Source organism: Gorilla gorilla, chromosome X (genome assembly GCF_029281585.2).
Source record: "Gorilla gorilla gorilla isolate KB3781 chromosome X, NHGRI_mGorGor1-v2.1_pri, whole genome shotgun sequence".
NCBI lineage: Eukaryota > Metazoa > Chordata > Mammalia > Primates > Hominidae > Gorilla > Gorilla gorilla.
The window spans coordinates 51,693,356-51,764,463 of NC_073247.2; the positions used below are offsets into that span (position 1 = coordinate 51,693,356).

At 45.7% G+C, this 71,108-nt stretch overlaps 1 protein-coding gene and 1 long non-coding RNA gene across 3 annotated transcripts; both read left to right on the forward strand.

The window, feature by feature from the left end:
• Positions 1-5,657: 5,657 nt before the first annotated feature.
• DDX3X (DEAD-box helicase 3 X-linked) lies at positions 5,658-22,628 on the forward strand. 2 transcript variants are annotated; one of them, XM_019019329.3, is made up of 17 exons: positions 5,658-6,696; positions 9,813-9,870; positions 11,455-11,502; positions 13,922-14,054; positions 14,942-15,100; positions 15,184-15,283; positions 15,662-15,797; positions 16,175-16,260; positions 16,468-16,566; positions 16,677-16,837; positions 17,617-17,761; positions 17,841-17,985; positions 18,666-18,847; positions 18,942-19,059; positions 19,296-19,449; positions 19,749-19,888; positions 20,052-22,628. In XM_019019329.3, the coding sequence occupies exons 1-17, from the start codon at positions 6,652-6,654 to the stop codon at positions 20,129-20,131; spliced, it is 1,989 nt and encodes a 662-aa protein (XP_018874874.1). In that variant the 5' UTR covers positions 5,658-6,651; the 3' UTR covers positions 20,132-22,628. The 2 variants fall into 2 exon arrangements, with proteins under 2 accessions (XP_018874874.1, XP_018874875.1); XM_019019330.3 differs by having other exon boundaries at positions 5,727-6,696; positions 19,752-19,888.
• A 7,633-nt stretch (positions 22,629-30,261) lies between these two features.
• Positions 30,262-38,142, forward strand: LOC129530081 (uncharacterized). The gene is made up of 3 exons (XR_008675612.2): positions 30,262-30,444; positions 33,155-33,201; positions 37,942-38,142. It is a non-coding gene; the product is annotated as an uncharacterized lncRNA (long non-coding RNA).
• The last annotated feature ends 32,966 nt before the right edge of the window (positions 38,143-71,108 follow it).

Below are 71,108 nucleotides of genomic sequence, written 5' to 3' on the forward strand. Positions count from 1 at the left end.
CTGCAATGACCTTGAATGCCATGGGAGGTGTCAGAGGTTTTCAAGCAGGGAAATGGCACAACAGGACTGTGTTCAAGAAGAAAACTCTGGTAGACACACAAAGGGTGAGGTAGAGGGGGAGAGATTGGAAAGTTCTATGGGACAAATGATCCATTTTGTTTGTTTGTTTGTTTTTTGAGATAGAGTTTTGCTCTTGTTGCCCAGGCTGGAGTGAAGTGGGGTGATCTTGGCTCACTGCAACCTCCGCCCCCCAGGTTCAAGCGATTCTCCTGGCTCAGCCTCCAGAGTAGCTGGGATAACAGGCGCCCGCCAACATGCCCGGCTAATTTTTTTTAATATTTTTAGTAGAGACGGGGTTTTGCCATGTTGGCCAGGCTGGTCTTGAACTCCTGACCTCAGGTGATCTGCCAGCCTCAGCCTCCCAAAGTGGTAGGATTGCAGGCGTGAGCCACCACGCCTGGCATTTTTTTTTTTTTTTTTTTGAGACAGGGTCTCGCCCTGTGCCTTAGCCTCCTGAGTAGCTGGGACTACAGGTGCATGCCACTACACCTGGCTAATTTTTTATTTTTTGTAGAGATGGGAGCTTGCTATGTTGCCCAAGCTGGTCTCAAACTTCTAGATTCAATGGATCCTCCCACCTTGGCCTCCCAAAGCTGAGATTATAGGCGTGAGCCACCAAGCCTGGCCCAGTTTTTCTTTTTCTTTCTTTTTTTTTTTTTACTTTTTATTTATTTAAGAGATGGGGTCTCGATCTGCTGTCCAGGCTGGACTGTAGTGCATTCATAGCTCTCTGCAGCCTCAAACTCCTGAGCTAAAGAGATCCTCCAGCCTCAGCCTCCCAAGTAGCTAGGACTACAGGCATGAACCACTGTGCTCAGTTTGTATTTCTTGAGAGGACACTGGGTTGGACAGTTATAGCAAGATATCTTTAAAGGGCTGAGTGTGGTGGCCCATGCCTGTAATCCCAGCACGTTAGGAGGCTCAGGCTGGAGGACCACTTTAGCTCATGAGTTTGAGGCTGCAGAGAGCTATAAGTGCACTACAGTCCAGCCTGGACAGCAGATTGAGACCCTGTCTCTTTAAAAAAAAAAAAAAAAAGTCTTTAAATAATTCAAAGTTAAAACCTTGAAAAAGGTCCGGGTGCGGTGGCTCACGCCTGTAATCCCAGCACTTTGGGAGGCCGAGGTGGGCGGATCACAAGATCAGGAGATCAAGACCATCCTGGCTAACACGGTGAAACCCCGTCTCTACTAAAAATACAAAAAATTAGCCGGGCGTGGTGGTGGGCGCCTGTAGTCCCAGCTACTTGGGAGGCTGAGGCAGGAGAATGGTGTGAACCTGGGAGGCGGAACTTGGAGTGAGCCGAGATCGCGCCACTGCACTCCAGCCTGGGTGACAGAGCGAGACTGTCTCAAAAAAACAAACAAACAAACAAAACCTTGAAAAAGTTTTAAAAGCTTTAAAAATGATTAAATCTAATAGACATCAAAGAAGGTCTGTAGGACAATAACAGCAATAATCTGTAAGTAGGAAGGTGTAGGGGAGAGTAAATTGGTTTGAAGTACAGAGTATATAATTCCAACACAGGACTGCTATGCAGCCCGCAGCCCTATCTGTGAGGTAAGGCTAGGCTTTAAGTTCTGCATCACCTGAGAGAGTGATTGCTTAAAATGCCCCTATTACCTAAGAGGCAGCTTGGCCTCCTGAGGGCATATGACCCAACCCCCTTCACTATACTTCCAAGACTTCAGTCTTCGGTCACTTTGCATGAACAAAGGCAGAAATGCACTGAGCTTTGCTGTTTGAAAATATTTTTAGCAATTTTAGTGGTAGAAAAGATGCCCTTTGATACAATTTTGTTTTTGATCTTGTCTTCTTTGAGGAAGGAAAGCAGATTCCAGGCCAGATCTGCTGTTTGAGAGTATAATAATTGCCTAAGGCCAGGCGTGGTAGCTCACGCCTGTAATCCCAGCACTTTGGGAGGCCGAGGCGGGCAGATTACTTGAGATCGGGAGTTCGAGACCAGCCTGACCAACACGGAGAAACCCCCGTCTCTACCAGAAATACAAAATTAGCTGGGCGTGGTGGCGCATGCCTGTAATCCCAGCTACTCGGGAGGCTGGGGCAGGAGAATCGCTTGAACCCAGGAGGCGGAGATTGCGGTGAGCCGAGATCGTGCCATGGCACTCCAGCCCCTGGGTGATAGAGCGAGACTCCGACTCAAAAACAAACAAACAAACAAACAAAAAAAAAACAACAAAAAACAGAGAGAGTAAGTACGGAACTGCATTTACCTCCACACCTATAATTATCCTTCTTATTATAGGGAAGTTCTATGTCTTTGAACTGTATTCCAAATCCACCCTAAAGAAAAGTATGGATCAGCTGGACCCAGGAGGCCCTTCCCCTGGACCTTGCAGAAAAATGACTGCCAATCATGAAATTCACTAAAGGCTTTAAGGTACCTATCTCTTGGAATCCCTTTTACAACTCCTTTTCTTCTAGCTTCGGAATAGTCTAATTATCTTTGTCCCAGGTTTTAGGTTACTTGGGCACATTATTTATGTGCATCGCAATAATGTGACTTCAGTCTATCTCTGTCTCCATTCTGCATAGAGAGGTGTGACAAATTTCCTGTCCTCTGTGGGCTCACACACAGCTGCAGTACCACACGGAATTACAGTGGAGGTTTGAACAGTGGAGACTGTGGGAGCCCAGTGCCCAGAGCAACCTACTCTACTAAGGGAGTTGAGAGGATGGGGAGCTAGACACGTGTATGTGGATCCAGAGCCACTTGGTACTAAGCTCTTACTCCCTGCAAAACACTTAAAAAAAAAAAAAAGATCTTAAACACTACCTCTCCTCCCCGCCCCTTTTTTTTTGAGACGAGTTTCACTCTGTCGCCCAGGCTGGAGTGCAGTGGCGCAATCTCAGCTCACTGCAAACTCCACCTCCTGGACTCAAGCGATTCTCCCACCTCAGCCTCTGGAGTAGCTGGGATTACAGGCGCGCGCCACCAAGCCGTAACTCCTGGACTCAAGTGATCCCGCGTGCCTAGGCCTCCCAAAGTGCTGGGATTACAGGCATTATCCACCACGCCCTGCCTCGCAGAGCACTTTCAATTCATGCACAAGCCCTTGAATCCCAAACACTCTTGCAGGCAGAGACTACTTTTATTCCAACTTTATGGATAAGGAAGCCAGGGCACTGTCAAGGGAGTTGCCTGGTGCCTGTAAGCAGGGAGCTGAACTGGTAGTTAGAGGAATTGCAATTCCCAGGCTCTGGTTCACTGCGCTACCTCCAGGAATGGGGGTGGAAGTGGAGGGAGGGGGCGGTGTTGCAGGAAGTACATTTGCTTCAATATGAACAGTTAAAATGCCTGGAAACATTAAGAAAGGGAGCGTGCAAAAAAAAATTTCCCTGGTTTCAGCCATTTCTTTCTTTCTTTTTTTTTTTGGGGGGGGGGGGCGGAGTCTTGCTCTGTCGCCCAGGCTAATTTTTGTATTTTTTTTTAGAGACGGGGTGTCACGGTGTTAGCCAGGATGGTCTCAGTCTCCTGACCTCGTGATCCGCACGCCTCGGCCTCCCAAAGTGCTGGGATTACAGGCGTGAACCACCGCGGCCGGCCTGGTTTCAGCCATTTCTAACCCTTTTTAGGTCACTTCAAATAAAATTTGCAAATAACTGCCGTGTGGAGAAAATATGCAAATGTTGCTAAACGGAAAAGTCATTCGGAGTGCTGTGAAAGTTGGCTCATTTATTTAGCTGCCTCAAGTGTGCACATCATTCTTTTTCAAAGTGAATGTGTTTAAAGACAAAGCTTTGTATGTTTTCCCGCTTCCTCTCCAATTGGATATTCCAATTATAACGTATTGATTAACAAAATACCCTGGTGTTTTGAACCAAGTATGCCTATGAGCAGGGGTTAATTGAAAATAGGGAACTGCTGTATATTTTAATTCTTTTAGGTACTCCCATGGCGGTACCCTGTACTCGGCTCTACTCAAAAGTAAAACAAAGCCCAGAACCAGGGTAGTCAGTGCATCCCATTGTTGCTATATGCAGTTTGAAGAGCTGTCGGAACTCACAGTTTTCGAACCTGACTCATGTTTACCCTGGTTCATAGGAAAACGAAACTGAAACAAAACCGAGGTCCTTCACCAAAACTCCATGAGAATCCACGAATCTCAGGGCAGGAAGGGACCCTAATATCATTAAACCTAGTGGCTCTCCAAGGGGCATTGTAGAAATCTGTGTATTTCTGGTTGTCACAATGACTGGCGAGAGCTACTGGCATTTAGTGGGCAGGAGCCAGGCACGCCAGGATGTTCTATGATGCTGGTCAGTCCCACAGAGCGAATAATTGAATCACTGGACACATGTCGGTGAAAAACTAGTTCATTATCATCTAAGCCTAGAACTAACACTGTTTTACATATGAACACAAAGTACCTTTGCCCAGTTTCCATATATCCTGAATTTTCCACAAATGCAACTACTGTTTCAATTGAAGGAAGATTGTACTGTTTTATTTAAACATTATTAATAGTTCATCATTTTGGAAAATGAGGTTCCTAGTAGCAATGCTGCTCATGGAACTTGAGTTGTGAAATCAACACACCTTTCCAGTTTGCATTTGTGGCTCTACTGGGCAAGTGTCTTCCCACCAGTTAGTGTAGCTGTGCGGCGGCATTTACATATTATAATACATTGTTTTATTATAATCATTTTGCTTTCGTTTGTTGACAGATCATGTTTTTTGAAATTGTGTTTGTAGTTTTACATAAACAATTTAGGTTTTGTTATTTCAATATAGGTAAAGTGGGCGTTAGAAAATACTAGTTATGAAAAAGAGTTGGGTCTTTCACAGGGTTATGGAATGTAGCAGACTCCTTTTATAGATGAGCAAATTGAGACCCAAAGCCGTTAAACAACTTGCCCCCGACAGTGTGATATTCTCTCCCTATCTCGTTCGAATTTCCGTCTCGATTTTAAAAATTGAGAAGGGAGAGAAGTTATGTGTATAGTAAATTATGTGATGAGCACGAACTATTTGAATTCTGGCAGCAGAAGACCTTTTGTGGGGGTGGTGGAAACCACTGCGTTTTATTTAATTCCGCAGGGCTGAGGGTCAGAAAAGAGGGGAAAGCGGTCATAAGAAACTACGGATGTGCGGGCGCCGGCTCAAAGCCGGGAATCCACTAGTAAACACCTTCTTCTATTTAAGGGCCTGCGGCACCGAAGCCGGGACTTGGGGTGGCCTGCCTAGGAGGGAACCACAGGAAGAGGTTCCACCGACGGCAGAAACCCGGTTCCTCCTATTCCTCATCCACCGCAGCGGCCTGAGAGTCACCCCGAGCCCAGGCCGGTAACCCCGCTGCAGCCCCTCCGGCAGGCCCAGGTTGCACCGGCTACAAACATTCCCGACACCCTTGGGCCCTAGAAGAGCCGTTCGCCACCCGCGGGGGTCCCCGCAATGCCGGGGGTCACCGGCCCTAAGCCGCTGGGCGCCCCGCGGGAGCAAACTAGGGGCAAATGTAGCCCGCATTCCTGCGGAGAGCCGGGGTCCCGGGAGGGCGCGCCAGCGGCGGTTCCGGATCAGCGCGTGACTGTCTCATTGTTCCCTCACCGCGGGGGGCGGGGGCGGCGGCGCGCGCGCACACGTCGGGGGGTTGGCCAGGAGGGGCCATTGTGTGTTTCTAGGCGGCGCCCCCGCTGCCTAGGCAACCGTGCAGCAAGGTGTCCGGCCACCTGCGCGCGCCGCCGGCTCCCCTCCATTTCCCCCCGACTCCCGCCCCGGTCACCATCCTACCCTCCTCCCTCCTCCTTTCCCCTTACTCCGCTCCCCTCTTTTCCCTCCCCCTCCTCCCCTTCCCTCTATTCTCTCCTCCTCTTCCTCTCCCCTCCCCCGTCCCGAGCACTCTATATTCAAGCCACCGTTTCCTGCTTCACAAAATGGCCACCGCACGCGACACCTACGGTCACGTGGCCTGCCGCCCTCTCGGTTTCGGGAATCTGCCTAGCTCCCACTAAGGGGAGGCTACCCGCGGAAGAGCGAGGGCAGATTAGACCGGAGAAATCCCACCACATCTCCAAGCCCGGGAACTGAGAGAGGAAAAAGAGTGAAGGCCAGTGTTAGGAAAAAAAAAAAAAAAACAAAACGAAAAACGAAAGCTGAGTGCATAGAGTTGGAAAGGGGAGCGAAGAGGCCTAGGTTAACATTTTCAGGCGTCTTAGCCGGTGGAAAGCGGGAGACGCAAGTTCTCGCGAGATCTCGAGAACTCCGAGGCTGAGACTGGGGTTTTAGCGGAGAGCACGGGAAGTGTAGCTCGAGAGAACTGGGACAGCATTTGGCACCCTAAGCTCCAAGGCAGGACTGCTAGGGGCGACAGGACTAAGTAGGAAATCCCTTGAGGTGAGACCTGAGGGAGCGCGCAGTAGCCGGGCAGAAGTCGCCGCGACAGGGAATTGCGGTGTGAGAGGGAGGGCACACGTTGTACGTGCTGACGTAGCCGGCTTTCCAGCGGGTATATTAGATCCGTGGCCGCGCGGTGCGCTCCAGAGCCGCAGTTCTCCCGTGAGAGGGCCTTCGCGGTGGAACAAACACTCGCTTAGCAGCGGAAGACTCCGAGTTCTCGGTACTCTTCAGGGATGAGTCATGTGGCAGTGGAAAATGCGCTCGGGCTGGACCAGCAGGTGAGCCGCAAGAACCCCACCGGGCTGGCTGCTGCGTGAATTCCTCCCCTGACCTAACCTGGCTAATGGCGCAGCGCTAACCGGCACCCTTACTTTTCATTTTCTGGGTGCCGCGGGCTGGCGGGTGTGAGTGCCCCGGGGCTATGGAGGGACAGGAATGTTGGTTGGGGCTGTCGCCCGGGCCGGGTCTGGGCCCGCTGTATTGTCCCCGGGACGAGCACAATGGCGGCTTTTGTGTGTGCGTGCGCAGGCGGGCGGAGGGGGAGGGAGTGCGCGCGCTCTCGCGGGGATGCGCATGCGCGAATCCCGACTGGTTAGTGACTCGGGGGGGTTTGCGGGAGTGCGCAGCGCGGCGGGACGCGACTGGAGGCCCTTTTGGCTTGGAGGGCTTCGGCCTTCACGGCTGGCGCAGCCTGGATTCCCGTCCGGAGGACCTGGCGGCACCCGGTGTTTGCGTGCCTGCGAGCAAGGGGTAGAACGCGGCCCAGGAATGTGGGAGGGGGCGGCCTTCGCTCGGGGTAATGGCGGCGGCCTCTTTTGTGTGGTGCTGGGCGGCGCTGTGGCTCACCTCCGGGAGACGGCGGGTCTCGGGCGGGCGAAGGCCTGGAAAGGAGGATGGAATGGGTTTCTTGTTTTTCCCGGGTTCCTTCCGCTGGCTCTTTCGCTTCAGCCCAGGTTCCGCAGGGTCCGGGGGCCCTGCGCCGCAGCCGGGGAGGCTGCGTTTCCGGAGTGGAAAGTTTTGTGACGCAGAAGATTGGGGAGGAGTGGGGGAGGGGTGGGAGCGGGGAGGGGAGGCAGGAATGGGCCGCTGCGCGCTGGGCTCTGGAGATAGAGGTTGGACGTGGCGGGGAGGTTAGGGAGCCAGCGAGGCCCTTTCTCCTCCTTGCTTGCCCCAGATTGTCCGTGTGTGGTATGTTAGCCGGGAGTCCCGCGTTGTTTTTCTGGAGTGGAGGGGTCATCGCGGGTTGTGGGAGTGTCTTCATGTTAGTGACTGTGATCCAGGAATCCGCCATTGGAAAAACAACCGGCTTAGGGGGGAAGTAAACAGTTTCGTTGTTGACTTGTTGCTGTCTGTGGAGTAGAATCTTGCAATGGGTCCCAGGCCCCCGGGTCTTTTCTCTTAGCCAGAATCCCCTCTTCTAAGGGTTTAGGGGCAGAGGAGAGAAAGATGTGTGATCTGAGAGGAGAAGGTTATGGGCTTTGGTGGCAGGAAGTCTGCATCCCACCGCAACAGTGGCACCAGGCTTCAGATAAGCTCTTGTGTGGGTTATACGGAGCTTTTAAATAAACTACTGTCTACTGTGATTAGGGGAGCGTTGATTTCACAAAGTCTGGAATAATCCTGAGACGAAGTTTAGTGGCACAAATTAATTGAATACATATTTTAATGTAGTCATATGTAATATTTTTTAGGAATTGATCTGTTCCTTTGGAAGCATTTTCTACCCGTTAATGAACCAATTATATTAAATCCTCTAATTGCTGACACTTATATGTTGAATTGAACACAGACACTTTAACAATCTACCAGCAGCACAGAGTATTCCCAGTTTTACCATTTTCCATTTAGCTATAGTGTCCTTTTAAGGATTCTAGGCAACAGTGAACCTTATTTAAAAAGCAAAATTGTGCTATAACAAGTGCAAAAGGAAAGTTTGTGTTCCTGCCGTGCTTTAAAGTATTGACGGTAGCAAGAGAAAGCGCGGTGGTGGTTTTGCTCATAGAAATTCTGGAAATTAGGTGCCTGAAGTCTTACACTCATTTTTTAAAAGTGTAGCATCTGCTTCCAGTTTTCAGTGACTCCATTGATGATGCATGCGGTTTGGCCGTATCATACTGAGCTTTAAACACAAGATTTATAAACATGGTATGTAGTGCATCTTTTGCTAACAGGTTGGCAACGGTACAGTGTGACTTGGTCTTTTGTGGCTTTTTTGAGAAAAATGAAACACTTTGCATGTACAGTTTTTTTCCCCAACTACTTGTGAGTAGTTCCTGGTTATAAAACGTTATGAAGGTAGCACATAACCCTTTTCTAGAATGAAGAGGCTTTTGAGCTACCAGTGTAAGGGGATAGGTAGAAATAGAGATGAAAGGCACTAAGATGTCCTACTCTTTAAGAGCATTGAACGCCAGTTGTGCCATTTATTCAAAGTCATCTTTGAACTTATGTTAAAATGGGGTAAAAACAGGTAACTACTTCAGGCCGGGCTCATGCTTGTAATCCCAGCACTTTGGGAGGCCAAGGCAGGTGGTTCACCTGACCTGAGGTCAGGAGACCAGCCTGGGCAACATGGCGAAACCCCATCTCTACTAAAAGTACAAAAAGTAGCCTAGCGTGGTGGCGCACCCCTGTAATCCCAGCTACTCGGGGAGGCGGAGGTTGCAGTGAGCCGAGATCACATGACTGAATTCCAGCCTGGATGACAGAGGGAGACTCTGTCTCAAAAAAAATAAAAATAAAAACAAACGAAACAGTCAAACTACTTAAGAGTTGTGCTTAACATAGTGTTCTGTAAGTGGTAGGTATATTGCTGTTTTTTTTGTTGTTCTTAAGAGTACTACCCGACTAAAAATACTTGGGCAATATTTAGGGATGAAGTATCTAACTAAAAGAACGGCCACTTGGAAATTTGTCCTGACATTTTTCAGGTGTGCATTTTAGGTTTAAAATATCAAGTATTACAGAAAGTTGGCATTGGAAACTTTCATAACCGGCACTAAAACGAATCCTTTATCTATTTGACATTGAGGAATAATTTTGAGATTCAGTGTAAGCTTTAGTTAGGTGATTAGGGAGCCTGTGCTATGGAACATGTTAGTGAAAATTTATTTTGAATGCATGAATTAAATTTGGACAGTTTCTACTGAATAGCACAAGCATCTTGGTGTGCCGCCTTCTGTGGTATATACAATAGTAATATTGCATTTGCTTAGAGCATTGCAGACTTGAAAACATCCTTAGTCACATTCTCATTAAGGGTTGGTATCAGCCCTGTGAGGTGGACTGGGCAACTACTTGAATGCAGTACTAGCAAATGCTAGAGGGCAGGACTAGTTTTCTCTTAATGTAGTATTTGAGCACATGGGGTGCTAACCATCTCACTCTCTTCTAGTTTGCTGGCCTAGACCTGAACTCTTCAGATAATCAGAGTGGAGGAAGTACAGCCAGCAGTAAGTAAAACATCTTATGGGTTTATTGAACATTAGAGCTTAACATCTTAAGATTTCATTGGGCTTATGTAAAATTTAAGAAATTTGCCTTTCAATTTTTACTGCTTAAAGAATTATGTAGTCTTTGTGTTAATAGAATTATATAGTACTTAGTGATCAATCTAAAGCATCGTTGCCTTTTTTTTTTTTTGGTTGAGATGGAGCTTTGCTCTTGTTGCCCAGGTTGGAGTGCAATGGTGTGATCTCGGCTCACCGCAGTCTCTGCCTCCGGGTTCAAGCGATTCTCCTGCCTCAGCCTCCCGAGTAGCTGTGCCTTTCTGATAATAAAACATCAATGACTAGCTGGCTCTCTTGAGTAAAAGCAGCTAATCATTGGAAAGAACCTTATTATATCAAATTATCTCTAGAAGAGTTTTTGTCCATTATAAATCCTGAGCCCAGTTTAGAGGTGATGGGAATGTGTCCCTGTTAACTGACTATATTTATTAAATTGAATTAAGGGAATATGCATTTCATTGGTTATAGCTACTACTTTCTCCTGAAGAACAGAAGACTATACTGAATTTTGGATTGGTGGTTAGGTTAGGTTTTCAAATGTGTCATTTCTTTTAAAAAGGCATTAGAAAAGTTGCTTTTTTTCTTCTAAGGGGGGTTATTTAGAGACTTGTTAGAGGTTAGTGTTAAGATAGGGGATCTTGGTGGTTTATTATAAGGGCAATAGACCCTTATTTTTAGCTCAGATCTCTTCCTACTTATTAAAACAAAAGTGAGTATGGGCTATGATGTGTCCTCATTTTTAGGCAAGAACAGCTTCACTGGGCACAAAATTACTTGGTGTTTGCTTTAACTTTCACCTTATTTGTCACGCTAAGAATCTTTTAGGAACTGATTGTCCTAGTAGAGATTTTTAAAAATGTTTAATTCAGTGTAGAAGTGAAAAAGAAAAATGACACGTTTACTAGTTATAAAGCAAATTTATTTGGGTTTATGTTATTTGCTTTTTTTGCTTATCCATATTCTAGGCTGTACTCCTGCTCGCATACAGAGCAACTGTCAACTTTCCTTAAACTCAGCAAGCCCCAAATTAAAACCTGCAATTCCTTGAAATTAACTCCCCTTTGCAGCTTTTCCTTGTTTATTTATTGTATGTTTTGCAACTTACTGGCATAGAAACAAAAGATTGTGAGATATGTTACATGAGTAATCTTAAGTTGTTACAGTAATACTTAATGCTTTTGTTGACAGTTTTGATGACAGTTCTCTTAAATCTAGCAGGCCTTTAAAAAAATCACATTAAATGACCACTGGTGGCTAAATGTGCTCAATTTGTGGATTTCAACTATTAGGTTCCAAATCAGCTTTTTTTTAATCAAACTCCTTTCAGAGTTCTCCTTATGAAGCAGTAACCCATTTAAAATTAGATTGTTATTTTTCCCCCCTCTCAGTGTCCAGGTAAGTAATCAGATTGGAAGGCTGGAGATTTTAATTTCCCAGAACCATTTTTTAGTAACAAATTTAAATGGAAGGTTTTTTGGCATTTAATTAATTATATATATATATATATATATTTTTTTTTTTTTTTAGAAGGGCGCTATATTCCTCCTCATTTAAGGAACCGAGAAGCTACTAAAGGTAGGTCCTCACAAGTAACTTCGTAGGTCTATTTTTTGCCTCCTTTAGAAGTTAGTAAAGCCTAAGGAAAACGAGGCATTTGGGGGAAGTCTAAACATTGTGTTGTTCTTCTATGCTTCTGTCAGCCTTGGTTCAAATACTAGAGCTTAATAATTTTGGAAGAACTCATCTAATGTTACGCAGTGGGAAATTCGGCATTCCTATGTCAAACTGTTCTGACGCCAAGGGCATGGTTTTGTACAGTTTCACTAGTCTTGTGCTGAATCTGTTTGTAATCATTCACAGCATGGTTTTAGTTTGGAAGAGGTGTGTGCCCTACTGTGTAAACCAAGCTGTATAATGATAACAACCTGGTTATTTCTGTCTTGGCAAAGTTGCCAGAAATGAAGATGGGCTTATCGTAGAATAGTTAACAAGTTACAGCGTTGGAAGTGATTCTCTGGTTTCATCTCTTTGCCTTGCTGCTTTTGAAAGGTTTTGTCCAAAATGTATTACAATATCTGGTGTCTTTTCCCATTGTAATTGTAACGTAGCGATAGATGACAGCTAGTATATGTTTCATATTATGAGACAGCTGTTCGGGTGCTTTATATTCTGTAAAATAGACCATCCAAAATTTGGAGGAAAAGGGAAAGTCAGGAAAACCAAAGATGAGGAGGGAAGATACTGTATAAAGAAGGCAGATAGGAAGAGTGGAGAGTCCACAGGGGAGCACATGGTTTGCTGCTGTTCCTCCATCTCCATATGTAGTCTGTATTACCTTCACTGTCCTGGCAATGCATGGATATAAAATCTGTATTATTTCTACCAGAAGATCACTTTGGCTTTTTTTTTTTTTTTTTTTTTTTTTTTGAGACGGAGCCTCGCTCTGCTGCCGAGGCTGGAGTGCAGTGGCGCGGGCTCACTGCAACCTCCGCCTCCTGGGTTCAAGTGATTCTCCTGCCTCAGCCTCCCAAGTAGCTGGGATCACAGGCATGTGCCACCATGCCCGGCTAATTTTTGTATATTTAGTAGAGACGGGGTTTTGCCTTGTTGCCCAGGCTGGTCTCGAACTCCTGACCTCAAGTGATCCACCCGCCTCAGCCTCCCAAAGTGCTGGGATTACAGGCGTGAGCCACCATGCCTGGCTGGCATTATATTCTTTTTAGGGGAGGTTACTTTGGAATTTGTCTTTATCATCATGGATGTTCTCAATATTCCTAGTATACTAGCTAGAGTTGACCCTCGTGTATATGGCAGTATCATAGAGGTTTTAGAGCTGGAAGAGATCTGGCAATCTAACTTAACTCTTTCTTGCTAGCAAAGGCTGTTGGTCACCTGACTGGCCTAACGGTAGGAGGTAGAAGGCAGAAGGAAAGTAACTGAATTGAGAAGCTGTTTCTGTTTAATAAGGTGTTGCTGAAGCTAGTTAAACCCTCTACCTGTCTTTGGGCTAATTTACATATTCGTCATCCCCTTACCTGGATATTTATAGCTGTACCCAGGAACCTTGTCTATACTGAGAATATATAGTGATGAGGGTTTTTCTTTTTCCCAGGTATTCCTGATTGTCATCAAGCTTATAGTAGATGAACCACTAAAATAATACTACAATTTGACATTAGTGTTCTTCTTGTACTTTATACTATTGAAACTGAAAAATACTGTATTAAACCAAGTAATCTGACAGTCTAAGAATGTTCTAAATGAATACCACCTCCAAGAAACATGGAAACAATGGTAACTGTTTTTCCTAGTAAACTCATTCACACCTATAAAATGAATGGAAATTAAATTGTTATGGTTACACAACGTCATAATGTGTTACAGGCAAAGCTGTTGACCACTTAGAGGTAGTATTCATTCAGAAACATTCTTAGACTGTCAGATTGCTTGATTTAGTGTAGAGTAATTTTTTTTTTTGAGACAAGGGTGTTTCACTCTTGTTTCCCGTGCTGGAGTGCAGTGGCGCAATCTTGGCTCACTGCAACCTCAGCCTCCCGGGTTCAAGTGATTCTCCTGCCTCAGCCTCCTGAGTAGCTGGGATTACAGACATGGGCCACCACGCCCGGCTAATTTTGTATATGTAGTAGAGACGGGGTTTCTCCATGTTGGTCAGGCTAGTCTCGAACTCCTGACCTCAGGTGACCTGCCCGCCTTGGCCTCCCAAAGTGCTGGGATTACAGGCGTGAGCCACCATGCCTGGCCAGTGGACAGTATTTTCTAGTGGGGAGAATTAAAGAAAAACTTTGTCCTGGTGTAAACCAGCTTTAAATCTTGGTTCTCTTACAGTGCCATGGTAGGAATATCTTGAGATTGAACCTCGAGCCCACAGAGATAAGATAGTGGAGGCTTTCAAATTCAGAAAGACTGATAATACCTTAACATGGTTCCTATTTCTAATTAATAATAAAATGTATTTGTGCTTTTTTAATCAAAGGTTTCTACGATAAAGACAGTTCAGGGTGGAGTTCTAGCAAAGATAAGGATGCGTATAGCAGTTTTGGATCTCGTAGTGATTCAAGAGGGAAGTCTAGCTTCTTCAGTGATCGTGGAAGTGGATCAAGGGGAAGGTAAGTGATTTCTTGTCTTATCACTTTACGTGTATGTATAATAACAGTTTAATAAGTCGTTATCCTGACCACCTGTTTGGATGTTAAATTAAGCATTATGTCTGTTTGGTCATTGTATTTTCTTAGCCGTAAGAGGCTTTTACTAAATTGAACCTGTTACTTAGAAATTAGATGAAAATAGGAATATGCTCATTGGCATAATGAAATGAGTTATTCTATTTCTCGAGTTTTATATGTTCTACTTAAAAGAGTAAGTTCATCTAGTGAATGGCCTAATTTGGTTGGGATTTTTGTGGACTCTATAACAATTTCTAAACACCTTGTATTTTTGATTACACAAGTGTGGTGAACTGACCCCACGTGCCTAATAGCTGTGGTTAGTCCTGTGTCCTGATTTTTCGCAAACAGGCCTAAAACTCTTAAAAACATCTTAGTTCAGGTAAGGATTATTTTCTACTTTGGATAAAAAGTCTGTCACACAGGTGAATTGTCCTTTAAGTGACATCCTAGTATAACTAGGACGATTGATATTTGGTGTGCTATTTTCTTCTTTTCTCTACCATTAAATATATTTGGATGAGCACTTTAAATGAAGGTTGTGAGCTGTGTGCCGATTTCAAATAAAATCCTTATTCTTAATTTTGGCATCTGTGAGGCCTTTTAGGCTATACAACTTTATAGAAATGTAAAGATTACTGATTTTAGAAAACGAGGTTATGTAAATGATGCTGGTTAGAGAGCCTTATTTGTCAAGTAACTCAGAATTGGATTGTTGACATCCTTATGGTTAGCCATAACTTAAGTCTCCAGATACAGTTCTAGAGTAGGGATAAGAATCTGATAATGGTTAAATGATATGATTCTGATTAATTGCTTGTGCTGTTCAGGTTTGATGATCGTGGACGGAGTGATTACGACGGCATTGGCAGCCGTGGTGACAGAAGTGGCTTTGGCAAATTTGAACGTGGTGGAAACAGTCGCTGGTGTGACAAATCAGATGAAGATGATTGGTCAAAACCACTCCCACCAAGTGAACGCTTGGAACAGTAAGTTTTTGAAGTGTATGTTACTTGTGATGAAGCCTTACTAGCTAGTATAACAAATGAACTTATCCATTTTTTGATTTGAGGGAACTCTTTTCTGGAGGCAACACTGGGATTAATTTTGAGAAATACGATGACATTCCAGTTGAGGCAACAGGCAACAACTGTCCTCCACATATTGAAAGTGTGAGTATTTTTGCTTGACTTTTTAAGACACAGAGAGGTTAAATGTTTTCATGGTACATTAGAATGTGAGATGGGCTTCATAAAGTCATGTAGACCAGAGGCTTCATAGATTTGTGGAAAAGGAGAAGTTGAGTTCAGTGTCACCATTATGAATAATTTATTACCTAAAATAGAAAATGGGTCAAACATAGGAACAACCCAAAGTCTTCTCCAATGTGCAGTAAGCCTGGGGTTGGTTTTTCTCAAAGTATAATGTGATAATTTTACTTAAACTATGAACTGAGTTACCAATCAGCTGTTGGTTGGTTGTTTCCATTATTAGTATAAGACAGAAATAGCTTTAGATAGCATTTCTAACCCCATTGAATTTCTTAACAGTTCAGTGATGTTGAGATGGGAGAAATTATCATGGGAAACATTGAGCTTACTCGTTATACTCGCCCAACTCCAGTGCAAAAGCATGCTATTCCTATTATCAAAGAGAAAAGAGACTTGATGGCTTGTGCCCAAACAGGTAAGCTCAACTCATAAGAGTAAAACATCATATTTCTTCTGTAAAGGACTAGACAATAAAATATTTTATTTTTTTATGGGTCATGCAGTTTTGCAGCTGCTCAGCGCTGCTATTGGACTGTGAAAGAAGCCATAGATGACACATAAATTATTGGTTACGGCTGTATTCCGTAAGAGCTTTATAAAAATAGCAGGCTTTATTTACAAAAATAGTCTCAGTTTGCTGACTCCTCTTAGAGGTGGAGCAGAGAAGCCACTTTTTGGAAAACTTAAGCATAAACTAAAAGTACTAATTATTAGGATAGTTAAAAAACACTGTCATCTACCAATGTCTGTTTAAAAGTAATGAGCAGGATTTGTTTGTTTGTTTTTGAACAGGGTCTGGAAAAACTGCAGCATTTCTGTTGCCCATCTTGAGTCAGATTTATTCAGATGGTCCAGGCGAGGCTTTGAGGGCCATGAAGGTAGATGTTTCTTTATAAAATGGGAAATTGTAGAACTTTGTAGGTGGCCATTGAGAGGGCTTTCTAAATGATGCTAAGACTTAAGTAGAATGAAAACCAGTTTTCAAGTGTAATCTGTAATCTATAAATTACAAAAGGGAATTATGTTGTGATGAACTTTTCAAACAGGGTAGGTAGAGTTAACTTAAAAATTAACTTATTTCTTAGGAAAATGGAAGGTATGGGCGCCGCAAACAATACCCAATCTCCTTGGTATTAGCACCAACGAGAGAGTTGGCAGTACAGATCTACGAGGAAGCCAGAAAAGTAAGTATGAGTTCCAGTGATTATTAGCTTTTTCATTGATTCTAATTAAATGTTTTATGAACATGTAAAAATTTTGACCTTGAAGTTCATAACATTTTTTTTGCTTATAGTTTTCATACCGATCTAGAGTTCGTCCTTGCGTGGTTTATGGTGGTGCCGATATTGGTCAGCAGATTCGAGACTTGGAACGTGGATGCCATTTGTTAGTAGCCACTCCAGGACGTCTAGTGGATATGATGGAAAGAGGAAAGATTGGATTAGACTTTTGCAAGTATGTTTTGTTTTGTTTTTGTTTTTTTGTTTTGTTTTGTTTTGTTCTTTTGTTTTTGGCAGAGTTTTCGCTCTTGTTGCCCAGGCTGGAGTGCCATGGCATGATCTCGGCTCACCACAACCTCTGCCTCCCGGGTTCAAGCAATTCTCCTGCCTCAGCCTCCCAAGTAGCTGGGATTACAGGCATGTGCCACCACGCCGGGCTAATTTTTGTATTTTTAGTAGAGATGGGGTTTCTCCATGTTGGTCAGGCTGGTCTCGAACTCCCGACCTCAGGTGATCCGCCTGCTTTGGCCTCCCAAAGTGCTGGGATTACAGGCATGAGCCATCGCACCCGGCCAAGTATGTTAATTTTTAAATGTATGGGATGCAGTATTAAAGTTACTGCCCATTAGTTTTGTGGTGGTGTTAACATTGTCTAAATGTTAAGGCTGAGAAGTGATGTATTTCAGACATCTAACTTTTACAAAAAGCTTGTTCATTGTAATTTTAATGTTGAAAAATCAGTAACATCTTGGTTGAGACTTACAACAATGATCAGCTCGTGGGACAGTCAACTAGGATGGGCTAATTTGACTGTAATCTTGAATGACTTATGTAGTGGCAAGAATCCTGTGCTGTGTCTGTAAAATTATGCAGTGTGAGGCACCATCTTAATGAATATATAATTGTAATAACCTATACAATTGTAATTATAATTATACTAACAGCCATACTAAAACCATCTTGATTTCTCCTCAAATTCTAAACTCAGGCTTGTTTTTTTTCATGACATGACAGATACTTGGTGTTAGATGAAGCTGATCGGATGTTGGATATGGGGTTTGAGCCTCAGATTCGTAGAATAGTTGAACAAGATACTATGCCTCCAAAGGGTGTCCGCCACACTATGATGTTTAGTGCTACTTTTCCTAAGGAAATACAGGTACTGTTTGATGTTGCAAATTTTATTTATTTAGAAATTTGTTTATCTCAGGTAATAATAAAAATTTTTTTTCTTTCAGATGCTGGCTCGTGATTTCTTAGATGAATATATCTTCTTGGCTGTAGGAAGAGTTGGCTCTACCTCTGAAAACATCACACAGAAAGTAGTTTGGGTGGAAGAATCAGACAAACGGTCATTTCTGCTTGACCTCCTAAATGCAACAGGTAACGTTATGAATTTTTTATTTTATTAGACATGGGGGTTTCTCTTTGTTGCCCAGGCTGGAGTGCAGGGGTTATTCACAGGCGCGATCCCATTACTGATCAGCATGGGAGTATTTGACCTGCTCTGTTTCTGACCTGGGCCTGTTCACCCCTCCTTAGGCAACCTGGTGCTCCCTTGCTTCCGGGAGGTTACCATGTTGATGCCAAACTTAGTGTGGACACCTGATAGGCATAGTACACTACAGCCCAGAACTCCTAGACTTAGACAATCCTCTTGCCTCAGCCTCCAGAGTAGCTGGGACTACAGGCACGCACCACTGCTCCCAGCTAAAATTATGAATAATTTAATTGCTCTGGTAATAACCCATTTGGGCTGGGTGCAGTGGTACAGTGCATGTAGTCCCAGCTACTTGGCAGGCTGAGGCTGTAGTATGCCATGATTGCACCTGTGAATGGCCAGTGCACTCTCAGCCTGGGCAATTTAGTGAGACCCCCATCTCTTAAATGTATTTGGATTACCTTTATTACTTTTCCTTCTCAATTCAAAACATGCTGTGTTGAAAGCCCGTTTTTAAGAAGATATATATGTATTTTAATTGACACATTAAAATTGTGCATACATAAGTGCAAAGAGAACTAAGCCATGTTAGTGACAAAAACCTATAATTTTTCAACGACAGGCAAGGATTCACTGACCTTAGTGTTTGTGGAGACCAAAAAGGGTGCAGATTCTCTGGAGGATTTCTTATACCATGAAGGATACGCATGTACCAGCATCCATGGAGACCGTTCTCAGAGGGATAGAGAAGAGGCCCTTCACCAGTTCCGCTCAGGAAAAAGCCCAATTCTAGTGGCTACAGCAGTATGTATAAACATCTTTCTTTTATTCAAATTGAGCATGTTCAAGTATTTGTTTTCTTTTAAGTGGGCCATATCTCATAAAAGTTATTTTCCAGGTAGCAGCAAGAGGACTGGACATTTCAAATGTGAAACATGTTATCAATTTTGACTTGCCAAGTGATATTGAAGAATACGTACATCGTATTGGTCGTACGGGACGTGTAGGAAACCTTGGTAAGTATTTGATTACTTGATGGTTTCATTGTTTTTTGCTGTGATGTGTGCAGGAAAGAACTTGGTAGGATCTAAAATACATTTTTAACAATGAAAGTGACAAAGATTTTGCTCAAAGCACTTGTTTAAATATTACGTGGTAATATTTTAAATATTTCTACGTAGGAAAGTAAGAAGAGTAGCAAGTTACTTTATGGAAGACCTTTGTTTATATACTTTTTTGGGAACTCTTTTAGGCCTGGCAACCTCATTCTTTAACGAGAGGAACATAAATATTACTAAGGATTTGTTGGATCTTCTTGTTGAAGCTAAACAAGAAGTGCCGTCTTGGTTAGAAAACATGGCTTATGAACACCACTACAAGGGTAGCAGTCGTGGACGTTCTAAGAGGTGAGGTATAAATGGTATATAATGAGGGGAATGGGTGTTCACTTACAGTTCGTAGTGTTTCCTCTGCATGCATAACGTCCAAGGTTAACTGTACAATATTTAAAAAGCTTAATCATCTTAGGCTTCCTAGATTCTTTGGTAAGGGGTTGTATTAGAATGGGTGACACTCTATTGGGGAAAATATGGCTGGATGGGGAATTGTTTGAATGGAAAAATTAGAAATTGGTCATTAGGAAAGAGTTAGGTTACTTTAGTGGAATTTCATCTTCATGTGAACCAACATAATTTTTTTCTTATAGTAGCAGATTTAGTGGAGGGTTTGGTGCCAGAGACTACCGACAAAGTAGCGGTGCCAGCAGTTCCAGCTTCAGCAGCAGCCGCGCAAGCAGCAGCCGTAGTGGCGGAGGTGGCCACGGTAGCAGCAGAGGATTCGGTGGAGGTAGTGTTAATCTGTAACTTCATAGCTTTGGGAAGGGTTTTTTCCTTTTAGTCAATTTAAGTTCAGCACTATAGAAACTTGATGGCAAATTACTTAAGGGAAGGATTGTATTTAATGATGGATAACTTCATTAATTTCTCTCTCTTTTTAAATCTCTCATTAGGTGGCTATGGAGGCTTTTACAACAGTGATGGATATGGAGGAAATTATAACTCCCAGGGGGTTGACTGGTGGGGTAACTGAGCCTGCTTTGCAGTAGGTCACCCTGCCAAACAAGCTAATATGGAAACCACATGTAACTTAGCCAGACTATACCTTGTGTAGCTTCAAGAACTCGCAGTACATTACCAGCTGTGATTCTCCACTGAAATTTTTTTTTTAAGGGAGCTCAAGGTCACAAGAAGAAATGAAAGGAACAATCAGCAGCCCTGTTCAGAAGGTGGTTTGAAGACTTCATTGCTGTAGTTTGGATTAACTCCCCTCCCGCCTACCCCCATCCCAAACTGCATTTATAATTTTGTGACTGAGGATCATTTGTTTGTTAATGTACTGTGCCTTTAACTTTAGACAACTTTTTATTTTGATGTCCTGTTGGCTCAGTAATGCTCAAGATACCAATTGTTTTGACAAAATAAATTTACTGAACTTGGGCTAAAATCAAACCTTGGCACACAGGTGTGATACAACTTAACAGGAATCATCGATTCATCCATAAATAATATAAGGAAAAACTTATGCGGTAGCCTGCATTAGGGCTTTTTTGATACTTGCAGATTGGGGGAAAACAACAAATGTCTTGAAGCATATTAATGGAATTAGTTTCTAATGTGGCAAACTGTATTAAGTTAAAGTTCTGATTTGCTCACTCTATCCTGGATAGGTATTTAGAACCTGATAGTCTTTAAGCCATTCCAGTCATGATGAGGTGATGTATGAATACATGCATACATTCAAAGCACTGTTTTCAAAGTTAATGCAAGTAAATACAGCAATTCCTCTTTCAACGTTTAGGCAGATCATTAATTATGAGCTAGCCAAATGTGGGCATACTATTACAGGGAAAGTTTAAAGGTCTGATAACTTGAAATAGGGTTTTAGGAGAATTCATCTACTTAGACTTTTTAAATGCCTGCCATAAATGAAATTGAAATGGTAGAATGGCTGACCACAGCAATGACCAGCCCTCATTAGGGCCCTGGATGATTTTTTGATTTTTGGTCTAATAACGCATGCTAGTGTTGATGTTTTTTGGTCAAGAGGGTATGAACAGGAAGAATTAAATGCAGCAGGCTTTATTTTAAATGCCGATTCACATTACTCTGTTCAAGCTGCGTTGAGATGTTAAACTGGCTTACTATAGACTTTGTAAAAATGGCTCCAGAAGAGTAACAAACTGAAATCTTTGAGATCACACAGGTTGGAAATATGTACATAACTGCACAAGGTGTCAATTCTGCTCTACAGTGCAGTTTTAGTCAGTTTTAGTTGCATAGGTTTCCATTGTATTTATAGTCTGTTTATGCTAAATCTGGCCAAAGATGAGCATTGTCCACCACTAAAATGCCTCTGCCACTTTGAATTCTGTGCTAATTTTGTGGCCAGAATGCGGTGATCAAAACGCTCCATCTTTTTACAGTGGCATAGGAAGACGGCAAAAATTTCCTAAAGTGCAATAGATTTTCAAGTGTATTGTGCCTTGTTCTAAAACTTTTATTAAGTAGGTGCACTTGACAGTATTGAGGTCATTTGTTATGGTGCTATTTCAATTAGTCTAGGTTTAGGCCCTTGTACATTTTGCCCATAACTTTTTACAAAGTACTTCTTTTATTGCACATTCAGAGAATTTTATATATATGTCTTGTGTGCGTGTCCTTAAACTTCCAATCTTACTTTGTCTCTTGGAGATTGTTGAACGCAGCTTGTCTAGGAAGGGGATGGGACTAGATTCTAAAATTTATTTGGGACCATGGGAATGATAGTTGGGAAGAAAACTATTTGCACACGACAGATTTCTAGATACTTTTTGCTGCTAGTTTTATGTAATATTTATTGAACATTTTGACAAATATTTATTTTTGTAAGCCTAAAAGTGATTCTTTGAAAGTTTAAAGAAACTTGACCAAAAGACAGTACAAAAACACTGGCACTTGAATGTTGAATGTCACCGTATGCGTGAAATTATATATTTCGGGGTAGTGTGAGCTTTTAATGTTAAGTCATATTAAACTCTTAAGTCAAATTAAGCAGACCCGGCGTTGGCAGTGTAGCCATAACTTTCTGATGTTAGTAAAAACAAAATTGGCGACTTGAAATTAAATCATGCCAAGGTTTTGATACACTTGTCTTAAGATATTAATGAAACACTTCAAAACACTGATGTGAAGTGTCCAGATTCTCAGATGTTTGTTGTGTGAATTTTGTTTAGTTGTGTGTTTTTTTTTTTTTTCAGTGAATGTCTGGCACATTGCAATCCTCAAACATGTGGTTATCTTTGTTGTATTGGCATAATCAGTGACTTGTACATTCAGCAATAGCATTTGAGCAAGTTTTATCAGCAAGCAATATTTTCAGTTAATAAGGTTTCAAAAATCATGTAAGGATTTAAACTTGCTGAATGTAAAGATTGAACCTCAAGTCACTGTAGCTTTAGTAATTGCTTATTGTATTAGTTTAGATGCTAGCACTGCATGTGCTGTGCATATTCTGATTTTATTAAAATAAAAAGTTGAACTGCACAGTCTCCTTTGTTGTTGTCAATTGTGGTTTATTTTCAGAGGTGAAAATAAAGTTGTGCTCTTGCCTGAAAAATTGTAAAATGTTATTTTTTGCTTGTCATCCAGTGCTATTTTTTGAGATGCCTCTTGGATACAGAATGACTCATACCATAAGTATTTGCAATGAAAGATGAAGATAGTATTAGTTTGAAATACAGTGAAACAGGATTTTTGTAATAGATGGAAATCTAAAAGGCCCTTACTGATAATACAGCATGTATTAGAAATTGGCTTATACTTTGAACAATTTGACATGGGTGGGAGTCTCTTTGTTCTTTGAAGTATCTATTATGAAGGATAGTTGAACAGTGGAAGAATGAGCAGGATAAAAGTCAAGTGTGTCAGTAGTCCAACAAGTGATGGTAAGTATATACTTAGGGAAGGAATCAAGAATGTATTTGGGCCAGGTGTGATGATTACATAGTCCTATAGTGCTAGTTTATTTGGAAGCTGAGGGGCAGGAAGATTGCTTGAGCCCAGGAGTTCAAGTCCAGCCTGGGCAACGTATAGCAAGACCTTATCTCTGAAAACAGGTAATAAGACGTCTATGCTTACCGTACACACTGCTGCAATAGGCTGCTACCACAAGTGCATAGGTGTTTGGTTAGATTGAGCCATACTAGCAGTTTGATGTTTCAATCCAACGAATATATATTCAGTTTTTGTTTCAGTAAGTTGAAGGTTTGCAGTATGATTAAGAATTTTTTGCATTGTAAGGAAGTATGGTTCTGGATAATCTTTCCAGTCATGAACTCAAGCCTAAGTTTTTAGGGCAGAATTTTGACACATGGCCATATGTGTTTTGAAGATAGAAAAGATATTGGTACTTGAGTCTCGATTTAGTCAAAATAAGCATGGAAAGGTTTGGGATTGCTAGATTGGATAGTCAATGGCTGAAAGTGACTCATGAAGTGAAACGATGCTAAGGAGAGTTCAGTTTCCACTTCATGTGAATGATGAGCGAACATGACAATCTGCTCTGGGGGAACTGCCAAAATTTGAGGTTATTTCTAGTCTAGCATGGTTAGGATTATGGTGACAAAAATTTAGTATGTTTACATACTACATTAATGTGGTTTAATTTTAATTACACTTAAATGCGGTTGTCACTCTTGTGCACTGTTGATGTGTTTCGTGGATTCTTGGCTGAATTTCAAGATGTTTAAAATGGCTTTATAGGAGCTGTGTCTAACCTTCATGCTTAAAATGTTTCCTTTGCTCCTATGCTCTACGTGACCTGCTTGAGTGGCCACGGGCTTGCTCTTTAGAGCACAGTGACTGATACATTGTTGATAGGGCCTCACTACTCCCACAATGCAGAGATTGTACTTATTGTAGGTACAGGGCATTGAAAGTTATAAGACTATCTTTGGGTTTTGCTTTCTTCTATTCCATTGTATTTTTAATACAATTCTGGGTATATTTAAACCTGCTTTGCTTCATGTCCTCATTTCAGTTTATGATCTATTTTTCAGCATGTTTAGTGTCATTGTTTCTAATGTGGCTGTCCTCTATAATGACTACTCTTCAATTTCTTCATTTTTTTTTTCCTCTGAGTTTTCTCTACATACACTTGACTGAGTTTTTAGGATAATTCTGAGGACTTTTTTTTGGCAAAGCACTGTTTAATTATATTATGAAAGGATATTTTGTGACTTGGAAAGATGTTTATTATGGGAGAAAACAAAACGGACCAATACGATTTAAGAGCAGGAAACAGGTGTCTCAAAACAAGATAAAGTCAGCAATTCCACTCCTAGGAGGATTCTACCCAGGAGAAATGAAAATGCTAAGTATGTGAATGTTTTGTAGCATTATTCATCGTAACCAAAAAGTGGAAACAAAAATGTCCCTCAACTGGCAAATGGATAAACTAAATATATACACAAAATGAGATACTATCTCCTCTAGGGGACCAGCCACATCCCCAATTTCCTCTCCCCTCTTCAAAGGGTCATTAGGTAGGTCTATCAGTACTGTGACATACCTATATTCTAAGGCTTTCTGTGGATGTATATCCAGTTTTAGTCCTTATTTTACTGTGTGAAGCAGATACAATCATGGTTTATTGGATATTTACTGTCTTCCTTGTTACATTGAAGATGTTTCATTTTTCGAGAGAAGTGCCTCCTATCTTTCGCTGGAGATCCTCCATTCACTTCCTTTTCCACTCATTCTATTCCCAACAGCCCATCTCATTTACCTAAGTCAACATTAGTGGTATGCAGAATGGTCCCTGAACCTCTCCTCCAGACCTCAATCACCTGATGGGATCTTTCAGTGCAAGGCGAGGGTTGACTTAGGGTGCAATCAAAACCTGATTTGGTGTCTGCTTGAGTATTGGCACTGGGAGATGTAGTGATTAATTTAGATTAGTCTTTCCTCTCTTGGAACCTAGCCATTTTCCTTTTGTGTTTCCCCAACTTGGTGTTGCAACAGAAAGTACCTGGGAAATGATTCTAGGGCAACTCTCCTAACAGGATCCTCCACCTCTGAGGTTCTCTCAGAAATCTGTGGTTTTGGTTTTGGTTTTTGCCTGTGTTTTTATTCCTAAAGCTCCCCAGGCAATTCTGATACAGCAGGCTTAGGTGTGGAGTCCACTGTTCACTCCCCTTCTTTTTGTCATCTGTTTCAGACTTAGCATTGCCATGATCATGTTTCTGGTTCTTCATTGTGGAAGCATCTCTGTATTCCAAATTAAAACAGATATTGCAAACAAATTAATGGCATTCTATTACGTGGCCCCTATGGCGTGGTTCTAATCTACCATTGCAGCTTTAACTCACCTCCCAGACCTTATCCTGTAGCTGAATGTCATGCTACTGTCTATGCAAATCCTGTGCTTTCTTCTGCCTTTGCCTTAGTTTTTGCTCACCATGTTCCTTCTAACTAGAATTGGAGCTAAATTAAAGTTTTAAAATATTGGGCTGGGCGCAGTGGTTCACGCCTGTAATCCCAGCACTTTGGGAGGCCGAGGCGGGCAGATCACGAGGTCAGGAGATCGAGACCATCCTGGCTAACACGGTGAAACCCTGTCTCTACTAAAAATACAAAAAAAAAAAAAAAAAAAAAATTAGCCGGGCATGGTGGCAGGCACCTGTAGTCCCAGCTACTTAGGAGGCTGAGGCAGGAGAATGGTGTCAGCCCAGGAGGCAGAGCTTGCAGTGAGCTGAGATTGTGCCACTGCACTCCAGCCTGGGTGATAGAGCAAGACTCCATCTCAAAAAATATATATATTATATATTGTATTCAGAATATTAAGGTGCTGGCCCGGCACAGTGGCTCACACCTGTGATCCCAGCACTTTGGGAGGTGGGTGGAGTTCAAGACCAGCCTGGCCAACATGGTGAAACTCCATCTCTACTAAAAAAAAAAAAAAAAATTAGCTGGGCGTGGTGGCAAGCGCTTATAGTCTCAGCTACTTGGGAGGCTGAGGCAGGAGAATCACTTGAACCTGGGAGGTGGAGGTTGTAGTGAGCCAAGTTTGTGCCACTGTACTCCACTGTGGGCAACAGAGTGAGGTTCCATCTCAAAAAAAAAAAATCTCTCTCTTTATACACACACATACACACACACACACACACACACATATAAAGTTGCCATTGACAATTACTAGTGACATAGAGAAAATACTTGTTCCAGTGGGTAGAGAAAAAAGTAGGTTACATCTCAGTGTGCAGAATGATCTTAAGTATTGAAAATACATAGAAGACCAGAAGGAAACCTGCTAAAATATTAATAGTTTTTGCTTCTGGTTGAAATTATAAAGATTTTCTGCTGCTTTATCCTTTCCTGAGCAGATTTTATACAGTTAAAATGTATTTTCTAATAAAACTGTATAGATTCACAGGAAGTTGCAAAAACAGCAGAGAGGTTCCACTGTACCCTTCACCCAGTTTCCCCCAATGGTAACATCTGGCATACTGCAGTACAAAACCAGGAAACTGCCATTGGTACAATCCACACACCCTGTTCCAATTTCACCAGTTTTACTCATTTGTATGCACTGGTGTGTGTAGTTCTGTGCAGTTTTATATGTGTAGATTTGTGTAACCCCCTCCACAGAACAGTTCCATCATCACAATGATCTCCCTTGTGCTACCTCTTTTTTTTTTTTTTTTTTTTTTTTGAGACAGGGTTGCGCAGGCTGGTGTGACCATAGCTCGCAGCAGCCTTGACCTCCCAGGCTCAAGCAATCCTCCCACCTCAGCCTCCTGAGTAGCTGGGACTACAGGCGTGTGCCACCACACCTAGCTAATTTTTAAATTATTTGTAGAGACGGGATCCCACTATGTTGCCCAGGCTGGTCTTGAACTGAACTCCTCAACTGATCCCCCTGCCTCAGCCTCCCAAAATGCTGGGATTACATGCATGAGCCACAGTGCTCAGCTTGCTACCTCTTTTTAAATCGTATCTGTCCCCTTCCTGCTTCCCTAACCTGTCCCTAACCCCTGACAACTACTTGTCTGTTTAACATCTCTAAAATGTAATTTAAAAATTGTTACATAAATGCAGTATGTGACCTTTTGAGACTAGGTTATTTTGACTCAGTATAATGTCTCTGATCAATCCAAGTTGTTGTAAATAGTTTTTGTTGTTGTTGTTGTTGTTGTTGTTTTTGAGATGGAGTCTCACTCTGTTGCCCAAGCTGGAGTGCAGTGGCGCGATCTCGGCTCACTGCAACCTCTACCTCCAGGGTTCAAGCAATTCTCCCCAAGTAGCTGGGATTACAGGTGCACGACACCACACCCAGCTAATTTTTGTATTTTTAGTAGAGGCGGGATTTCACCATGTTGGCCAGGCTGATCTCGAAGTCCTGACCTCGGGTGATCCGCCCGCCTCGGCCTCCTAAGGTGCTGGGATTATAGATGTGAGCCACTGCGCCCGGCCAGTTTGTTCTTTTTTATTGCTGAATAGTATAGATATTCTGTAGTTTATCCGTTCAGCCGTTGAAGGATATTTGTCTTGTTTCCGGTTTGTGACTTACAAATAAAGCTGCTATGAACATTCAGCTACATATGAACCTATATACAGGTTTTCGTGTAGACATAAGTTTTCATTTATCTGGCATAAATGCCCAGGAGTACAATTGCTGGGTCCTGTTTTAAGTATGTGTTAGTTTAAAACACTGCCAAACCATTTTTCAGAGTGGCTGTACCATTTTACATTCCTACCAGCAATGCAGGACACATCCAGTTTCTCTGCATCCTCACCAGCATTTGGTATTGTTATTATTATTACTATTATTATTTTTTGAGACAGGGTCCCACTCTGTCACCCAGGCTGGAGTGCAGTGGCCCTATCATGGCTCACTGCAGCCTTGAGCTCCGAAGCTCAAGCCATCCTCCCACCTCAGCCTCCTGAGTAATTGGGACCACGGGTGTGTACCACCATGCTCGGCTAATTTTCTTTTTCTTTTTTTTTTTTTTGAGATGTGGTCTCACTATGTTGCCCAGGCCAGTCTTGAATTTCTGGGCTCAAGTGATCCTCCCATCTAGCCCAGCACTCTCAAAGTGCTAGGATTACAGGCATGAGCCACCACACCAGGCATGTCATTATTTTTAAATTTTGGCTGCTCTAATTGGTGTAAAGTAGTATCTTATTGTCTTAATTTGCATTTCTCTAATGGCTGGTGATGTTGAACATCTTTTCACGTTCTTATTTGCCATCCCTGTATCCTCTTTGGTAAAATATATGTCTGTGTCTTTTGCTCATTTTTAAATTGATAGTTTTTTACTGTTGAGTTTTGAGAGTTCTTTATTCTAAGTACAAGTCTTTTTGACAGTTTGCAAATATTTTCTCTCAATCTAAGTTGTCTTTTTATCTTAACAAGGTCTTTTGCAGAGCAAATGCTTTTAATTGTTCTTAAACATTTAAAAATTTGATGTAGTCCAATTTGTCAGCTTTTTTTTTTTTTTTTTTTTTTTGAGACAGTATCTCACTCTGTCACTCAAGCTGGAGTGCAGTGATGCAATCTCGGCTCACTGCAATCTCTGCCTCTCGGCTTCAAGCAACTCTCCTGCCTCAGCCTCCCTAGTAGCTGGGATTACAGGTGCCCACCAACATGCCCGGCTAATGGCTAATTTTTGTATTTTTAGTAGAGACGGGGTTTCACCATATTGACCAAGTTGGTCTCAAACTCCTGACTTCAGGTGATCCACCTGCCTTGGCCTCCCAAATTGCTGGGGTTACAGGCATGAGCCACCTCGCCTGGCCAGTATTTCTTTTTCTTTCTTTCTTTTTTTTTTTTTTGAGACGGAGTCTCACTCTGTTGCCAGGCTGGAGTGCAGTGGTACGATCTCGGCTCACTGCAACCTCTGCCTCCTGGGTTGAAGTGATTCCCCTGCCTCAGCCTCCTGAGTAGCTGGGACTACAGGCGCACACCACCACACCTGGCTAATTTTTTTTTTTAATTTTAATAGAGATGGGGTTTCACCGTGTTGGTCAGGGTGGTCTTGATCTCCCACCTTGTGATCTGCCCGCCTTGGCCTCTCAAAGTGTTGGGATTACGGGCGTGAGCCACCGTGCCCGGCCGGCATCATTCGTCAAAAAGAATGTTCTTTCTCCATTGAATTGCTTTTGTACCTTTGTCAAAAATTAGTTGGCTGTCTTTTTGTGAGTCTATTTCTAGGTTCACAATTCCATTTCATTAATCTATATGCCTATCCTTCCACCATTCCTGCAGAATATCACACTAATTCTTTTTTTTTTTTTTTTTTTTTGAGACAGAGTCTTGCTCTGTCACCCAGGCTGGAGTGTAGTGGCACGATCTCAGCTCACTGCAACCTGTACCTCCTGGGTTCAAGCGATTCTCCTGCCTCAGCCTCCCAAGTAGCTTGGATTACAGGTGTGCGCCACCACACCCAGATAATTTTTGTATTTTTAGTAGAGACAGGTTTTCACCATGTTGGCCAGGCTGGTCTTGAACCCCTGACCTCAGGTGATCTATCCACCTCGGCTTCCCAAATTGCTGGGATTACAAGTGTGAGCCACTGCATGTGGCCTCAATTATTTTTATCTATATAATAAGTCTTAAAGTTGGGTAGGAGTGATTCCTCTCACTTTATTATAGTTTTGCAAAAGTAATTTAGCTCTTCTAGTTCCTTTGCCTTTCCACATAAATTTTAGAATAAGCTTTTTTTTCTATCTGCAAAAGAATCTTGCTGGGATTCTGATGGTAATGCTGCTAAACCTATAGATCAGTTTTGAGGAAAATCGACATCTTTACTATGTTGGGTCCAAAACTTTTTTATTTTTTATTTTTTTTATTTTTTTGAGACAGGGTCCAGTCTTGCTCTGTCACTGGGCTCAAGCAATCCTCCTGCATTAGCCTCCTGAATAGCTGGGACTACAGGCACACACCACCACACCTGGCTAATTTTTGTATTTTTATTTTTAGTAGAGACAAGGTCTTGCTATGTTGCCCAGGCTAGTCTCCAATGCCTGAGCTCAGGCGATCCTACCACCTCAGCCTCCCAAAGTGCTGGGATTACAGGCGTGAGCCACTGCGTGCAGCCTAAATTTATTTTTATGTTGTGAACTTGGAATATCCAACCAACAGTAAAGATTACCTAGTACTTCCTAACATGGGATTCTCCTATTTGTTCATCCTAGGATCGTGCTCCTCTGTGGAGCAAGTGCCTCCATGAAATGCCATATTTTGTGAAGAAAGTGCATGCAGGAATATTCAGGAGTCCAGCATGTAGTCATGGCAGCCTTAGGTATTTGAGACCAACCAACCCTCCTGATGAAGACAACCATAACTCATGCAGGCATGAGTCTGTAAGCATTCTTAGTCTGTAAGCACCTTTTGAAAGGTTTCCTATCTGGGACAGAGATAGACACTCTTTTTTTTTTTTTTTTTTTTTTTGAGATGGAGTTTCGCTATTGTTGCCCAGGCTGGAGTGCAATGGTGTGACCTCTGCTCACCGCAACCTCCACCTCCTGGGTTCAAGCAATTCTCCTGCCTCAGCCTCCTGAGTAGCTGGGATTACAGGCATGCGCCACTATGCCCTGCTCATTTTGTATTTTTTAGTAGAGACAGGGTTTCTCCATGTTGGTCAGGCTGGTCTCGAACCCCCGACCTCGTGGTCTGCCCGCCTCGGCCTCCCAAAGTGCTGGGATTACAGGCGTGAGCCACCGTGCCCGGTCGACACTTTCTAATAGTCAATTAAGTAAGTTAATAACTGCCTGGGCAGAAAATGCAGTATTCAGCTAATCCCAAACTTGGAAGGAATTTTCTACCTTTTCAGTTTCATCTTCTTAAAACTCATCATTTTGAGAGTACTTTGGAGTTACTTGAATATTAATTCTCAGCATGCATTCAACTTAATTACCTTAATGTCCCAGGATTTTAATAACCCTTAAAATTTCCATGTCAATTTTCATCAGGGAACCTTGTCCTTGAATGCTGCTGCTGTGACTTCCTGTAGAAGTTCTTTAATTGGAACACACTTGGGCAGAGCCTTCCCTTTCATATGGAGCACAAAAGTAGCTGCCATGCTCAATTTGCAGTCCTCTTTATTGTGCGGGGATTTTTTTAATTTTTTATTTTTTGAGATGGAGTTTCACTCTTGTCCCCTAGGCTGGAGTACAATGGCGCCATCTTGGCTCACTGCAACCTCCGCCTCCCGGGTTCAGGCAATTCTCCTGCCTCAGCCTCCCGAGTAGCTGGGATTACAGGCGCCCGCCACCACTCCTGGCTAATTTTTGTAGTTTTAGTAGAGACAGGGTTTCACCATGTTGGCCAGGATGGTCTCGAACTGACCTCAAGTAATACACCCACCTTGGCCTTCCAAAGTGTTAGGATCACAGGCGTGAGCCGCTGTGCCTGGCCTGTACAGGAATTTTGACGAAATCTACAGTGTTAACAGAACCCGTGGTATAAATTTATCCCAAGTATCAGTGTCACAAATACTCTTTGCGTCTAAGAAACATGCTTTCTTGGAAGCAACACTGGGAAAGCTAAGTGATTTCACTTTCGCCCACCACAGGAATGAAGTCTTACTGCATTTATTAGCAATACCCATGGTTGAATCTCTTTTACTTATTTTCTTTTTTCCAACCTTTTCATTTTCTTGCATGGACATCTGAAAGTTGCCTCTAGGCCGGGCATGGTGGCTCATGCCTGTAATCCCAGCACTTTGGGAGGTGGGCATATCACCTGAGGTCAGGAGCTTGAGACCAGCCTGGCCAACATGGTAGAAGCCTCTACTAAAAATACAAAAATTAGCCAGGCCTGGTGGTGTGCACCTGTAATTCCAGCTACTTGGGAGGCTGAGGCAGGAGAATTGCTTGAACCCAGGAGGCAGAGGTTGCAGTGAGCCAAGATGGTGCCACTGCACTTCAGCCTGGGCAACAGAGTAAGATTCCATCTCAAGAAAAAAAAAAAAAGTTGCCTCCAAATTTTGGAGTGAGATAAAGTATATCAAATGAAACGTTAAAGCTATTTTTTTAAAAGTGGGCCAGGTGTGGTGGCTCATGCCTGTAATCCCAGCACTTTGGGAGGCTGAGGCAGGTGGATCATTTGAGGTCCGGAGTTCGAGACCAGCATGGGCAACATGGCGAAACCCAATCTCTGCTAAAAATACAAAAATTAGCTGGGTGTTGTGGTGCACGCCTGTAATCCCAGCTACTTGGGAGGCTGAGGCAGGAGAACCACCTGAACCTGGGAGACAGAGGTTGCAGTGAGCCAAGATCGTGCCATCGAGACAGAGCACCTGGGTGACAGAGTGAGTCTCCGTCTCTTTTTTTGCAGAGTCTTACTCTGTTGCCCAGGCTGGAGTGCAGTGGCGCAATTTGGGCTCACTGCAACCTCCGCCTCCTGGGTTCAAGTGATTCTCCCGCCTCAGCCTTCTGAGTAGCTGGGATTACAGACGTGCGCCACCATGCCCGGCTAATTGAGACTCCATCTCAGAAAAAAAAAGATCGGGTGCAGTGGCTCACACCTGTAATCCCAGCACTTTGGGAGGCCGAGGCGGGCAGATCACGAGGTCAGGAGATCGAGACCATCCTGGCTAACACGGTGAAACCCTGACTCTACTAAAAATACAAAAAAATTAGCTGGGCGTGGTGTCGGGCGCCTGTGGTCCCAGCTACTCCGGAGGCTGAGGCAGGAGAATGGCATGAACCTGGGAGGCGGAGCTTGCAGTGAGCCAAGATCGCGCCACTGCACTCCAGCCTGGGCGACAGAGCGAGACTCCGCCTCAAAAAAAAAAAGAAAAAGAAAAAGTGTACTGTTTTGGTTTTTTACCAAACAAGAAGGAATATTTTGAGACAGGAAAATTTGGATTTAACGGTGATAATAAAAAGAAGAATGGGAGGAGGGTGAGTCTTACCTAAAGTTTGGCAGCGGAGCAACCCAGGTCATCCTATTCATTTCCTGCTTCGCAGGAGCTGGGATACAACTCTTAGGTTTTATCTAATTCTACAGGGAGGTAGGGTTTTATCTTCCTGAATTGTTTTAGAAACAATTGTTTTATCTTCCTTACAGAAGCGCATCAAGACTGGATGGTTCCTATGACTGTATTTTCTACTAAGGTAGATAAAATAACTAATGAATAGTAGTGTCAATAGAGTGGACACAGCTATAGACTTACTATGTTTTAATGATTAAGCAGTGAAAATAAAGGTGTAGCAAGATGTGTTAAGTACTGGAAGACAAGTATGTATTTTGGGAATAGCTCTGTTTAAAACCCCAAGAGGGCCGGGCGCGGTGGCTCTCGCTTGTAATCCCAGCACTTTGGGAGGCCGAGGCGGGCGGATCACGAGGTCAGGAGATAGAGACCACGGTGAAACCCTGTCTCTACTAAAAATACAAAAAAAAAAATAAAAAAATAAAAGAAAAATTAGCCGGGCGCAGTGGCGGGTGCCTGTAGACCCAGCTTCTTGGGAGGCTGAGGCAGGAGAATGGCGTGAACCCGGGAGGTGGAGCTTGCAGTGAGCCGAGATCGCGCCACTGCACTCCAGCCTGGGCGACAGAGCAAGACTCCATCTCAAAAAAAAAAAATAATAATAAATAAATAAATAAATAATAAAACCCCAAGAGAGGAAGTAGTGTCACTCCAGCCATATGTGTGCCTTTTCTTCCCTTAGAAGCTTTCAATTTCCGGCTGGGCATGGTGGCTCACACCTGTAATCCCAACACTTTGGGAAGCGGAGGTGGGCGGATCACCTGAGGTCAGGAGTTCAAGACCAGCCTGGCCAACATGGTGAAACCCCGTCTCTACTGAAAGTACAAAAATTAGCTGGGCGTGGTGGTGCGCGCCTGTAATCTCAGCTACTCGGGAGGCTGAGGCAGGAGAATTGCTTGAACCCGGGAGGCAGAAGTTGCGGTGAGCTGAGACCATGCCATTGTATTCCAGCCTGGGCGGCAGAGTAAAACTCTGTCTCAAAAAAAAAAAAAAAAAAAAAGCAGCTTTCTGTTTCCTCCTAGTGGAGGAGGTATGGAGTGCTCTTGTTTGTTTGTTTGTTTGTTTGTTTATTTGAGACAGGGTCTTACCCTGTCGCCCAGGCTGGAGTGCAGTGGCATGATCTCGGCTCACCGCAACCTTTGTCTCCCAGGTTCAAGTGATTCTCCTGCTGCAGCCTCCCAAGTGGCTGGGATTACAGGCATGCGCCACCACACTTAGCTAATTTTTGTGTTTTTAATAGAGACGGGGTTTTACCATGTTGGCCAGGCTGGTCTTGAACTCCTGGCCTCAAGCGATCCACCCGCCTTGGCCTTCCAAAGTGCTAGGATTACAGGCATGAGCAACCACACCCAGCCTAGTGCCTCTGTTTAAGGCCAAATCTTCTATTTGTTTCTCAGGAACCTAGCGCTTGTGGTTGTCTCTCATCTATTCATGCATCATCTATATTTCCCACTCTCCTGGCTCACTCCCTTAATATCACCCATCTATTTTTGGGGGGGCACAGTTGGGGTACAGGGTCTCACTCTGTCACCCAGGCTGGAGTGCAGTAGCACCATCACGGCTCACTGTAGCCTTGACCTCCTAGGCTCAAGCAATCCTCCCACCTCAGCCTCCCAAACTGTTGGAATTACAGGCATGAGCCACAGTGCTCGGCCCAATATCACCCATCAAGCCCTCTTGATCTTATGTCCCTCTGCAGCTTGCCGCTCTGTTTTTTTTTTTGTACTGCCCCCTGCTTCCTGCAAGACCTCAAATCCACTGTGTCTACTTCCTTGCCTTATTTTTATTCTACTCTAATCAGCTTTTGTCATCCCAAAGAAGTGGCTCCTATAAGTCACAGTCGGCCGGGCATGGTGGCTCATGCCTGTAATCCCAGCACTTTGAGAGGCCAAGGTGGGTGGGTCATGAGGTCAGGAGATCAAGAACATCCTGGCCAACATGGTGAAACCCTGTCTGTACTGAAAATACAAAAAATTAGCCGGGCGTGGTGGCTGGCACCTGTAATCCCAGCTACTCGGGAGGCTGAGGCAGGAGAATCACTTGAACCCGGGAGGCGGAGGTTGCGGTGAGTTGAGATCGTGCCACTGCACTCCAGCCTGGCAACAGAGTGAAATTCTGTCTCAAAAAAATTAAAACAAAAAGTCACAGTCACCTGTTCTTTGTCGTTTTGCTAGGCCCTTCAGCAGTACTGTACACTGAGTACATCCTCATGGACATGCTGTAGTCCCTAGGTTTCCATGTGCGCACACTTCTTGCTTCTCCTCCACTTTGGCCTCTCATGCCTGGCCCTCTTTCTCCTCACAACCCAAATATTAGACAATATATCACAAACAAATCCCAAAGTGCTGGGATTACAGGCATGAGCCACTGTGCCCGGCCTACTTAAGTATTTTCATAGATTATCTAATGTTCAAATAATGCAATATTCCTCAGCATCTGAACAAATGCATGGAATGGATGGTGGATAGCAAGAGATACTTGTACTTTCTCCCTGCCTTTCCCTGCCTTCTCCAGGGTCCCCCCACATCTCATTAAGTGGCATCTTCTTTCACCTAGTCACTCAGGTCAAAGCTGGGAAGTCATTCCTTTTTTCTTTCTCTCATACCACTTGTCATTGAATTTCCTAAGTTCTATCTCCACACCTGCCCACTGCATCATCACCACTGCTAAAATCCTGAGCCAAATTAACTTTTTTTTTTTTGAGACAGAGTTTTGCTCTTGTTGCCCAGACTGGAGTGCAATGGCGCGATCTCGGCTCACTGCAACCTCCGCCTCCTGGGTTCAAGCAATTCTCCTGCCTCAGCCTCCTGAGTAGCCGGGATTACAGGCGTGTGCCACCACGCCCGGCTAATTTTTGCATTGTTAGTAGAGACGGGGTTTTGCCATGTTGGCCAGGCTGGTCTCGAACTCCTGACCTCAGGTGATCTGCCCGCCTTGGCCCCTCAAAGTGCTGGGATTACAGATGTGAGCCACAATGCCCAGCTGAGCCAAGTTAACTTCTTTCCTCATCTGAACTACTGGAACAGCCTCCTTACCTGGTCTCCCTGACTCCATCATGACTTACTATACAAGACTCCTGCCAACCTTCCCTCATCCACTGTGCTCCTATCATACCAGCCGCCTTTCAATCCTTAACTGCGCCAAGTTCATCCTTTCTGCTGGAACCTCCTTTCTTCACATGGCTGTCTCCTCCTCATTCAGGACTCAACTCAAGTGTCACTTCTCCTGAGAGGCTCTCCCTGACATCCCTAACTAACTACTCTAATTATAAAGTTCCAAGGAAGCGCTACAGAAAAGACATCCGTCCCCTGACAGGGCTCTGGGCTAGTCTCTTCCCTATGGGAGGTGGGGCAGGAGCTGCTGAGGCTCATGATTCTTCTTTGGCCACCTCACTCCCAGCTGATGAGGGACAGGTCAAGGACAGCCTGTGCTTCCACTGGCTCCTGGTCACTACATGTAGCGCACTCCAGGTAGACACGTTCTTCCTGGCTCCCATATTATGAGCTCATCAGACAGCCTCCCCTGCTGTCTTCCTGCCTTGAAAGGATCTAACATGAAAGCACTTTTACTTTCTAAAAGTAAAATGCTCTCTATTCATGGGCAAGAGATTACCACCTCACTGACTGGGACCTTCAGCTAATGCCTTTCTTTCTGGGCATTGCTTTCTTTGCTATGAAGTGAGAAGAACCATACTTGCCGTATACAATTAAGAAGTGATCTATTCAAAGGGTCACTTGATGACCGAGTGCAATGGCTCACACCTGTAATCCCAGCACTTTGGGAGGCCGAGGCAGTGGATTACTTGAGGTCAGGAGTTCAAGACCAGCCTGGCCAGCATGGTGAAACCTTGTCTCTACTAAAAATACAAAAATAGCTGGGCATGGTGGCAGGCGCCTGTAGTCCCAGCTACACGGGAGGCCAAGGCAGGAGAATCGCTTGAACCCAGGAGGTGGAGGTTGCAGTGAGCCGAGATTGCACCACTGCACTCCAGTGTGGGCAATAGAGTGAGACTCTGTCTCACAAGAAATAAAAGAGTTGATGATTCCATGGTTCCTATGGACATATAATAGTTGACTGTCACAAAAAATATAGCTCTGGCCGGGCACAGTGGCTCACACCTGTAATCCCAGCACTTTGGGAGGCCAAGGAGGGCAGATCACCTGAGGTCGGGAGTTCAAGACCAGCCTGACCAACATGGAGAAACCCCGTCTCTACTAAAAATACAAAATTAGCCAGGCATGGTGGCGCATGCCTGTAATCCCAGCTACTCAGAAGGCTGAGGCAGGAGAATCACTTGAACCCGGGAGGCAAAGGTTGCAGTGAGCGGAGATCGCACCATTGCACTCCAGCCTGGGCAACAAGAGCGAAACTCCGTCTCAAAACAAAAGAAACAAACAAACAAAAAACCAAAACCCTGCCCCAATCCTTCCACTACTCTCCCATGGGAGGAAGCTCAGAGCCACCCTGACTGCTCTTCATTTCACCACCTCTCTCCATTTGTCAGTGACCTGAGGCTGCCTCATTGTTTCTGAGCACTGTTCATATCAGCTGTTCTTCACGCTTCCTTCAGCCTAGACCCCAGAAACAGTTGCCCCTCTGCCTTCATTCTCTCACCCTTCTGTAACAGATATCCCCTTCCACTCCTTCCTTCCTAACAGAACCCCAATTTGGTTCAGGATGGCAATGTGCCTCTCTAAGAATACTTGGCTCCTCAGCCTTGTACCCCAGGAGAGACTTGCCTCCCAGTTCCAGTCAATGTAGTAATGGGAGTAGGTGGGAGTATTAGGTGGAAGTCCATGGGGCGGGTGCCCCTTCCCAAGCAAAGCCTCACAAGAGGCTTTTGGCTCTTCTCTTTTTTCTCTCCTAGAACTTGGAGCGTGATGCCCAGAAGTGTGTGAACTGGTCTGTGACCACAAAGATGAGAACCGCATGCTGAGATTGGTGGAATGGAGACTTCAGTGAGCCTACATGCAGATGACATGGTGACACCCGTGCCCAGCCTGAGCTGTTTTCTTCTGGCCCTCTTATTACATGAGAAAAATAAACCCCTATGTACCTTGGCCTCATCCCCTCGGCTGTCTATTCTTGCAACTTTGGGGCAGGTTTAAATTTTTTTCTAAATTAAAAATTGGGGCCAGGTGCAGTGGCTCATGCCTGTAATCCCAGCACTTTGGGAGGCTGAGGCAGGCGGATCGCTTGAGCCCAGGAGTTACCAATGAAATGGAGTGATGTCTGGGATTTGCTTCCAAATAGAGGGGAAGTGGGTCAGGGTATAGATGAAACAGGATTGATCATAGTTGACAGTTGTTGGAGTTGGGTAATTGGTAAGTCTTTAAAAAAATATTCTCTTTAGATAAATTCCCAAGAATGTTGTGCGAACACTTATGAGCTTGACATTGTGTTATGAATTGATTCTTTTTTTTTTTTTTTGGAGAGACAGAGTCTTGCTCTGTTGCCCAGGCTGGAGTGCAGCGGCTCAATCTTGGCTCACTACAACCTCCGCCTCTGGGGTTCAAGCGATTCTCCTGCCTCAGCTTCCCAAGTAGCTGTGACTACAGGTGTGTGCCACCATGCCCAGCTAATTTTTGTATTTTTTAGTAGAGATGGGGTTTCACTACATGTTGGTCAGGCTGGTCTTGAACTCCTGACCTCAGGTGATCCACCTGCTTTGGCCTCCCAAAGTGCTGGGATTACAGGTGTGAGCCACCGTGCCCGGCCTTTTTTTTTTTTTTTTTTTTTGACACAGCGTCTTGCTCTGTCACCCAAGCTGGAGTGCACTGGCATGATCTTGGCTCACTGCAACCTTCACCTCCTGGGTTCAAGCAATCTTTTCCCCTCAGCCTCCCGAGTAGCTGGGACTATAAGCCCCCACCACCATGCCTGGCTAATTTTTGTATTTTTTGTGGAGGCAGGGTCTCACTGTGTTGCCCAGGCTGGTCTCAAACTTCTGGGCTCAAGGGATCCTCCCACCTTTGCCTCCCAAAGTGTTGGGATTACAGGCCTGAGCCACCTGGCCCGGCCTGGATCAGTTCTTCTCCACACTGCTAATGGTGCATAATTGCTATCTGCTTAAACCCCATGGTTTGTGGTTCCTGAAACACATTTGTCTTCTCCTAATGTAAATGATTTGAAAAGGAGGTAAAAGGTATTCTGGTTCCAGCCCCCTGCATGGGCTAAAAGGACACAAAAGGAAAAGTATGATGTTAGTAAGAAAAGGATTACGCAGCTCAAAAAAGCTGAGCCCAGGCTCCCTTGACTTCCTGCATGGCCCCTGTGCCCTCATCAACACCCCAAAATGCTAACTCCAGTTGGCTCCATTGTCCAAGCTCCCCTCCGATGCCTGCTTCTCCTAAACTGCCTGCCGCCACCCTGGTCGAGGTCCCCATCGATGCCCTCACCTTAATTGCTGCAGCAGCCTCAGAATTGGTCCAGCTGTCCTGAGGGCTCTCACATTCCATCCGTTCTCCACCCAGAAGTCAGAGCCACCTTCCCAAAGAGCAAATCAGATATATTATTCTTCCACTAAAATAAACCCTGCAGTGTCAGTTTTTTAAAAATGCAGGAAAAAGGCATATCACATAATTTAATTTTTTTTTTTTTTTTTGGGACGGAGTCTCCGTCTGTTGCCAGGCTGGAGTGCAGTGGCATGATCTCGGCTCACTGCAACCTCTGCCTCCAGGGTTCAAGCAATTCTCCTGCCTCAGCCTCCTGAGTAGCTGGGACTACAGGCATGCGCCAACACGCTCGGCTAATTTTTGTATTTTTAGTAGAGACGGGATTTCACCATATTGCCCAGGCTGGTCTTGAACTCCTGAGCTCAGGCAATCCGCCCACCTCGGCCTCTCAAAGTGCTGGGATTACAGGCGTGAGCCACCACGCCCGGCCTAAAAAAATTTTTCTGGGGGGGATCAGAGTCTGGTTCTGTCGCCCAGGCTGGAGTGCAGTGGTGCGATCTCAGCTCACCGCAGCCTCGATCACCCAGGCTCAAGTGACCCTCCTACCTCAGCTTTCCAAGTAGCTGGGACTACCGGTGTGCACCACCACATCCTAATTTTTTTATTTTTATTTTTAGTATTAATAGAAACTAGGTCTTGCTGTGTTGCCCAGGCTAGTTTTGAACTCCTGGGCTCAAGTGATCCTCCCGCCTCAGCCTCCCAAAGTGCTGGGATTACAGGCATCAGCCACAGTGCCAGGCCGATCATATAACTTATAACACAAATAGCAGTCTATTAATAACTGTCTCCCAGGCCAAGAAACAGCTTTGACAGCATCCCAGAGGCCCATCAGAGAGACTTTCCTGGCTGGACACGGTGGCTAACACCTGTAATCCCACCACTTGGGGAGGCCGAGGCAGGTGGATCATTTGAGGTCAGGAGTTCGAGACCAGCATGGGCAACATGGTGAAACCCTATCTCTGCTAAAAATACAAAAATTAGCTGGGTGTTGTGGTGCACGCCTGTAATCCCAGCTACTTGGGAGGCTGAGGCAGGAGAACCACCTGAACCTGGGAGACAGAGGTTGCAGTGAGCTGAGATTGGGCCACTGCATTCCAGCCTGGGCTACAGAGAAAGACTCCATCTCAAAAAAAAAAAAAAAAAATACTCTTTTCTAATCTTAACCCCTTCTTCCTAGGGGCAGCCACACTCCTTCCTTGCTTTGTAGTTTAATCACCCACATACACAGCCCTAAATTTTGCTTTGCCTGTTTTTGAGCTTTCTTTGTTGTATAATATTCCATTTCATGAACACCACAATTTGTTTGTTTGTTTGTTTGTTTTTGAGACAGAGTCTTGCTCTGTCACCCAGGCTGGAGTGCAATGGCACAATCTCAGCTCACTGCAACCTCCGCCTCCTGGGTTCAAGCAATTCTCCTGCCTCAGCCTCCCGGGTAGCTGTGATTACAGGCGCCTGCCACCACGCCCGGCTAATTTTTGTATTTTTAGTAGAGACACGGTTTCATCCTGTTGGCCAGGCTGATCTCAAACTCCTGACCTCAGGAGATCCGCCCACCTCGGCCTCCCAAAGTGCTGGGATTACAGGCGTGAGCCACCGTGGCCGGCCAACCACAATATATTTAATCCATTTTATTATTGCTGGACATTTGAGTTGTTTCCAATATTTTGCTATTGAGAACAATTGCAAAGCAAGATTGGGGGTTACAGAATTTTCAAACCGACACAAAAGTAGAGAAGGAATGGTATAATGAACCCCCATAGCGCTGTCTGCAGCTTCAACAATTAACACTGCAATGCAATTGTTTGTAATGAGGGATGCGCATCAGAATCTCTGGAGGTGCCTTTGCCAAACACACAGGCTCCAGTTCAATCTCTGGAGATTCTGAGTTGTTGGCTTGGCTTGTGGGTTGGGAATGTGTAGTTTGCAAGCATTCCCCATATGACTTTGGGGCACACCTCTGGGTAGGAATCACTGTTTCAGTGGCTCCTTGTTGCCCTTATTCTTTAATGTGACTGATATGGCCTGGCTCCTGCTTTAGCTTTCCTACTTTTTTGCTTGCCTTTTATTTATTTATTTATTTATTTGAGACAGAGTCTAGCTCTGTCACCCAGGCTGGAGTGCAGTGGCACGATCTCAGCTCACTGCAACCTCCACCTCCTGGGATCAAGAGATTCTCCTGCCTCTAAGCGATTCTCCTGCCTCAGCCTCCCGAGTAGCCGGGACTACAGGTGTGCACCACTACATCCAGCTAATTTTTGTATTTTCAGTAGACATGAGGTTTCACCATGTTGAGCAGGCTGGTCTTGAACTCCTGACCTCAGGTGATCTGCCTGCCTCGGCCTCCCAAAGTGCTGGGATTAAAGACGTGAGCCACCGCACCTGGCCAATTTATTTATTTATTTATTAGAGGCGGAGTCTTGCCATATTGCCCAGGCTGGTCTCAAACTCCTGGGCTCAAGCAATGATCTCACCTTGGCTTTTATTCCTAAAGTCAGATTACAGGTGTGAGCCACCGTGCCCAGCCCCTACTTTTTTTTTAAACTACTCCCTCCTTTACACTCTCACTCTAGCCACACTAAGCCACGTTTATTCTTCTGATGTTTTTCTCGCTTCCTGGCTTTTGCACATGCAGTTTCTTTCTTTCTTTTTTTTCTTTTTTTCTTTTTTTTGGAGGCAGAGTCTCGCTCTGTCACCCAGGCTGGAGTGCAGTGGTGGAATCTCAGCTCACTGCAACCTCCGCCTCCCAGGTTCAAGTGATTCTTGTGCCTCAGCCTCCTGAATAGCTGGGATTACAGGCATGAGCTACCACACCCAGCTAATTTTTGTAGTTGTAGTAGAGATGGGGTTTCACCATGTTGGCCAGGCTGGTCTTGAACTCCTGATCTCAGGTGATCTGCCCACCTGGGCCTCCCAAAGTGCTGGGATTACAGGCATGAGCCACCATGCCCGGCCTGCACATGCAATTTCTGTCAAAGACATGCTTTCCTTTCCCTTTCTTCTGCCTATTTTCTCCTTTAAATCTCTTTATAGTGGCTGGATCAGTCAGGGGCCTGAGAGAAAACAGAAGCACACCTGGCAAGATTTTTTTTTTTACTTGTATTTTTTAAAGTTTACATAGAGTAAAACTGAATTTTTGAGGCTGTACAGTTCTGATTCTAACTCATACACAGACTGTGTAATCACCACCACAGTCAGGACACAGAGCATCTCCATCATCTCTAAAGTCTCCCTCTTGCTGTTTCTATCACACCCTCCCCTGACTACCAATGATCTGTTCTCCATCACTGTGGTTTTGCCTTTTCCAGAGTATCATATAAATGGAATCATATCGCACGTAATCTTTTGGACTGGCTTCTTTCACTCTGCATGCCTTAGAGATTCAACCATGTCGTTGTGAGCATTAGTACACCTTTCCTTTTATCTTGGAGTAAATACAGTATTTCATTGAATTGACATACCACAATTAGTTTAACCATTGACATGTCGAAGGACATTTTGATGGCTTCTAGTTTTTGGTGATTATGAATAATGATGCCATAAGCATTCATGTACAAGTTTTTCTATGAAAATAGTTTTTATTGGATCACATGGTAAGTGGATATTTAACTTTATAAGAAACTGCCAAACTGGTTTGCATATATTTATTTACTGAGACAGAGTTTTGCTCTGTCACCCAGGCTGGAGTGCAGTGGCACGATCTCGGGTCACTGCAACCTCCACCTCTCAGATTCAAGCGATTCTCCTCTCTCAGCCTCCCAAGTAGCTGGGATTACAGGAGTGTGCCACCACACCCGGCTAATTTTTGTGTTTTTAGTAGAGACAGGGTTTCACCATATTGGCCAGGCTGGTCTCAAACTCCCGACCTCAGGTGATCCGCCTGCCTTGGCCTCCCAAAGTGCTGGGATTACAGGTGTGAGCCACTGTGCCTGGCCCCAAACTGTTTTCCAGTGCTGTACCATTTTGAACTCCCACCAGCAGTGTATGAGAGTTCCAGGGGCTCTTCCATCTTACCAGCTGGTGTTGTCAGGGTGTTTTTTATTCCAGCCATTCTAATATTTAACTTAATATCTCATTGTGATTTTGTTTTGCATTTCCCTAACAGCCAACAATGTTGAGCATCTATTCATGTGCTTATTTGCCATCTATAATTATTTTGGTGGAATATCCATTCAAATCTTTTGCCCATTTAAAAAATTGGCTTGTTTTCTTATTGTTGAGTATTGAGAGTTCTTCACATATTCTGGATATAGGTCCCTTGCCAGATATGTGATTTGCAAATATTTCCTTTCTGGAGCTTTTCTTTCCATTCTCCTAACAGTGTCTTTTTTGTTGTTGTTGTTTGAGACAGGGTCTCGCTCTGTTGCCCAGGCTGGAGTGCAGTGGTGTAATCTTAGCTTACTGTAGCCTCAATCTCCCTGGCTCCAGCGATCCTCATACCTCAGCTCTTGAGTAGCTAGGACTACAGGCACATGGCACTACACCTGGCTAATTTTAAAGTTTTTTGTAGAGACAGGCCTCACTATGTTTCCCAGGCTGGTCTCGACCTCCTGGGCTCAAGTGATCCTCCCACCTCAGCCTCCCAAAGTGCTGGGATTACAGGCATATGCCACGGTGTCTGGCCCTAACAGTGTCTTTTGGGGACCAAAATACTTTTAAGTTTGGTGATGCCCAGTTTACTGATTTTATCTTGTACGGATCAACTTTTGGACTTAAGTCTAATAACTCTTCTTTTTTTTTTTTTTTTTTTTTTTGTTTTTGAGATGGAGTCTTGCTCTGTCACCCAGGCTGGAGTGCAGTGGTGTGATCATGGTTCACTGCAGCCTTGACCTCCCGGCTGAAGTGATCCTCCCACCTCAGCCTCCTAGGTAGCCAGGACTACAGATGTGCACCACCACAGTCAGCTAATTTTTGTATTTTTTGTAGGTGGGGTTTCACCATGTTGCCCAGGCTGGTCTTGAACTCCTGGGCTCAAGCAATCCTCCTGCCTTAGCTTCCCTAAGTGCTGGGATTACAGGCGTGAGCCACCACGCCCGGCCAATTGGAAGGTTTTTAACTACAAATTCAATTTCTTTATTAGACATGGGACTATTCCACTATGTATTTCCTCTTGGGTAGTTGTGGCTTTCAAGAAATTGGTTCATTTAATCTAAGTTGTCAAATTTATGTAAATATTTATTTATAGTATGCCCTTACTTTTTTTAATATCTGTGGTATCTATTGTGATACCCACTCTTTTATTCCTGACATTGGTAATTTGTGTCTTTCTTTGTTTCTTTGTCAGTCTGGTTAGAGGTTTATCAATTTTACTGATTTTATTTTTTTCAAAAAACTAGCTTTCAGTTTCATTGATTTTCTTTATTGGCTTTCTGTTTTCTTTCTTTTTTCTTTGTTTTTTTTTTTTTTCTTTTTTTTTGAGACAGAGTTTCGCTCTTGTTGCCCAGGCTGGAGTGCAGTGGCATAATCTCGGCTCACTGCAACCTTTGCCTCCTGGGTTCAAGTGATTCTCCTGCCTCAGTCTCCTGAGTAGCTGGGATTATAGGCGCCTGCCACTACGCCTGGCAAATTTTGTATTTTTAGGAGAGACAGGGTTTCACCATGTTGGCCAGACTGGTCTAGAACTCCTGACCTCAAGTGATCCACCTGCCTCGGCCTCCCAAAGTGTTGAGATTACAGGTGTGAGCCACAGCGCCCGGCCTGTATCTCATAACAATACAAAAATTAGCCAGGCGTGGTGGCGCGCACCTGTAGTCCCAGCAACTTGGGAGGCTGAGGCAGGAGAATTGCTTAAACCCAGGAGGCGGAGGTTGTAGTGAGCTGAGATTGCACCATTGCACTCCAACCTGGGTGACAGAGCGAGACTCCGTCTCAAAAATAAATAAATAAATAAATAAACAAACAAATAAATAAATAAATAAATAAAAATAAAAATAAAATAAAAGTAGACTTCAGAGCAAGAAAATACCAGGGATAGAAAGGGACATTACAAAATGATAAAAGGGCTAATTCACCAAGGAGACAGAACAATCCTAAATGTGTACAAGTGTCCAAATTCAAAATATGGGGAGCAAAAACTGAGATAATTGAAAAGAGAAATGGACGAACCTACAATTATAGTTAGAGACTTAAACACTCCTTTCCCATTAATTGATAGACCAAGTAGGGGGGAAATCAGCAAGGATATAAAAGAATTGAGCTGGGGCCAGGCGCGGTGGCTCATGCCTGTAATCCCAGCACTTTGGGAGGCCGAGGCAGGCAGATCATGAGGTCAGGAGTTTGAGACCAGCCTGGCCAACATGGTGAAACCCTGTCTCAACTAAAAATACAAAAATTAACTGGGTGTGGTGGTGGGTGCCTGTAATCCCAGCTACTCTACTCCAGAGGCTGAGGCAGGAGAATCGCTTGAAACTGGAAGGCAGTGGGTGCAGTGAGCCAAGATTGCACCACTGCACTCCAGCCTGGGTGACAGAGAGAGACTCCGTCTCAAAGAAAAAAAAAAAAAAAGAATTGAGCAACACCATCAACCAACTGGATCTAATCAATGAGTGTAGAACATTCCATCCAACAACAGCAGAATATACGTTGTTTTGAGGTGCACATGAAACGTTTACCAAAGTAGACCATATCTTGTGTCATAAAACAAACCTTAACAAACTTAGGAGAATTGAAATAATGTAGAATGTGTTCTTTGTCCACAATAGAATTAAACTAGATAACAGATACCTTAAAAATCCCCAAGTACTTAGAAATTAAGTAGCACATGCTTAAATAGCTTATAGGTCAAAGAAAAAGCCTGAAGAGAAATTAGAAATTATTTTGAACTGAATGGTAATGCAAATACATCATACCAAAATCCGTGGCATGCAGCTAAAGTGCAGTGCTTAAAGGAAAATTTCTAGCATTAAATGCTTATGCTAGGAAAATCGCTGGGCAAGGTGGCTCATGCCTGTAATCCTACCACTTTGGGAGGCCGAGGCGGGACGATCACCTGAGGTCAGGAGTTCGAGACCAGCCTGGCCAAAATGGCGAAACCCCATCTCTACTAAAAACAACAAAAATTAGCTGGGCATGGTGGCAGGCGCCTGTAATCCCAGCTACTCTACTCCAGAGGCTGAGGCAGGAGAATCGCTTGAACCCGGGAGGCAGAGGTTGCAGTGAGCTGAGATCGTGCCACCGCACTCCAGCCTGGGCAAAAAGAGTGAGACTCTGTCTCAAAAAAAAAAAAAAAAAAAAAAAAAAGAAAAGTAGCCTATCCTATTTATTCAGATATTTACCATTCCTATTGCTTTTCCTTTATCCTAAAGTTCCACATTTCTTTCTGGTCTCATTTCCTTTCTGAAGAACCTCCTTTAGCTTTTGTTTTAGAGCAGGTCTGCTGGTGGCATACTCTCTCGGCTTTCCTTTGTCTGAGAATGTCTTTATTTTGCCTACATTTCTGAAGGATATTTTCACTAGATATAGAATTATGGTTGACAGTTTTTTTCACTTACAGCACTTTTAAAATGTAATTTTAAAACTTGACTTCGGCCACGTGCAGTGGCTCATGCCTATAATCCCAGCACTTTGGGAGGCCGAGATGGGTGGATCACCTGAGATCAGTCAGGAGTTCGAGATCAGCCTGGCCAACATGGTAAAACCTTGTCTCTACTAAAAATACAAAAATTAGCTGGGCATGGTGGTAGGCACCTGTAATCCCAGTAACTTGGGAAGCTAAGGCAGGAGAATCACTTGAACCCAGGAGGCAGAGGTTGCAGTGAGCTGAGATGGTGGCACTGCACTCCGGCCTGAGTGACAGAGCAAGACTCTGTCTCAAAACAAACAAACAAACAAACAAAAAACAGTATATATGAAGCACACACTGCATGCCAGACCCTTTGCTTACAGATACTATGGGGATACAGTGGTGAACCAACCAGCCAGCCAGTGATGGAAGTAAGGAGATTACAGCCCTTCCTCCCACTGGAAGTCTCTCTCACTGCCCTGTGTCCTGCCCAGGCCAAGTTCAGGCCCCTCTGGCATCCTTTTTATCTTCTCCAGAACTCTGACCCAGCACACAAATATTTATGTTTTTTAATTATTTTAAATTTATTTATTTATTTATTTTTGGAGACGAGGTCTCACTCTGTTACCCAGGCTGGAGTATAGTGATAATATCATAGCTCACTGCAGCTTGGAACTCCTGGGCTCAAGCAATCCTCCTGCCTCCGCCTCCCGAGTAGTTGGGACTACATGTGCACACCACCATGTCCAGCTAATTTTTAAACTTTTTGTAGAGACAGGGTCTTGCTATGTTGCCCAGGCTGGTCTTACACTCCTGGCCTCAAGCAATCCTCCCACCTCTGCTTCCCGAAGTGCTGGGATTACAGGCATGAGCCACTGTGCCTGGCTGTGCACACAAATAGAGTTTTCTCGCCCTTTCCTGTGAACTGAGTTGTATCCCCCAAAACTCATGTGTTGAAGCCCTTACCCCCAATGGGATTGTATTTGGAGAAAGGGACTTTGGGAGGTGATTAGGTTTGGATGAGGTCATGAGGGTGGGGCCCTCATGATGAGGTCAGTGTCCTCACAAGAAGAGACACCAGAGAGCTTGCTCTCTCTATGTGCACACACTGAGGAAAGGCCATGTGAGAACACAGCGAGAAGGTGGCCATCTGCAAGTCATAAAGAGAGCCCTCCCCAGAGCCTGATTGTGCTGGTACCTTGATCTCAGACTTCCAGCTTCCAGAAATGTGAGAAATAAATGCCTGATGCTTAAACCACCCAGTCTGTGGCATTTGGTTATGGCAGCCTGAGCTGACTAAGACACCCCTTGAGGTGACAAATGCCCCACGCCCTGCCCCAGTTCTAGGGGTATGGCTCATGATCCTTGGCTTCAGAGGCTGCTGATGGACATGAGTCCTGGGAGCTGTGGTAACGGCTCAAGATGCTGGGGTTCTGGGGTGAAGTGCCCAACCCATAGAACTGGGGCAGATGTGGGCCTGGCTCAGGGGATTGGCGGGGAGGGTGCTCTGCAATTGACATAGCACAGCAGGACCCCAGCCTGAAGCGCATTTGGGGTTCTTTGCAGCTTCTCGAGTGAAGTTTAAGTCCAGTGCACCCACAGCCGTGCGCCATTCTCGCCCCTTACCATGTTGCAGGTTCTGCTCCTTTAACAAGCAGGCTGGTTACCGAGAAGCAAGGATACATGGCACAGAGCATCCTCAGGGTCTTCAAGGGCGACACCCCCAGTGCTTAGGGCTTGCCCTGTGCCCTCTGGGTGGAGCTGGCCGGCCTCCCTGGGCCAATGGCCTCTCGGCACTCTGCAGCACAGTCAGCCTGGCCTGGGGTTGGGCAGGCAGCGTCCTGTGGCCTCACCTCCACCCTCCTGCCCAGCTGGCTGTGTCACACTCACCCTTTTTTTTTTTTTTTTTTTTTGAGACGGAGTCTTGCTCTGTCTCCCAGGCTGGAGTGCACTGGTGTGATCTTGGCTCACTGCAACCTCCGCCTCCCAGGTTCAAGCGATTCTCCTGCCTCAGCCTCCCGAGTAGAAGGGATTACAGGCGTGTGCTACCGCACCTGGCTAATTTTTGTATTTTTAGTAGAGACGGGGTTTCACCATGTTGGCCAGGCTGGTCTCGAACTCCTGACCTCAGGTGATCTGCCCATCTTGGCCTCCCAAAGTGCTGGGATTACAAACATGAGCCACTGCGCCTGGCCCACAGTTACCCTTTTAAGGTCAGGTTGGTTCCTGGCAAAAGTGTCCTTTCCGGGGGGCCTCCAAATATAGGATTTGGAAGACATAGGAATAGAGCACCCAGATGACCATGTTAGCAGAGCAGCCGCACTCAAATGATGCCTTCTCCATTACTTGAAGCTTCTTTTTGTTCAGCCATTAAAGAAGAAACTTGACAAAATAGGAACAAGGTGATATTTCTCAATTGCAAACCTTTGCAAAGGGACAGTTGGCCTCTAAAGGCTTTTTTTTTTTTTTTTTTTTTTTTTTTTTTTTTAATTTTTAGTAGAGATGGGGTTTCACCATGTGGCCCAGACTGGTCTCGAACTCCTGAGCTCAAGTGATCCACCTGCCTCAGCCTCCCAAAATGCTGGGATTACAGGTGTGAGCCACCACGCCTGGCCACTTTTTTTTGTTTGTTTGTTTGAGACGGAGTCTCACTCTGTTGCCCAGGCTGGAGTGAAGTGGCATGATCTCGGCTCACTGCAACCTCTGCCTCTTGGGTTCAAGCAATTCTCCTGCCTCAGCCTCCCAAGTAGCTAGGATTATAGACACCCACCACCACACCTGGCTAATTTTTGTATTTTTAGTAGAGACAGGGTTTCGCCATGTTGTTCAAGCTGGTCTCAAACTCCTGACCTCAAGTGATCCATCTGCCTCGGCCTCCCAAAGTGCTGGGATTACAGGTGTGAGCCACTGTGCCCGGCCAAAGTATACTTATTTTTGAGAACAAGCTTTGCGGTTGCCAAATATGTACACAGATGCCGATGCCTCCCCTGTGAGCAGCATCCCAGGACCACTCACGTGCCCCAGCTCTTGTCCTCATCCTCACTACCTTGGCCAGGTGCTGTCAACATGAACAGCCACTGCCATGGGCAGCCTGTTCCACTGTCCCTTCTGCCCGGCTCGCCCTCTGGGTGCTGCGGGGGTTTGGCACGTGGGGCAGGTTCTGATGCAGACTTCCTCCCTGGTCGTTATGTGTGTGTTTTTCTTTATGTCCTGATCCTTTTTCATTGCACCTAAAAGTGGTGTCTGGGTGCAGGTGTAACCAATGGTGGATCCAGAAATAAGAGCTTTGTGTGATAAGATTCTTACAACTGTCCCTGTCTTACACCTGGCCAGTGACTGAACCCTTGGTCTTTTTCAGGAGCTGGGATGTCTAAACCTATTGAAAATGAAACTGGAATTCCTGACATGGGAATTTGGTGTTTTCTCCTCGCTCCACCAAAACACTCACTTCTAGCATAGGGATTCAGGAAATTGGCATGTGGCTTCCAGAGTCATTTTGGAATGTCACAATCTAGACTCTTTTTTTTTTTTTTCTGAGATGGGGTCTCACTCTGTTGCCCAGGCTAGACTGCAGTGGCGCAATCTTGGCTTACTGAAACCTCTGCCTCCCGGGTTTAAGCGATTCTCCTGCCTCAGCCTCCCGAGTAGCTGGGACTACAGGCACCTGCCACCATGCCCAGCTAATTTTTGTATTTTTAGTAGAGATGGGGTTTCACCATGTTGGCCAGGCTGGTGTTGAACTCCTGACCTCATGATCCACCCGCCTTGGCCTCCCAAAGTGCTGGGATTACAGGCATGAGCCACCGCGCCCAGCCTTTTTTAAATGAAAGGCACCCATCAGTGGCCCTCACTGTGGGTCCCGGAACGTGGTCAGGGAGCAGGTTCTGTCTTCATGTGTCCTTTAGGGGTCCTGGGGCTGACTCCGCCTGAGAGCTCCATCCTGGGGTCATGTTAAGCACCTTTTGTAGACATTGTATTTTTATTAAAATGTCAAATCTGGCCGAGTGCAGTGGCTCACGCCTGTAATCCCAGCACTTTGGGAGGCCGAGGCGGGTGGATCACGAGGTCAGAAGTTCAAGACCAGCCTGGCCAACATAGTGAAACCTCGTCTCTACTAAAAATACAAAAATTAGCCAGGCATGGTGGCGTGCGCCCATAATCCCAGCTACTCGGGAGGCTAAGGCAAGCGAATCACTTGAACCTGGGAGGTGGAGGTTGCAGTGAGCCAAGATTGTGCCACTGCACTCCAGCTTGGGCAACAGAGTGAAACTTCGTCTCAAAAAAAAAAAAAAAAAAAGTCAAATCTGTGTTCCTGTAACAGTGCAGAGTAATATTTCTGAACCATTTGACACATGAGTCAGAATGGAAACTGTGAGCATTGTCTGTGTGTCTGCGTGGGCTGCAGTCTGGGTCCTGGGGAGCCCCCCAGTGATGTGTGCAGCTGCAAGACCCACACCAGAAGGAGCCTTGCCGTCCTCTGGGGGTTTGAGTGCTGGGCCCCCTTCCGTGGGCTCAACCCCTAGCTCCAGGCCTCCTGCCCTGCGGGACAGGTCTACAGGGTTGGGACACCCACGTTGCCTGATCTTGTGACAGCATGAGGTGCTCATGGAGCGGAGTGTAGGAACCCTGCTGCTCAGATGTCATGCTGCGCCAGGCTGACCAGGGCCGTGATAGTGACCAGCCACATGGCCATGGTTTCTAAGCACACCATTTGATATAAGGAGACGATTTAATAAAGCATTGTCTTAAAAAAAAAACTGGAGCAGATGGAAAAGGTTTTCATTCTTGTTGAACAGGGTGTACTGGGTATCCTTCAACTGCAGCAGTAGAGATGTATGCTAGACAAGGAAATCATGCTGCTGGCAAAAATGCTGAGCTCCAGAATGGTGCTGAGTGGAATGTGACCATTTCCTGTTTTTGTTTTTGTCTTTTTGTTTTTCATTTTTGAGATGGAGTCTTGCTCTGTTGCCCAGGCTGGAGTGTAGTGGCGCGATCTTGGCTCACTGCAACCTCTGCCTCCCAGGTTCAAGAGATTCTCCTGCCTCAGCCTCCCGAGTAGCTGAGATTACAGGCGTGTACGACCGCACCTGGCTAATTTTTGTATTTTTAATAGAGGCGGGATTTCACCATGTTGGCCAGGCTGGTCTCCAACACCTGACCTTAAGTGATCCGAGCACCCTGGCCTCCCAAAGTGCTAGGATTACCGGTGTGAGCCACTGCACCTGGCTGAATGTGACCATTTTCTACATGAAATTGCCACATGAGCTCGTTTCAAGCTTTGTATATTTATTTTGGTAATGAGAACTCTGTGGGATTATCCTTTAGAAACCAACAATATATCTATCAAAACTGAACATACACATTCCCTGACCCAGCAACCCCACTCCTAGGTAGAGAGCCAACGGAAATGCAGATATATGTTTACCCAAAGGCAAAAATGTCCATAGCGGTGCTCTTTGTAATAGCCCCAACAGAAAACTACCCAAATGCCTACCACCTATAGGGAATGGAGAAATAAATGGTGTATTCACCCAGTGGAATACTCTACAGCACCAAGAATCAGTAAGCTCTTGAGAAGACATGGAGGAACCTCATGTATGTAATGTTGCACAAGAAGGCCAACAAATGTAGGAGTCCATACTTTATGATTCCATTCATATTCCAAAACAGGCCAAATGAATCCAGATACCACAACTCAGGATAGTGGTTATAGTTCACTAAGTTTTGTTTCTTTGTTTGTTTGTTTATTTTTTTCTCGAGACGGAGTCTTGCTCTGTTGCCCAGGCTGGAGTGCAATGGCGCAATCTCAGCTCAATGCAACCTCTGCCTCATGGGTTCAAGCGATTCTCCTGCCTCAGCCTCCTGAGTAGCTGGGGCTACAGGTGTGCACCACTGCACCCAGCTAATTTTTTGTATTTTTAGTAGAGATGGTGTTTCACCATGTTGGCCAGACTGGTCTCAAACTCCTGACCTTGTGATCCACCTGCCTCGGCCTCCCAAAGTGCTGGGATTACAGATGTGGGCCACTGTGTCCGGCCATAGTTCACTAAGTTTTTAAAAATCTGTGATAGCAAATGGTTTACAGGGTACAAAGTGCCTTTGCATATGTGTTATCTCATGTTTTGCTCATTTTCATGCCAAGTGGACTTTATTGAGATATTATTTACATATAACAAAGTGCATAAATTTTAAGTGACGACCCTAATGAATTTTACCACACATACACACCCAGGTAACCCACACCAAGATCAAGCTACAGAACATTCCTGAACTCCTGAGAGTTCCTTCACATGATCTCCTTTGATCATCATGACAATCTCTGGACAGCAGAGCCATTATCTGCCCATATCATCTCTGAGGAACATCAGCCTTAGAGGCCAAGACCTGCCATGGTCCCAGTGCCCCCTCTGGGTTGGGACAGTGCTGTCCTCATGGCAGAGAAATGGCTGAGAGGCTCTCAGCAGCCTTCTCAGAACTCTCTGACTTGAGTTGGCATCATTAGCCTATGAATTCACTTTCTGGAAAATGAGGCTCTGTCCCCTTGCTACACAGCTGGGCAGGGAGCTGGGGAGGTGGGTTGGGTGGCACTAGCTAGTTATTTTTCTATTTTATTTATTTATTTATTTTGAGACAGTCTCACTCTGTTGCCCAGGCTGGAGTGCAGTGGCATGATCTCGGCTCACTACAACCTCCGCCTCCAGGTTCAAGAGATTCTCTTGCCTCAGCCTCCTCATAGCTGGGTCTATAGGCGCGCACCACCGTACCTGGCTAATTTTTTTTTTTTTTTTTCTTGAGATGGAGTCTCGCTCTGTCGCCCAGGCTGGAGTGCAGTGGCGCAATCTCAGCTCACTGCAAGCTCCGCCTCACGGGTTCACGCCATTCTTCTGCCTCAGCCTCCCGAGTAGCTGGGACTATAGGTGCCCGCCACCATGCCCGGCTAATTTTTTGTATTTTTAGTAAAGGCGGGGTTTCACCGTGTTAGCCAGGATGGTCTCGATCTCCTGACCTCGTGATCCGCCCGCCTTGGCCTCCCAAAGTGCTGGCATTACAGGCGTGAGCCACCTTGCCGGCCAGTTTTTTTGTATTTTTAGTAGAGATGGGGTTTCACCATGTTGGCCAGGCTGGTCTCAAACTCCTGACATTAGGTGACCCACCCACCTTGGCTCCCCAGAGTGCTGGGATTACAGGCATTAGCCACTGTGCCTGGCCCTGGCTAGTTATTTTTAAACTCCAGTTATTTTCCAGAGCTATCTCCCAACCATCACCATTACGGACAATGCCCTGGAGTCTGAGGGTTGGCAGTGCCAGGTGAGGGATGCTAGTGTCTGTGAGAAACTGCTCTTGGGGAAGGAGTGGCCACCAACCAGCCCAACTGGGTGGGCAGGGCTCCTGGGAGAAACAGACAGATGCTGCACGGGAAGGAGGCCTGTGTGGGCCTCATGCTGAAGCTTCAGGGGCGGCTCAGTGTGAGTGCACTCGGGGTTCGATTCTCACCACCCCCAGTCCCTGCCTGGGCCTGGGTGAGGTTTGAGGGCTGACCCGAGGCAAGCCCAGAGCAAAGACAAGGTGCACATTGGGCTTTCCTGAGGCCTTCTCCCTCCAGTTCCAAGCCCTTTCTCAAACTGACTGTATCCCCAGGACATGGCCCTGGGGGCGAGGCCAGAATCCCTTGTGGCCTCTTTTCTCTCTCTTTTTTTTTTTTTGAGATGGAGTTTCGCTCTTGTTGCCCAGGCTGGAGTGCAATGGCGTGATCTCGGCTCACCGCATCCTCCACCTCCCAGGTTCAAGCAATTCTCCTGCCTCAGCCTCCCCAGTAGCTGGGATTACAGGCATTTGCCACCACGCCCGGCTACTTTTGTATTTTTAGTAGAGACAGGGTTTCTCCATGTTGGTCAGGCTGGTCTTGAACTCCCGACCTCAGGTGATCTGCCCGCCCTGGCCTCCCAAAATGCTGGGATTACAGGCGTGAGCCACCATGCCCGGCCGTTTTTTTTTTTTTTTTTTTTTTTGAGACGGAGTCTCACTCTGTTGCCCGGGCTGGAGTGCAGTGGCGAGGTCTGGGCTCACTGCAACCTCCGCCTCCCAAGTTCAAGCAATTCTGCCTCAGCCTCCCGAGTAGCTGGGATTACAGGCGCCCGCCACTACGCCCAGCTAATTTTTTGTATTTTTAGTAGAGGCGGGGTTTCACCATGTTGGCTAGGCTGGTCTCAAACTCCTGACCTTGTGATTCGCCCTCCTCTGCCTCCCAAAGAGCTGGAATTACAGGCTTGAGCCACCACGCCTGGCCTCGTGGCCTTTTTTCTTTAGGGGCGACCTGGTGGGTTCATCTGGAGCAAGGATGCCCTTCCTCACTTTGCTCAGAGCTCTGGGAAATTTCTGGGCCCTCTTAGGCAGTTCTCTTGATTCTCCCCCATCCCCCACTGGGACTGGAACTCTTTGTTCTGGAAAGCTGAGTACTGCAGGGCAGGCCTGCGTCAGAGGCCACTGCCTGGTGTTCCCTCGGGGCAGAGTCCCCTCTAGCCACACTCTCACTGGCTTCTGAAAGAGGAAGGCTGATGAACTGGGTGACTCATCCCATTTCTGGAAAAGAGAGGATCAGGAGTTCAGATGGGCGTGTTTATGACTGACGTCTGGATGAGATGACACGATAAACATAAGGGCTTAACAAAATTTAGCAAAGACTTGGGCAGCAGCCCATGAAGAAGTGTTTAGTTTTTTAATTAAAAAAAAAAAAAAAAAGCCGGGCGCCATGGCTCACACCTGTAATCCCAGCACTTTGGGAGGCCGAGGCGGGCGGATCATGAGGTCAGGAGATCGAGACCTTCCTGGCTAACACAGTGAAACCCCGTCTCTACTAAAAATACAAAAATTAGCCGGGTGTGGTGGCGGGCGCCTGTAGTCCCAGCTACTCGGGAGGCTGAGGCAGGAGAACGGCGTGAACCCGGGAGGCTGAGCTTGCGGTGAGCAGAGATCCTGCCACTGCACTCCAGCCTGGGCGACAGAGCGAGACTCCGTCTCAAAAAAAAAAAAAAAAAAAAAAAGCCAGCCGAGCGCAGTGGCTCACACCTGTAATCCCAGCACTTTGGGAGGACGAGGCAGGCGGATCACCTGAAGTCAGGAGTTCAAGACCAGCCTGCTGAACTGAAACCCTGTCTCTACTAAAAATACAAAAATTAGCCGGGCTTGGTAGCGCGCTTATAATCCCAGCTGCTCTGGAGGCTGAGGCAGGAGAATCGCTTGAACCCAGGAGGTGGAGGTTGAGGGAGCTGAGCTCATGCCATTGCACTCCAGCCTGGGCGGCAAGAGTGAAACTGTGTCTCAAAAAAAAAAAAAAAAAAAAAAGCCTTAATTCCAAAGCCACAAATGAGCCCACACCATTGGCTCATCTCAGCCTAAGAGTCCAATTCCAGGAGGTAGGAGAGGGTGACCTGTGGTGGCTGAGAAGGATGTGACGGCTCTCCGAGGTGAACAACCGTTTATTCTCAATGAATAGTTTCACATGGACCCATGGACCCATTTCAGGGATTTGCTGTTCTTTAAAACACGGCAGAAAAAACCCCACACAAAAATTCCTATGTACACCAGTCACCCCTTCTGTCTTCTGCTTTTTGGCTAACATCAGGCCAGGGACACATGGTGGCCCTAGCTCAGTCTTTGCTGGGACTTGGTGACAAGCCCAGGGACAAAGAAAACCAGTCTCTACTCTGACCTACCCCAAAGGGTGCCCATTAGGGACGGGGCAAATAAACAAGCTTTGAGATTTTTACATGGAAATCTCAAGGGACCAAGATTTCACTCACTCTGGTAAAACAAAAACAAAAACACCCTCCTTCTGTTCCCCGGAACTGAGCTTCTGAGTAACAACTGTTGGCCTCTGCCCACACACACAGCTCAGTCTCGATTTGCAACAAGATCCTGGATGCTGGGCTTTGATATGAATTCTAACCCTTTGATTTCAGCACCTGTCTGTCCCTGCTGTGTTGTAAAAGTGGGGTGGGGGTGGGAAGCTATAACCACTTCTAGACAGGAAGTTATTTAGGCAAAAAAAAAAAAAAAAAAAAAAAAAAGGTGAAGCATTGCACCAAGTACAAAGGTAGCCACACCTCAGGCTGAAAGGTTCCTTCCAGAGAGATAAGATACCGGACAGCGAAAGTCACACAGCTCTATGAGATCTGGGTGAAATGGAAACTTCCTGTTTATTTTAGTCCCTTCAGCCTGGGGGTGGAGAGGGAGCAGCAGAGATGGAAGCCGTGGCTGCTACTTTTGTTAAGAATCAAAACTGCTGGATCAGTCCAGAAGATTGTGGCATCGCCTGTCCCATCAACCATGCCCTCCCGTTCCCACCAAGGACACGACAGAGATAATACCATGAGAATATATGAGTTGCCCACAACTAGCACCAGATGCTATTGGCGGGCTCATTTTAACTTCACAGCATCCTTCTGGGGATGGGAATAGGAGGGAGTAGATACAATCGTCTTTTTTTTTTGAGGCGGAGTCTTGCTCTGTCGCCCAGGCTGGAGTGCAGTGGCACGATCTCGGCTCACTGCAACCTCCACCTCCCGGGTTCAAGTGATTCTCCTGCCTCAGCCTCCCAAGTAGCTGGGATTACAGGTGCCCACCGCCATGCTCGGCTAATTTTTGTATTTTTAGTAGAGATGGGGTTTCACCACGTTGGCCAGGCTGGTCTCAAACTCCCGAGCTCAGGTGATCCACCTGCCTCAGCCTCCCAAAGTGCTGGGATTACAGGCGTGAACCACTGCGTTTTTTTGTTTGTTTGTTTTTTTTTTTTTAACATATCAGAGCTGCTCTGGGGAGGGTAAATGACGCAATCACAGTCAAGTAGGCGCTCAGAGGCTGAGTCAGGACCCGGCTTGCTCTCAGGCCCTGCCCCCACCCCAGCTACTTCCTCCTAAATATCTCTAATCGCTCAGTTTCTTGGACCTTTAGTTTTAGCACTGGGACTGCCCTGATTAATTCCTTTAGCAATGATCACACCCATAAGTACGCCATTTCCACCCTCCCCACCCTTGGGCTCTCTGGGGAAGATGACCTAGTCCAGGGCCACCCAACATCTCAGAGCAGTCCCAGGTAATTCTCAGGATGGTAGACAGGGCTTCTGAGCTCAGCACAGGGATGCTTGATGTTGTTCACACCTGTGAAGAAAGGCAGAAATACACATGCCAAAGACGTGGAGAGACTGGATCCCTCATGCATTGTGGGAGGGATTGCTAAATGTTGCAGCCGCTTTGAAAAACTCCTAGGAAAACCAGAGACCCTTGTTCACTTGTTTATCTGCGGACCTTCCCTCCACTATTGTCCTATGACCCTGACAAATCTCCCTCTGCGAGAAACACCCAAGAATGATCAATAAATACTAAAAAAAAAAAGAAAAAAAAAAAAAGAAAAACAGTTTGGTGGTTCCTCAAAAGGTTAAACACAGAGTTACCATACGCCCCAGCAATTCCACTTTTAGTGTAAATCAAAAAATGACTGATGGCAGGCCTTCGTGGCTCACGCCTGTAATCCCAGCGCTTCGGGAGGCTGAGGCAGGCGGATCACTTGAGGCCACGAGTTTGATATCAGCCTGGGCAACATGGTGAAACCCCGTCTCTACTAAAAATACAAAATTAGCCGGGTGTGGTGGCTCACACCTGTAATTCCAGCTACTTGTGAGGCTGAGGCAAAAGAATTCCTTGAGCCCGGGAGGCAGAGGCTGCAGTGAGCTAAGATGGCGTTACTGCACTACAGCCTGCGACAGAATGAGACTCTGTCTCAAAAACAACAACAACAAACGACTGAGACAGGTTTCAATGAATTTAGAGGTTTATTTAGCCAAGGTTGAGGACATGTCTGGGGGAAAAAAAAACACAAGTCACAGTAGAATCTGTGTCGTGTGCTTTTTCCAAAGAGGGTTTGGGAACTTCAGTATTTAAAGGGGAAAGAACAGCCGGGTGTGGTGGCTCAGGCCTGTAATCCCAGCACTTTTGGAGGCCAAGGCAGGAGGATCGCTTGAGCCCAGGAGTCCAAGACCAGCCAGGGCAACTTAGCAAAACCTCCTCTCTACTAAAAATACAAAAATTGGCTGGGCATGGTGGCTCACGCCTGTAATCCCAGCACTTTGGGAGGCCGAGGAGGGTGGATCATGAGATCAGGGGTTCAAGATCAGCCTGGCCAAGATGGTGAAACCCTGTCTCTACTAAAAATACAAAAATTAGCTGGGCGTGGATGCAGACACCTGTAATCCCAGCTACTTGGGAGGCTGAGGCAGGAGAGTTGCTTGAACCTGGGGGAGGAGGTTGCAGTGAGCCAAGATGGCGCCACTGCACTCTAGCCTGGGTGACAGAGTGAGATTCCAAAAAAAAAAAATTAGCCAGGCGTGGTGATGCATGCCTGTGGTCCCAGCTGCTCAGGAGGCTGAGGTGGGAGGATCACCTAAGCACAGGTGGTAGAGGTTGCAGTGAGCCAAGATCATGCCACTGCATTCCAGCCTGGGCATCAGAATGAGAGCCTGTCTCAAAAAATAAATAAATAAATAAATAAAAATAAAAATAAATGAAAAACAAAGGGGAAAGGGCCGGGCATGGTGGGTGGCTCACACTTGTAATCCCAGCACTTTGGGAGGCCTAGGCTGGCAGATCACTTGAGGTCAGGAGTTCAAGACCAGCCTGGCCAACATGGTGATACCCCATCTCTACTAAAAATACAAAAATTAGATGGTCATGGTGGTACACGCCTGTAATTCTAGCTACTCGGGAGGCTGAGGTGCGAGAGTTGTTTGAACCTGGGAGGCAGCAGTTGCAGTGAGCCAAGATTGCACTACTGCACTCCAGCCTGGGCGACAGAGGAAGACTCCATCTCAAAAAATAATAATAACAATAAATAAATAAAGAATAAAGGGGAAAGAGCAAGCAGGAGGGGAAGAAAAAAAAAACAAGGTGGGTAAGCAATGAGGCACCTGGTTACATTCTTATGAGACTGTGAATCTACGTTTTACATGTGAAAAGAAAGGGGAAGGGGAGGGAGTCAACTATGCATTCCTCCCCTGCTCAGTAAATCTACATTTTACATAAGATAAAGTAAGCAAGTGAAATTACAGCTATCTGTTTGAGAATGAAAGGAAAGCAGTTTTTGCATGACTCAGTTCCCAAGCTTAACTTTCCCTTTGGCATAGTGAGTTGGAGTTCCATTTTTCTTTCACGCTAGGTATCTACCCAAGAGAAATGAGACGTATGTACGCATAAAACTCCTACACGAGTGTTCACAGCAGCATTATTCATAATAGCCCCAAATTGGAAACAACCCAATTGTCTACTGAGAAAAGAAAAATAGCTCAGAGCAGGCCCAGAGAGACATGAATACGGACTTCAGTCATCATCTCCCCAGCCCCCACCGCATGCCTGGGGACAATTGTTTAAAGTCACTTTGTTCCTGACTAGCTGGCTCACCTATTATCTTCATGTACCTGGGATTTGTGATATAAAGACAAATTTTTACTTTAAAAATCCACTTGTAGGCCTGGCACGGTGGCTCACGCATGTAATCCCAGCAGTTTGGGAAGCCTAGGCAGGTGGATCACTTGAGGCCAGGAGTTCCAGACTAATCTGGCCAAACATGGCAAAACCCCGTCTCTACTAAAAATACAAAAGTTAAAAACAAGCAAACAAACAAAAGTTAGCTAGGCATAGTGGCGTGTGCCTGTAATCGCAGCTACTCAGGAGGCTGAGTCAGGAGAATCTCTTGAACCTGGGAGGGAGGTGGAGGTTGCAGTAAGCTGAGATCATGCCACTGCACTCCAGCCTGGGCAACAGAGCAAAACTTGGTCTCCAAAAAAATAAATAAATAAATAAATCCACTTGTAACTGCTGCCAGGCAGAATGTATGTTCAGGGCAAGCTGAATCTGTGCTCTCAGATAACAATTTTAAAGCTTGGCCCAAATAAACTCTCTACGCATATTCATTTTGCCCCAGCTTCTTCCTTTTAGGTTGACACCATCAAGTGACAAATGGATAAACAAAATGTGGTATATCCAAACAGTAGAATGTGATTCATCAGTGAAAAGGAATGAAGTATTGATACATGCCATAACACTGGCGAAACTTGAAGACCTGTTAGTTAAGTTTATGGATACAAAGGTCACATATTGTATATTGTATGATTCCATTTATATAAAATGTCCAGAATAGGCCAGGCACAGTGGCTCACACCTGTAATCCCAGCTACTTGGGAGGCTGAGGCAGGAGAATCACTTGAACCCAGGAGGTGGAGGTTGCAGTGAGCCGAGACGGTGCCATTGCACTCCAGCCTGGGAGACAGAGCTAGACTCCGTGTCAAAAAACTAAAAAGATAAATAAAAAATAAAAAATAAAAATCCAGGAGCATTGCGGCAGGGGATATGGAGCCAAAGGCCATTGCGAGGACATGAAGAAAGTAGAGTTTGAGAAGGAATAGCCTGGCATTTATGGAAAAATGTCTCAGAAGCAATGACTAGCAATAAAAGGCTGATTGAGAAACTGGGGCAGGAATCCAGAAATGAAATGATGAGGGTCTAGGCCAAAGCCTTGACAGGGAACTGGAGAGAGAAGATCCAATTTACAGTCTAAAGAGGAAACTGGCACCAGATTACATGGTCACGTTAGTGAACCAAACTAGGGCCCACTTGCCCGGAGCAGCAAAGCCAAACACTGACATCGGGATAGCAGCGAAAGTGAGACATTTATTGCAGGACACCAAGCCAGGAGAATTGGCCAGCTAATGCTTGAGACTGGAACTCCATGATGACTTACAGGTAAGGGTTTTTAAAGGCAAAGAGGTAGAGGTTACAGGCAAAGTCATAAATCAAGGCAGGACATCCTCAAGTCCCGGGATTGTGGGGGTGGGGGCACAGGTCGTAGGTGGATTCAGAGATTTTCTGGTTTTTTTTTTTTTTTTTTTTTTTTTGATACAGAGTCTCCGTCTGTTGCCCAGGCTAGAGTGCAGTGGCACGTTCTCGGCTCACTGCAACCTCCGCCTCCCGGGTTCAAGTGATTCTCGTGCCTCAACCTCCCGAGCAGCTGGGATTACAGGTCCGCCCCATCATGCCTGTCTAATTTTTGTATTTTTAGTAGAGACGGAGGTTTCACCATGTTGGCCAGGCTGGTCTCGAACTCCTGACCTCAAGTGATCCGCCCGCCTCGGCCTCCCAAAGTGCTAGGATTATAGGCGTGAGCCACCGGGCCCAGCCAGGATTCAGAGATTTTCTGATTAACGACTAGTTAAGGAGGTGAAGCTTTATCTAAAACTTTGAGATCAACAGAAAGGAATGTTCACTCTTGCTTGTGGACATGACCTCCTCTGGGCCCCTCAGAAAGAAATTTAGAGCAGAGGTCAGAGTTCAACCTTCAGTTCCCCGTTATCTGAGGTTTACATGCCAGCTGATCGTTGTGATGGGGGCCCGAGCTTCCGAAAAACAACTCAGGGACATATATCAAGATGTTATCTTCAATTTCTTTTTTCTTTTTCTTTTCTTTTCCTTTTTTTTATTTTATTTTTTATTTTTATTTTTTGTGACTAGATCTTGCTCTATTACCGAGGCTGGAGTGCAGTGGCGCAATTTCGGGTCACTGCAATCTCCACCTCCTGGGCTCAAGCCATCCTCCCACCTCAGCCACCTGAGTAGCTGGCACTACAGGCATGGGCTATGTGATCTTTCTGTGCTTTAATCTTCCCAGTTGTAAAAATTAAAGAACAGTAGTGACTACCTCCTAGGCTGTCCTGACAGTAACCGAGAAAATCCATGTGGAACAGCAGAAACACTAAGAAGAATGCAAATGTGCTTTCCTCTCTTGTATTTCCATACAGACGACCTTTTCCCTGGGCAGCCTGTAGCCATCTGCTTGGGAGCAGGGAAGGTTTTTCCAAAGTTCTTGAGCAAATTAAATATAAATCCTAAAGAACTCAGATCACAATGTCTCTTCCATGAGAGAAAGAAGATACCCCTATGCCAACCTCAGTCAAGCCGTGAGACTTGTTGCCTTTTAGTAGGAGGATATGACCTGCAGAAACTGAAAGCCCAAAAGTCGTCCTTTCCGGTTCCCAGGACTTGTAGGCAGAAACATGGAGGCAGGACCAGGAGAGGTGTGGCAGTGGGTCCCAAGGTCACTCTTCTGGGCGTATGGCCAGAGAAAGGGTAGAAAGTTGGGTAAATTGAAAGAGAAACCGGAAGCCAAGGTCTCTGGCTAGATTCAAATCTGGGACCCTGAGAGGAGATTGTGTCCCACACTGCCACCTCCCCCACCCCCCAACCTGGGGGCCACATGGAACATCTTGGAGGTGCAGGACAGAGAGAGGAGGGCGGGGGTGCTGCTGTCCAGAGTTGCCCTGTGGTACTGTGTGGCCTGGACAGAAAGTTCTGTTCTGGCTGGATTTCAGCAAAGAGGGAGTCAGGCTACAGGTAGATATTGAGGCAAAAAGGTCTACTGAGCCCCTAGAAAGCTCTGCCCTGGGAAATAGAGAGAGAGTGGTGCAAGGTTGAATTACAGTTGGAGCTCTCAAGGAATGATCTTTGAAGCCAAGCTTGGTGAGCTCACTGATGAGCAGGGTGGGGAGGGTGTAATTAGGGAAGTATGGGATAGAAGCCTGGGAGCATCCGCAGCCGAGGAGAGGATGAAAGACAAGGAGGTGCTGCAGAGACCTGAAGTGCAGCAGGAAAACTGGGGAAGTGTCAGAGGCATGTGAACCAGAGCAACTCCATCTTGAATAGGAGCTGGGTAAAATGAAGCTGAGACCTACTGGGCTGCATTCCCAGAAGGTAAGGCATTCTAAGTCACAGGATGAGACAGAAGATCAGCACAAGATACAGGTCATGGCCCGGCACGGTGGCTCACACCTGTAATCCCAGCACTTTGGGAGGTCGAGGCGGGCAGATCACGAGGTCAGGAGATCGAGACCATCCTGGCCAACATGGTGAAACCCTGTCTCTACTAAAATACAAAAAAATTAGCCGGGCATGGTGGTGCGCGCCTGCAGCCCCAGCTACTCGGGGGGCTGGGGAAGGAGAAGCGCTTGAACCTGGGAGGCAGAGATTGCAGTGAGCCAAGGTTGCGCCACTGCACTCCAGCCTGGCAACAGAACGAGACTCCATCTCAAAAAAAAAAAAAAAAAAAAAAAAAGACAAGAAAAGATACAGGTCACAAAGACCTTGCTGATAAAGCAGGTTGCAACAGGTTGCAGCAAAGAAGCCAACTAAAATCCACCAAAACCAAGATGGCGATGAGAGTGACCTCTGGTCCTCCTCACTGCTATACTCCCACCAGCACCATGACAGTTTACAAATGCCATGGCAACATCAGGAAGTTACCCTATATGATCTACAAAGGGGAGACATGAATAATATGCCTCGTTTAGCATATCATCAAGAAATAACCATATAAATGGGCAACCAGCAGCCCTCAGGGCTGCTCTGTGGAGTAGCCATTCTTTTATTCTTTTACTTTCCTAATAAACTTGCTTTCACTTTAGTCTATGGACTTGCCCTGAATTCTTTTTTTTTTTTTTTTGAGACAGAGTCTCGCTCCGTTGCCCAGGCTGGAGTGCAGTGGCGCGATCTTGGCTCACTGAAACCTCCGTCTTCTGGGTTCAAGTGATTCTCCTGCCTCAGTCTCCCGAGTAGCTGGGATTACAGCCGCACCACCACACCCGGCTAATTTTTGTATTTTTAGTAGAGACAGGGTTTCACCATGTTGGTCAGGCTGGTCTCAAACTCCTGATCTCGTGATCCGCCCACCTCGGCCTCTCAAAGTGCTGGGATTACAGGCATGAGCCACCACGCCTGGCGCCCTGAATTCTTTCTTGCACAAGATCCAAAAACCCTCTCTTGGGGTCTGGATCGGGACCCCTGTCCTGTAACAAAAGTACTGTTCCAAAGCAGCTCCGGGGGGCAAGAGCTTCAAGGATGTTCCCTAAGCACGAGGCTAATCCACGTGGAAAGGGCTGTGTTCCTCCTATGCCGCTGAGCACCTTGCTCTCCTTACATTTCTGGGTGGGTAAGCAGAATCCCCCAGCACTTAAACATACTCTTTTCTGCAGGCCCTGGAGCAGTCTTGTTGGATCCCAGGCTGACAGGAAAGCAGGTCCCCATTCTGGGAGCCACCCAGGGCCTTACTGGCAGGGTCCCTGCTAAAGCCACACCTGCTGTAGGTAGAGCAGGTGAGCTGGGGGCTTCAGTAGCCCAGGGGAGCTCTCCCTGGTAGCAGGGAGCTCAGGTCCTGACTCCAGGCCAGACGGCATGGGAGCAACTCAGTCTCCTTCCACTTCCATGGCAACCTGGGTGGAGTGGCCCGATCCAGGTGCCAGCGTGGCAGAGGCCGTGGGAGTGCTCAGAAGGGCACACCCACCGGCCCAAAGGCAGTGGGCAAGTCACTTGCATGGCCAGGCCTGCCCTGTCCAGATTTATGAACTGGGCCAGGAGGGTGTGTTGAGCAATTAGGCGAGGATAGCCGTCGCTGTGCACACAACACCTGATTTCCACACGACTTGTTGCTACTTGTTCTTCCTGTCTGGGGTAATCTTAGTTTTGCCTTGTTTGTTACTTTCAGTAGCATTTAGGCTTAAAAAGGAAACTCAAAAGAAACAGCTCCTCTATTTGGACATACAAGGAAGTTTGGGGATGGATTGAGCTAGCCCCTTGTTGAGAAGAGGATGCTGGGGAAGTCACTTCCTATGGCTCTCGGTGCTACATTCATCCTTGTGACCCGAGGTGGATATGGAACCGTCTCATTTACCAAGTTGTTTCGAGACTTTTATGATTTGAAACTCCCGTGTTTTCTGTCAATTTCTGTGTGTGAAAGTTCCCCACAAATTGTTAAAGTTGACAACTCATTCTGGCATCCAAGCCGCCGTAATTGGATCCTAGTACCGACAAAATCTACCTGCTCTGTCAGTACTCAGTAACAGAAACTCCAAGTTTGTTCATTCATTCATTCATTTATTCATCCATCCATTCATTCATTCAGTAAATTGCTTCTGAGCAGTCAGTGTGTACCACTGTATTGCTTGAAATGGGATACAGAGATGAAAATATAGTCTAGGCCTTGTGCAGTGGTTCACGCCTGTAATCCCAACACTTGGGGAGGCCAAGGTGGGCGGATCACCTGGGTCAGGAGTTCGAGATCAGCGTGGCTAACATGGTGAAACCTCGTTTCTACTAAAAATACAAAAAATTAGCCAGGTGCGCCTGTAATCCCTGCTACTTGGGAGGCTGAGGCAGGAGAGTCACTTGAACCCGGGAGGCGGAGGTTGCAGTGAGCCGAGATAGTGCCACTGCACTCCAGCTGGGGCAACAGAGCAAGACTGTCTCAAAAAAAAAAAAAAGAATTTCTTTCCTACAAAATTTATCTCCTACAAAAAATAAGATAAAATAAAAATTAGCCAGGCATGGTGGCACACACCTGTACTCCCAGCTACTTGAGAGGCTGAGGCTGGAGGATCACTTGAGCCCAGGAGTTCAAGGCTATAATGAGCTATGATTGCACCATTGCACTCCAGCCTGGGTGATGGTGACAGAGCAAGACCCTGTCTATTAAAAAAAAAAAAAAAAAAAAAAAAAAAACAGTCCCATTGGAGGACAGGGAAGCTGGGACTTTTCTTCATCAACTCCCATCTCTGATTGCTAACTCCCTCCCCACCTACAATTCAAGGTTACCCCTCCAGTGGCTCTCAAGAGAAGCTGAGAGAGGCAGGTGCTTGAGGTAGGATATGAGGTGGTCACCTGCCTGCCACAGCTACAGGTAAGCTCAGGTGGGCCCAGGGACTATGGGGCCACCAGAGGATTCTCCTGCCTCAGCCTCCCGAGTAGCTGGGATTACAGATGTGTGCCACCATGCCCGACTAAGTTTTGTATTTTTAGTGGAGACAGGGTTTTACCATGTTGGCCAGGCTAGTCTCGAACTCCTGACCTTAAGTGATCCTTCCAGTTCAGCCTTCCAAAGTGCTGGGATTACAGGTGTGCGCCACCGCGCCTGGCCTGGAAGGAAATTCTGACACATGCTACAACATGGATGAACCCTGAAGATGTTTTACTAAGTGAAAGAAGCCAGACACAAAAGGGCACACATTGTATGAGTCCACTTATCTGAGGTTCCTGGAAGAATCACACACATTGAGACAACAGAAAGTAGAATGATGGTTGACAGGAGCTAGAGGGGAAGGGAAAATGAGGAATTAGAGTCCAGAGCATCTAGGACTACAGGTGCTCGCCACTATGCATGGATAATTTTTTTTTTTTGAGATAGAGTCTCACTCTGTTGCTCAGGCTGGAGTGCAGTGGCACCATCTTGGCTCACTGCAACCTCTTCCTCCCGGGTTCAAGAGATTCTCTTGCTTCAGCCTCCCGAGTAGCTGGGATTACAGGTGTGTGCCACCATGCCAGGCTAATTTTTTGTATTTTTAGTAGAGACGGAGTTTCACCATGTTGGCCAGGATGGTCTCCAACTCCTGACCTCAGATTATCCGCCCACCTCGGCCTCCCAAAGTGCTGGGATTACAGGCTTGAGCCACCGTGCCCGGATAATTTTTTTTTTTTTATTTTTTTAAAAATTTTTTAATTTTTTTAGAGATGGGGTCTCGCTATGTTGACCAGGCTCATCTCAAACTCCTGGCCTCAAGCGGTTCTCCAGCCTTGGTTTCCCAAAGTGCTGGGATGACAGGTGTGAGCCGCTATGCCCCAAATTGACCATCTTACCCGTTTTTTGTTTTGTTTTGTTTTGTTTTTTTTAAGACGGAGTTTCGCTCTTGTTGCCCAGGCTGGAGTGCAATGGCACGATCTTGGCTCACTGCAACCTCTGCCTCCCGGGTTCAAGTGATTCTCCTGCCTCAGCCTCCCGAGTAGCTGGGATTACAGGCATACACCACCACGCCCAGCTAATTTTGTATTTTTTTGAGATGGAGTTTCACTCTTGTTGCCCAAGCTGGAGTGCAATGGTGTGATCTCAGCTCACCGCAAACTCTGCCTCCCGGGTTCAAGCGATTCTCCTGCCTCAGCCTCCCGAGTAGCTGGGATTATAGACATGCGCCTCCACGCCTGGCTAATTTTGTATTTTTAGTAGAGACAGGGTTTCTCCATGTTGGTCAGGCTGGTCTCGAACTCCTGACCTCAGGTGATCTGCCCGCCTCAGCCTCCCAAAGTGCTGGGATTACAGGCGTGAGCCACTGCACCCAGCCAATTTTGTATTTTTAGTAGAGATGGGGTTTCTCCATCTTAGGCTGTTCTCGAACTCCCGGCCTCAGGTGATCTGACGGCCTTGGCCTCCCAAAGTGCTGGGATTACAGGTGTGAGCTACCACGCCAGGGATAATTTTGAAGTGTGCTCCACTCAGTCTCCCCAGCTCTCCCCAGCAGGGGATTGTGAACCAGTTGCCCACAGGGGTAACCAGCTCATAAACGCACCATTGGTTTTCTCCCTGCCCTGTCTCACCTCCCGTGCTGTCTCACATCTGACACCTGGGGTCATGTCGCAAATAAACCACCTGCACCCAAGTCCTTGTGTCAGCGTTTGCTTTTGGGGGAATGCAAACTAAGACAATCGAGATGTGAATGGGGGCTCTGGGAGCACAGGGGAATGGCCTCCAACCCAGACCGGCGGGATCATGTTTTACCAAACAAAAAACCTTTTACCAAACAGGAAGCTTTGAACCAAATCAGATATGAAGCCTGAGTTGGTCAGGCACAGAAGAAGGAGGAGGGATTAGGTTCCAGGGGGAGGGACCTACAAAGGGGAAGGGCACGCTAGTGTGAGAAATGCTGCAGAACGGCACAGTTCCGAAGGGCTGGACTGCAGGGCATTAATACAATCCCAACCATTGTCAGGGTGGGCAGGGCCAGATCTTTCATGCAGCTAGGTCTGGAGTCCATGCCATATTCTATTTTTTTTAAGTTTATATATATACATATATTTTTGAGATGGAACGTCACTCTGTCATCCAGGCTGGAGTGCAGTGGCACAATCCTGGCTCACTACAACCTCTGCCTCTCTGGTTCAAGTGATCCTTTCACCTCGGCTTCCTGAGTAGCTGGGACTACAGATACGTGCTACCATACCTGGCCAATTTTTGTATTCTTAGTAGAGATGGGAGGGTTGCCATGTTGGCTAGGCTTGTCTCCAACTCCTGGCCTCAAGTGATCCACCCACCTCGGCCTCCCAAAGTGGTGGGATTACAGGCGTGAGCCACTGTGCCCAGCCCCAGATTCCATTCTTTTTTTTTTTTTTTTTTTTTTTTTGAGACGGAGTCTTGCTCTGTTGCCTAGGCTGCAATACAGTGGTGTGATCTCGGCTCACTGCAGCCTCTGCCTCCCTGGGCCCAAGTAATCCTCCCACCTCATCCTCAAGTAGCTGGGACTATAGGTGTGTGCCACCATGCCTGGCTAATTTTTGTATTTTTTGTAGAGACGGGTTTTTGCCATGTTGTGCAGGCTGGAAATGCCAACTTATATTTATTTATTTATTTCTGATACGGAGTCTCACTCTGTCGCCCAGGCTGGAGTGCAGTGGCGTGATCTCGGCTCACTGCAACCTCCGCCTCCCGGGTTCAAGCGATTCTCCTGCCTCAGCCTCCCGAGTAGCTGGGATTACAGGCGTGTGCCACCATGACCGGCTAATGTCTGTATTTTTAGTAGAGACCGGCTTTCACCGCATTGGCCAGGCTTGTCACGAACTCCTGGCCTCAAGTGATCTGCCCACCTTAGCCTCCCAAAGCGCTAGGATTACAGGCGTGAGCCACCATGCCTGGCCTGGAAATGCCAACTTTTAAACGAAAGTTTAGAAATCTTTCAACAAACATTAAAACAACAACAACAACAACAAAACACATTTCCACCCTAACTTGCAGCAGTAAATATCGATGGGGCACCTAGTGTGCGCCAGGTGGGTGTACAGGCAGCACCAGAAGCCGGCAGGGAGTTGTTCTCACAGGGGGTGTCTCTGTGCCTGTCTGCAAGTGGACATTTGCCTGGAAATGAGCCATAGTGTTGATACCGAAAGATTCAGCTGAACAGAGGGGAAATGGCAGTAAATCTTGTTCTACCCTTTTCCATCTTGCTCCCTTCCTCTCTCCTCCTTTCTCTCTCCCTCCCTTCTTTCCCGCTCTTTCCTTCCATCCTTCCTTTGTTACTATTATTTTTTGAGACAGGGTATTGCTCTGTTGACCAGGCTGGAGTGCAGTAGCATGATCTTGGCTCACTGCATCTTTTGCTTCCCGGGTTCAAGCCATCTTCCTACCTCAGCCTCCTGAGTAGCTGGGACTGCAGGCATGCACCACCACACCTGGTCAATTATTTTATTTTTTGTAGAGACAGGGTCTTGCTATGTTGCCCAGGCTGGTCTTGAACTCCTGAACTCAAATGATCCTCTCACCTTGGCCTCCTGAAGTGCTGGGATGACAGGTGTGAGCCACCATGCCTGGCCTCCTTCCTTCCTTTAAAGAAACTACATTCTCAGCCAGGCCCAGTGGCTCATGCCTCTAATCACAGCTCTTTGAGAGGATGAGGTGGGCAGATCACCCAAGGTCAGGAGTTTGAGACCACCCTGGTCAACGTGGCGAAACCCCATCTCTACTAAAAATACAAAAATTAGCCTGACGTGGTGGTGTGCTCCTGTAATCCCAGTTACTTGGGAGGCTGAGGCAGGCACACTTGAACCCGGGAGGCGGAGGTTGCAGTGAGCTGAGATGGTGTCACTGCACTCCAGCCTGGGCGACAGAGCGAGACTCCGTCTCAAAAGAAAAAAAAAAGAAACTACATTCTCTTCAAGAACCCACAGGGGCAGAACTACTCTTGTTTTTTGTGTGCGTATTGTTCTGAACAGGTAATACATACATCTTCTCTGTTCTCAGATGAGAACAAAGATAACCTGGAAACAGTACCTCTCCTTCCTGGGTCCCTCCCCAAAGGCAGCTGTCAGGACCAGTTTTTTGTTTATCTTCCAGACACCTCCTGTGCATTCACTGACATAACTAATGACATTTTTCTTTTTTGCCCCATCTAAACAGCATTCTATACACTAGCTTAAACCTTACAGTTTTACCTGTAAGTAATTCCTGGAGAACTTT

Coding starts and splice junctions, on each gene's coding strand:
- DDX3X (XM_019019329.3), top strand. CDS start 6,652: ATGAGTCATGTGGCAGTGGAAAATGCGCTCGGGCTGGACCAGCAG. Junction 15,101..15,183: donor CCAAGTGAACGCTTGGAACA/GTAAGTTTTTGA, acceptor TTTTGATTTGAG/GGAACTCTTTTCTGGAGGCA. Junction 15,798..16,174: donor GATGGCTTGTGCCCAAACAG/GTAAGCTCAACT, acceptor GTTTTTGAACAG/GGTCTGGAAAAACTGCAGCA.